At 51.4% G+C, this 69232-nt stretch overlaps 4 protein-coding genes across 6 annotated transcripts in view; 1 reads left to right on the forward strand and 3 right to left on the reverse strand.

Moving 5' to 3' along the window:
- Positions 1-4372: 4372 nt before the first annotated feature.
- Positions 4373-9565, forward strand: PTGDR2 (prostaglandin D2 receptor 2). 2 transcript variants are annotated; one of them, XM_043872853.1, is made up of 2 exons: positions 4373-4477; positions 6809-9565. In XM_043872853.1, the coding sequence occupies exon 2, from the start codon at positions 6817-6819 to the stop codon at positions 8035-8037; it is 1221 nt and encodes a 406-aa protein (XP_043728788.1). In that variant the 5' UTR covers positions 4373-4477; positions 6809-6816; the 3' UTR covers positions 8038-9565. The 2 variants fall into 2 exon arrangements, with proteins under 2 accessions (XP_043728788.1, XP_043728794.1); XM_043872859.1 differs by lacking the exon at positions 4373-4477 and adding an exon at positions 5918-6190.
- On the reverse strand, positions 9431-17949 carry CCDC86 (coiled-coil domain containing 86). Its single transcript, XM_043872873.1, has 4 exons — positions 17087-17949; positions 12325-12454; positions 10501-10575; positions 9431-10322 (listed from the first exon to the last, which is right to left on the reverse strand). Exons 1-4 carry the CDS (start codon positions 17824-17826, stop codon positions 10203-10205), a joined length of 1065 nt encoding a protein of 354 aa, XP_043728808.1. The 5' UTR covers positions 17827-17949; the 3' UTR covers positions 9431-10202.
- A 24160-nt stretch (positions 17950-42109) lies between these two features.
- Positions 42110-55966, reverse strand: MS4A10 (membrane spanning 4-domains A10). The gene is made up of 7 exons (XM_043919899.1): positions 55875-55966; positions 50012-50229; positions 49407-49526; positions 48122-48178; positions 46059-46187; positions 44701-44811; positions 42110-43080 (listed from the first exon to the last, which is right to left on the reverse strand). Exons 2-7 carry the CDS (start codon positions 50207-50209, stop codon positions 42979-42981), a joined length of 717 nt encoding a protein of 238 aa, XP_043775834.1. The 5' UTR covers positions 50210-50229; positions 55875-55966; the 3' UTR covers positions 42110-42978.
- Positions 55967-64086: 8120 nt separating this feature from the next.
- MS4A15 (membrane spanning 4-domains A15) overlaps positions 64087-69232 on the reverse strand; it is an 8384-nt gene continuing 3238 nt past the window's right edge. Inside the window, exons 2-6 of one of the 2 annotated variants that reach the window (XM_043919910.1) lie at positions 68775-68897; positions 68015-68071; positions 65716-65808; positions 65222-65335; positions 64087-64233 (exon numbers count right to left, since the gene is read on the reverse strand). In XM_043919910.1, coding sequence (XP_043775845.1) covers positions 64117-64233; positions 65222-65335; positions 65716-65808; positions 68015-68071; positions 68775-68897 — 504 coding nt within the window. In that variant the 3' untranslated portion in view covers positions 64087-64116. The remainder of the gene's footprint in view (positions 64234-65221; positions 65336-65715; positions 65809-68014; positions 68072-68774; positions 68898-69232) is intronic. The other variant, XM_043919919.1, reaches the window with a different exon arrangement.

A 69232-nucleotide genomic window follows, 5' to 3' on the forward strand; every position in this document is an offset into this window, starting at 1 on the left:
CCAACATGGAGTCAGAATTGGCTCCTTCTCTGCAACAATAGTAACAGGAAGTGACTAGTCCTCAAGGTTGTACCCATGAGTAACAGTGAGTCCAGACGGGTTGCCATGAGGAGCTGGGGGGCCTTTTCAGGTCTAATCTCCAACACTAGAGATTAATTTTTTGCACACATTCATTGAGACCCCTCCCACCTGTCAGATCCTCTGCTTGGCTTTCGTGATGAGATAAAATACAAACCATCTCTGGTTCTTCAGTTGCTGCTGAAGGTGGAGGGTAGGGAGCAGGCCTGTGAAAGTGACTATGGAGGGCAAAGCTACACTATATATGAAGTGAGGCAAGGATGTGGGAGGTAGAGTCTGAGAGGCTCAGCAAAGGCTTCTCAGAGGAGGTAACCTCTGGCCAGGGTTTTGAAGGATGAATAGGAGTTCACAAAGAGGCCAAGGGAGAAAACGGTATTCTAGAGCGGGTAGCAAATAGCATAAGCGAGGGCACAGTAATATGCATAGGGTGTGGCGAGGTGGTGTTAAATGCTGACTGATGTTAGGAAGTGATTAGGGAGAAGCAGAAATGAAGGTGGAGGTAAGGCAGGGCTAGGTCACCCAGGGGCTTACTGGCCATACGAGGAGCTGAGCCTCCACTGTGTATGATGATGGCATTAGGGAGCTCCATCCAGGCGTCCGCAAGGTGTCAGGTGGGGTCCTACTCTGCTGTCTGTGGTCAACTCCACGGCCTTCTGAGTGTAGGGGGCTGGAGGGTTCTAGGGTAGGCCTCACCTGCTTCCTGTCATGCATCTCACTTCCTGTTTGATTACTTCTTTAAAGAGGTCAGAAAGGAACATGAAAACCTACTTCCTAAGGCAGGGCCAGAGGGAGAAAGTCTTTCTGGGCCGGGCCCCACAGCTGGGGGGGCAGTCGGCCCATTGCCTTGACTGTACGTTAAATACACTTGATGCCAAGAGCATCCTCTTGGGAGCTCAGAGACACTGATGGTCTCAGAAAGGGGCCCTGCGGATGAGTGGGGGAGGGGGGAAGGTATTCCAGGCAGCAGGAACAGCATAGGCAAAGGCACAGAGGTGAGCAAAGGGGATGGGGTAGCTGGGGACACAGGGAAGGGGGTGGGGATGGGTGGGTGCTGCACTGGAGCCCAAGAGGACTTGAGGATGGCGTTGGGAGTCTAGACCGTTTCCACAGTTGGCAGAGCCCCGGCAGAGCTCTGTTAGGCTCCAGCTTGTCTCCTCCAGGGCGGTACATGTGTTTCATGTGGAGACGGACCTGACTTTGGCTCTATCTTGCTCTGATATCAGGTTGTAAGCCACGGAAAAGGTTGTGCTTCAGGGACTAGGGTCTGTGGCCTGGAGGTGGCTGCATCTGTCTCTAGGTCCTGGGGGGCGGGGTGTCAGTGAACAGCCCCCTCCCTCTCAGTGCTACCAGGACCCTGATGCTCCCGGCTTTGAGGGCACCAGATTCAAGGACCCCGAGCTCTCCATCCTAGCAGAATCAGCAGTGTCAGCATCTCCCAGGGAACTTGACACGAATGGAAACACCCAGGAAGCCCCCCAGACATGCTGGATCCGACACTCTAGGGGTGGAGGACCCAGCAATCTGGGTTTCACAAGCCCCCCAAGGAGGTTCTGATGCACACTGAACATGTGGTGGGCTGGTGTATTTGCCAAGTGAAGTGAAAGTCGCTCAGTTGTGTCGACTCTTTGAGACCCCATGGATTATACAGTCCATGGATTTTCCAGGTCACAATATTGGAGTAGGTAGCCTTTCCCTTCTCTGGGGCATCTTCCCAACCCAGGGATCGAACCCACGTCTCCCACATTCAGATTCTTTACCAGCTGAGCCACAAGGGAAGCCCAAGAATACTGGAGTGGGTACCTATCCCTTTTCCAGGGGATCTTCCCGACCCAGGAATTGAACTGGGGTCTCCTGCATGCAGGAGGATTCTTTACCAGCTGAAGGCCCTGGTCATTTCACTCTCCTCTGGACTCTGGGCTCTACGAGGGCCCCTCTGCCAGTCTGAGTGTCCCCCTGCCTGCAGCACTGGCCTGACACTGCGGAGGCTGCCACAAGGTTTTCTGATTGCATCTTCTCCTGGGAGTGCCTGTCCTCTGCTCTCAGCCAGGGAGCCCCCTCTTTGAGCCCCTACCACTCGTGAGACTCCTCTTCAGTGCCTAGTGCTGAAACCCAGCACTCGAGATTCCTGAAATCTGGAGAAAAGGCACATTCTCCCCACGCTCCCTGCCCTAACTCTATCCTACCCAGGCAACCTCCATGTGGAGCCTGTGGGACTCACGCAGGAGGCCGGTTTCCACCGTGGGAGCGTAGCCTCATGGAACAAATAGCCCCTCAGGAACAAATAGCCCTGCCTCCTTGTTTAGAAAATGCCTCAGGGCCCTGCTCATCTGGAGCACTGTCTTGTTTGTTTTAGTAACTTTTCTTAAAATGTCCATCCCCAGATGGCTGGGAGACGAGTCACCACAGTGATTACGGGATTGGAAACGAGGGTTGGGGAAGGGAGGGTCAGAGTAGTGAGGGTTTCGGTCTGGAAAAGGCTTCAACTGGAGAGATGGGGGAAGGATCAGAGAAGCGAAGGTTTCAGGTGAGAAGCACCTTGGCAGGGCCGCCAGGAGAGGTTGTACAGGGTGTTCACTGCACAAGGGTATGTGCTGGTGGAGGGGGTGAGGAAGGGCTGAGAGCCAGGAGGAGGGCAAGGCCCTGTCCCAAGCTTGATGCCCTGGAGTTAAGATGTGCCTTTAGGAGGAAAGGGGGGATTCTTTTTCATGTTTGCCTCATGGCATGTAGGATCTTAGTTTCCTGACCAGGGATCGAACCCAGGACCCCTGCATTGCGAGCATGTAGTCCTAACCATTGGGTTGCCAGGGAAGCCCCAAGGGGGAATTCTTTCTAAATCCAAAGAGCAGTTTGTGCACCACTTTGGGGCAGGAGCTGTGCAGAAGGAGCACCTGAAAAAAAAAAAAAATTCCTATTTTACTGCTGCGACATTATTTGCCCAAGGTCACCGGCCGCACTCTGCTGCCTGCGTGGCCTTAGAGGACATCTGTGCTCAGCAGGTCAGGTGGTGGTGGGATGAGGATGAAGGTACTTTCCCCAAAGTGGAGCGGAAGTACCGCTGAGGGAGGGCTGTAGGCACTTGTCTTCAGAGGACAGGGCCCCTCTGTCACTAAGAGGAGAGGTGACATTGCCCCAGTGCTAGTCATTTGTTTAATCAAGGCTCTTACTAATCTCCAACTTGGATGAGACTGAGCAAGTTTCGCCATCACATTCCTCACTCAGGACTGCAGTCTCTCAGCAAATTTATCAAGTGCCAGGCCCTACATTAAGCCTGTACCAAAAATGGAAGAGTTTTAGAGTCAATCCTATGGCGGGGGTGGTTTTCTGAGTTCCTAATGTGTTTTGTGTATTTCCTGGGTGCTAGATGCTGAGGTTGAAGAGTCCCCGACCTCAGGAAGCTTGGTCAGCAAAAGGAGTTCAATCATTTCATCCGTGGGGTCCGAGCCGAGCCCTTTTTATTATTATTTTGGCCTCCCCCTCATGGCTTGTAGGGTTTTTAGTTTCCTGACCAGGGATTGAATCTGGCTGGGCCCTTGGCAGTGAGAACCGGACCACTAAGGAATTCCCACCCCATTTGAAATAAAAGCTGTACTGTCTTTGCCCAACAGCCTATACCCATTTTTCCCCCAGAGGGAAGAAACCTGATTTTCATGAGCACCTCCTGTGTGCTGGGTCTGTTGTGAATGAGGGCACCTGGTCAGCCTGGGAGGTGACACTGTTGCTCTTGGTCACAGATGGCCAAGCAGGGGCAGGCAGGGGAAGTGGCTTACCTCCCAGCTAGGACTGTGGGCAGCCTGGACAGCCAGACCCATGCTCTTACCACAGCCCCACCCTGCCTTCCTGGCCATAGAGCCCTCGGGGCCACTTCACAGACCACCCCTACCCCTGGCCCTGCGCTGCCTGGGCACACGGGAGGAGCCACATGAGTTTCTTTCCTGAGGGTGATGGGGTCAGGGGAGGGCACTCCAGGATAGGACAGGTGGACAGGACACCCTTCTCCTCAAGCACTTCTCCTATACACCTGCCACTCTCAAAATGAACACGGGCTCACACTTTCTGCCCTACGCCTAATTCTCCATGTACACGTACACTTGACCCTGGGCTTTTGCAAAATCACCTTTGTAAAGAGAGACAGGACAAGCTGGGCTGCTGGCAGTTACGTCCAGTCCCCATCAATGGAGATGGATGTTACTTGAATACCAGTGTAATACTTCACTCTCTAGCTGTCCCCGCCTCCCCCCACACCCCTCCCCTAGATACACACACACTGACTCTGGGGCTGACAGCTTATTTCCTCCCTCAGCCTCCCTCCCCTGCCTCTCTCTGCCTGCCCGCTGCCTCCTGTCTGCCTCGAGGAGCTGACTGCCTCCCGGGCTGGAATCCTGTGTGCCCTCTGTACCAGGTAAGGAGATGGTGGCCCCGGGGCTGGGCAGCCTCAGTGCCTCCTCTGGACCCAGGATAGAGGGCATAATTTTATCAGGGGAGAGGGCTCTTACCAGCTAGGATGGCAGAGACTAGACTGGAGGGGACATACTGCTCTGAAGAGGGAAGCACCACAGTTTCTTAGGTAATTACTAGACAGCAATCACAGTGAAAGACCGTTAAAGCTTCTCTTTCAAGACTCAGGAGCCATCTGGGTGGAAGGGTTCCATGAGCGGGTCCTAAGGTAACTGACCCCAAGTTCACCCAGCCAGGAAATCAAGGAGCTGGGATTCAAAGCCAGGTCTCTGACACCAAAAACCTAGTGTTCTCTGCCCCCAGCCCTCTGTCAAAACAGGACTCTCATTGCTGGGCTCCCTGAAAATCCTGGGAGGCTGGGGGCCAGACTCCATCAGCCAGAAGGTCCATCCTGGCTCAGGTCCCAGGGCACAGCAGGACATGCTTTCGCAGCATCCTCGGGGGACTTAGATGGGGCTAAAAGGGATGTTTCAGCACAGGGAGGGGCTGGCACGTATGTGTTTGCTGGGAGTGGAGTTCCTGCAGCACCCCTTCCCCGGCAGCTGAGGGACACTGGGTAAGATCTTGCGCTCCTCTGAACCTCTGTTTCCTCTTCTGGAAAATGGGGTCTCACAGGGTCGTTGTGAATGTAATTGCTCTGCAGACTCTAGAACTTGGGAAATTTGAGCGTTCTAGGGAGCACACGGGGACAACAGCACCCCTCCCCCATACCTGCAGGTCCCCAGCTCCAAGTGCCTCACCTGTCAAGGAAATTCTAGTTTGATATCCTGGGCCCTCATCCTATGAAGGACCGTGGTCTCCAGAGAAGGGTGTAGATTTTCGCATCCTGGCCAAAACTGTCTCCTGTGGAAAGATGGATACTGAAGACCAATCCCCCTGACCCCGCCTTGCCTTTCCTTCTTCTTTTCCTCCATCACCTCACGCTTAGAGCTCAGAAGCAGAGGAATGAGAGCAGGCTGAGTGCTAAACTCTCGTTTCTCCACCTGCCTGTGTTATTCGGGAAATTTTGGGCAAGTGATGGAAACACTTGAGTCTCAGTGTCCTCATCTGCAAAATGGGATGGAGAGAAGTACCAGCCCCTTTCTTCTAGAGCCGTGAGCAGGAGAACACCTAGATAAAGGACCTACCACGGCTCCTAGCATGTGGGGGGCCCAGGACGATCCAAGTTCCCTCCCCCCCGCTACCCTGCTGACCTCCTGCTGGCAGCCTCCCATCCCGACCTCCTCCGCCCTCACTGATCTCCACTGGCTCCACTTTGGGTGGTCCTGGATTCTTGATGAGGCTGTGGGTCTGCACTTCTGGGATGACTGCACACCTGGCCAGAGCCTGGCTTCTCCAGTGCTTACCTAAGTAGTTGCTCCATAAAGGGCTGTTGAATGAATGTGTGGGTGAGTGAATAAATGAATGAACAAGGCTGGGTTTCCTGGAACTGGCAGAGCGCCTGTGGCCGCCTCTGGGCAGGGGAGAGGTCTTTTGGCCCTGATGGGCCTCCAGAGCCCAAATCTGGTAGTTCCTCCTGCCCAGCTCTCTCTCTGCTCTTATCTTATTTCCTCTTCAGCTATCAAAGGGGGGGTTGCTTCCACTGTTGGCAGCCACACACCCAACCAGCCACCACTGTGGGAGTGAAGGGCCGCAGGAAGATCTGCAGGAAGGCAAGGTCTGGGGGGTGCTGGGGGTGGGTGGGTGGAGGGCACCCCTTAAGGCCATGGGCTCCTTCCCGTCCCATCCCCCAGTCCAGTTGAATCCTCCTGCCCTTTAGGGGAGCCTCACTCACGCCCCAGTGCTCTGGGGATTGGGAAAAGGGAGTCCTGCATGGCCTGACCTTGGTACCTATTTCTCCAATTGATCTTAGGCTAGGTACTTAATCACAATGCCATTGATATAGCGCTTACTTCGTGCTTACTCTTGCTTGAAATGCTTATATGGTGGTTGTTGTTGTTTAGTCGCTAAGTCGTGTCCAACTCTTTTGCAACCCCGTGGACTGTAGCCCACCAGGCTCCTCTGTCCATGGGATTTCCCAGGCAAGCATACTGGAGTGGGTTGCCATTTCCTTCTCCAGGGAATCTTCCCAGCCCAGGGATTGAAACCATGTCTCCCACTGGCAGCTGGGTTCTTTACCACTGAGCCACCGGGGCAGCCCCTGAAATGCTTATATATTTGTTCATTCATTTAATTCTCCCAACAACCCTATAACCTAGACACAGTCCCATATCCTGGCCAGGGTGCCCCGTTGCCCAGAACTGCCCCCCACAGTGCCTCTTCCTCTCTGCCGCAGAGCCCACCATGTTGGCCAACGTCACGACGAAGCCACTCTGTCCCCTCCTGGAGCAGATGAGCCGCCTCCAAAGCCACAGCAACTCCAGCATCCGCTACATGGACCATGTGTCGGTGCTGTTGCACGGGCTGGCCTCGCTGCTGGGCCTGGTGGAGAATGGACTCATTCTCTTCGTGGTGGGCTGCCGCATGCGCCAGACCGTGGTCACCACCTGGGTGCTGCACCTGGCCCTGTCTGACCTGCTGGCCACTGCCTCCCTGCCCTTCTTCACCTACTTCCTGGCCGTGGGCCACTCCTGGAAGCTGGGCACCACCTTCTGCAAGCTACACTCCTCCATCTTCTTCCTCAACATGTTTGCCAGCGGCTTCCTGCTCAGCGCCATCAGTCTGGACCGCTGCCTGCAGGTGGTGCGGCCCGTGTGGGCGCAGAACCACCGCACGGTGGCCGCTGCCCACAAGGTCTGCCTGGTGCTCTGGGTCCTGGCCGTGATCAACACCGTGCCCTACTTCGTGTTCCGGGACACCATCCCGCGGCTGGACGGGCGCATCATGTGCTACTACAACGTTCTGCTCCTGAGCCCCGGGACGGACCGCAACGCCACGTGCGACTCGCGCCAGACGGCCCTGGCCGTCAGCAAGTTCCTGCTGGCCTTCGCCGTGCCGCTGGCCATCATCGCCTCGAGCCACTTGGCTGTGAGCGCGCAGCTGCGCCACCGCGGCCGCCGGCGGTCCAGCCGCTTCGTGCGCCTGGTGGCGGCCGTGGTGGCGGCCTTCGCGCTCTGCTGGGGCCCCTACCACGTGTTCAGCGTGATGGAGGCGCGGGCGCACGCGAACCCGTCGCTGCGGCCGCTCGTGTGGCGCGGGCTGCCCTTCGTCACCAGCCTGGCCTTCATCAACAGCGTGATCAACCCGCTGCTCTACGTGTTTACCTGCCCCGACGTGCTGCGCAAGCTGCGGCGCTCGCTGCGGAGCGTGCTGGAGAGCGTGCTGGTGGACGACAGCGACCTGGCCGCCGGGGGCAGTAGCCGCCGCCGGCGCCGCGCCTCCTCCACCAACACCTCGGCCTCCTCCTTCTCCGAGGGCAGCGGCCGCCGCCTGCCTGCGCTCTGGCCCGCGCGCCTGCTCGACTGGCTGCTGGGCGACCGCGCGGCACCGCCGCAGAGGGACCGCGCCCCATCCCAGGACGAGCGGGGCCCCCTGAACCGGGCGCTGAGCACCACCTCGGGGTAGGAGGCGCGGACCCGAATCGCCCGGCTCAGAACCATTCCATTCTCCCCGGGAGGCAAGGACTGGGAACGATCGCGCGTAGTAGCTTCCCCAGGGCCCAGACGTCCAAATGTAGATATCCCGGCTCTTAGTCTAAGGGAGGCTAAGGAATCTATCTGCGTATTAAAGTCCCCCACGTGACTCAGTGAATTCTTTTCAGAAAAGAAGTGAGTTAAAGAGTGCTTCTCAAACATTATTGCGCGGGAGTCATCCAGGGATTCTGTCTGGTTGAGCTGGCCCGGCCGAGGACTGGCGCGGAGGGGCAGGGGAGGGGGGTGGGACTGAAATTCTGTTTCCAACAAGCTCCCAAGAGTAATGCAAGGCTAAAACCCTAAGACGTCTCAAGCTAGGGCAGTGGATACACAGGACACATCTCCCTGGAGCTATTTTAGCAGGTGATGGGTGGGGTCGAGTTTTACATTAAACCAGTCAGGTAGTTTTGGAGCTGAAAGTGAGAGAGCAAAGGTTTGGGAAGCGCTGTTGGGGGCTAACCTTTTCACTATGGTCGTTTAGTTGTCATTTACTGACCTATATAGGCTTTATCTCAGTCTGGGGAAGAGGGTCAAGTTCTATTAGCCCCACTTTTTATTGATACCTGTGCAAGTTGCAGTGCAGGAAAGTTAAATAACCTACCCAACATACAGGGTCTGCATACTAACCACTGGCATTTACCTGTTCAATTACTGTATGTGAAAGAGCCCCCCACCCCCCACCCCATATTCAAGGTCCTTAAGATAGTAGTTGCGTGGGAGCCCCCATCTGTCTGCCCCAGCACTGCCCAAAATGGCAAAAGCAAGGGGTGCTATGGTCAAATGTTCGGGAAACCTGGGCTAGTTAAAGTACAATGCGCATCTGTACTGAGGTCTGTGGTGTTTGAATGTGCCTGGCAACCTCCGAGACCACAGCCCTTTTTCTGAGCTCACCTGATATGCCGGCCTTCAGTTCCGTGGGATGCTCTCCGGGCAATGCTGGTAACCTCTAGATCTGTGCATCCCTCACCTCCTGACCTCACAGGGGCTGCAGCTCTCACCCTCAGCTGGCAGGTGTGAGGGGTAACTTAGTGCAGCACCTCCACTATCCTGTTTAGCTCAGCATCCCAGGCCTGGTGCAATACACATCTGGCTGATGGAACACCCATGGAAGAGCCGGGTGAGAAACTTCTAGGACATGGTTCAGGGCTCCCTGTGCCACCACCTACAGCTGGGCTCCCAGTGTTTACTCACTTATTCCCACGCTAGGCAAACAGAGCAGTTGATGGACAGCTGACTGAACAGACATCCCATCCTGATGCCTCACCCACATTCCCTCCTCCCTGCTCCCTTGCTTCTCTCAGCACTTGGCACCATCTGACACACAATACACTTTACTTGTTTATTATGTTTTATCCATCAGAATGAAAGCTCCTTGAAGGCAGGGACTTTTGTCTGTATTCCCTGCCACCTAGAATTGTGCCAGTACACAGCAGGCGTTCAATAAAGATTTTTGCTCGAGACTGGATGGCATGAATTAATCAGATTTCTGGGGGCTTCTGCAGAGTCTGGGACAGGAGAGGGGGAGATAGACACTATCCCTCCCTCCCCAAAAAATGCCTCTCCCACCCCATTTTAACCTTAAGTGTTGCAAAGTGTGGTGGAGTTAGATTTAGTCTGCTGGGTGACAGGGTCAGTGGGCTGCAGAGGGATCCAAAACAGCCTTTGGAAAGGTTCAGGGAGGAGCTGGATTCCTGACTTCTGGTCTCCTGGCCTGGGTTGGACCCAGGACCCTGAGACAGAGCCCACACATTCTGGGGAGTCACCCTCCAGTCTTCAGCTCCCTGAGGAAGCAGAAATTACTCTTCTCAGTTTGAAGGCACTTGGAGAGAAGAGGGCAGTGGTCAGGAGTAGGGGGGAGGAGAGGGCTGACCCTTTTCCGTCTTCCAGTCTCTGTTCCAGGATGGAAGTTCCAGGCTCCGTCTGCTCCACAGAGACCTGCCTGATGGCCCTCGAAGGCTCAGAGCCCCAGCTCGGGTGCAGCCTGTTTGGGGGCCACAGAGCCGGAGTGCTGGATCAGCGGAGGTGGGTGGCCAGTGGCCCGGGGGCTGCCGTGTGTGACACGGTGGTTGGCCACCGAAGGCCTCGGCCATCCTGAGCTCAGACCTTGGTGGCCGGCCGCTGTGGCGGCTGCTTCTGCAGCTGGGCCAGTGTGTCCCGCTTCTCGATGGATCGCAGCTGCTTCTTCTTCGCCCGCTTGAGCTTGGCGGGGTTTCGGATCTGGGGATGGTTGAGGGGAAGGCATCAGTGTGGCTGGGCTCTCCACCCCATTCCCCAAGGAAAGGGAGGTCACCGCGGGGGTCTGGGATCATGGCACGACCAGGGGGCCATGAGGGAGGGGCGCCAGGGTGTCTGGAACCCGACATCCAGCCCGTCCCCCAGGCAGGGCAACACTCACCACTTGGACAATTTCCGCCTTCCGCTCGTTCTCCAGGCGGCGCCTCAGGTTCTCCGCACGGCGTTCCTTCTTCTCCTGGACACAAAGGGGAAGGAGGTATGTATGTGTCTGGGCACTGAGGCGGCCCCGGTCTCCCAGGCAGTGAGAGCTGAGAGAATTCCCAGGGAGGAGGGCCAAAGGGCCACTTATCCCAGCTCCCAGTTGCTCCTGGTGCTGTGGGGGTAGACAGCCAGTGAGGACACTGTTCCTGTGCCTGTGGGACCACCACCCAGAGGCCTGCTGTAGCAGGAAGTTCCTGGCTCCGCCTGAGAAGGTGGGCACCTGATCAGGTGTAAGACATGGGTGGTGCACCACCTGGAAGCTCAGGCTCACATGGACAGTGGTCCTTTGCACCACGCCCCTCATCAACTGCCGCCCGGGGAGAAGGGATCGCTGGCCCTTCCCCTCATTTCCATCCTCTCAGCGTCTCCCTCCTCCTTGAAGTCCACAAGCCCCTAGAATGCAAAGGCAAGGGTGAGGGCTGGCTTTCCAAGGGTCACCCCGGTGCAGGGCTAGGAAGGGCGAAGGCTGCAAAGAAGAGACCCCAAAGCAATCTGGATCAGTCTGAATCCTGACTCTGCTACTTCCTAAATGGGTGACACTGGCCAAGTGGTTTAAGCTCTGGGCCTCTACCTCCTATCTTTAAAGTGAAGGTGTGATTACATGAGGTTGCTTTGAGGACTAAATGAATGAATACATACACAGGGCTTGGAACAGTACCGGCCCACTGGGGACACTTAGAAGGTGAATCTAGATGGAGTCTTCCTCTGGAATGGCTATGCTGACTACTGTGCCTGGTGGGCCCGGGGCAGGGATGGCGGCCTCGAGGCTGTGTGTGGTCAGGGGCCTCTTGGCTTTGGCAGCTCAAGATAGAAGGGGCAGCCTGGGCCCGTGGAGAGAAAGGAGAAGTGATACTTGAGCTCCTGGAGGCTGGGGAAGGTCTGGGCTGGGGGCTGGGCAGGGGCACCTCTGAAGGGGATGGTGACAAGAAGGTTCTGTCTTGCCCAAGAGGGAGCCAGGGCCGCACAGGAAGCGAGATAAGGCCCCAGTACACGGTGGCAGCCACACCATCTGCAGGGTCTCTGCCACAGGAGCTGAGCTGGGGCGACTCAAGGCGGGGGACAGATGACTGGGTGACTGGCCCACCTCTCCCCTTGAGGGCGGGCAGGGACTGCAAGCTAGAGGCAAGGTGTCTGACTCTTTGGGAGCCCCTGGGACCCCTGGGTGAGTGAAGTCCTACTGATCACTCTGCTCCTGGTGAACCAACACCAGCACCTCCCTCTCTCTGGGTGCTGCCTGCTGGCACTTCCTGGAGACTAAAGAGGTTGGGCGTGAACCTCTAACGGGACATTTGTGGCCTTGGGTTGAGTGTCAGGGAGGAGCTGGAGGATTCTGCAGGCAGCCCTCTCTGCTGATGTGTGGGAGCTGTGTCTCAGAGGACACTGGCAACAACACCCAGGATAAAGCCTCCGATTCGTCAGCCCTTCCCATCAGAGCAGGTCCAGGGCAGGGACCCCTGAACCCATCTCACTGAATGCTCTGATCACCAGTGAGGGCCCAGGGGTCTTCATCCTGGGCCTCCTCCCATCCCTGGGGCTCACATAAGGCCCCTGGCTAAATCTGATGTTCCACTGGGCTTCCCTACCCTGGGGTCCTGGACTGCACTTCTGCTTCTGGCCAGGCTCCCTGTCTTCCCAAGGTCTCTGGGTTAGAGGACAGCTCCTCTCCCCACCTGCCCCTGTTACGGCCAACACCAGCTCAGTTCCTGCCTGGCCCGCCCCTCACCTGCCGGCGCCGCTCCTTCTCCTCCTCCAGATGCCGGGCGAAGTCCTTAGCCAGCTTCCTCTCCTGCCGGTCCTTCATCTTCCGCTGCCAGGATGTGCGCAGGGGCTTGTCCTGAACCATCTGGGAGAACCTGGGTGTGGGAAGTGGGTGTTCAAGGAGCCAGTGTAATGCCCCCGTGCCCTCCCTCCTCTCCGTTCCGGGCCTTCTCCCCCAGATCCCGGTCAGAATCACCTGCCCCACCTGCCAGCTCCCCAGGCAGTCGACCGTCCAGGCCTGGGGCAGGACAGGGCCCCCGATCACACCCGAGGCCATTTCTGAAGCCCTGGTTATGTGCCTGAGGCGAGTACTCCCTTTCTCTCCACTTTACAGAGGTGTGACTAAGGCTCAGAGAGGTTAAATAATTGCTCTGGGTCACCCTGCTCCTGAGGAGCAGTCTGTGATCAAGAGTCCAGGCCAAATGGCCTCTGCTAGCAAGCTCCACTGCTCTGGCCAAGCGCAGGGGGCCTGGGTGTGGACGCCTCTGGAGTGGGGTTCACTCCCTACCGAGGTGCCCGTTTCATCTCAGAACATGCAAATGCTCACAGTCCCCTGCAGTGATTCAGAGTCTCTCTTCCCAGCAGGGGAAATGTGAATACGGAGTGGGAGCTAGGCAACATCAGGGAAGCCTGGATATTCTAGAGAGTGACAGTGACAAGGTCACAGGAGGAGCGAGATCACCTCTGTAAGAACACCACCAGGATCTAGTGGTTGGATGACCTATGTAGGATACGCTGTAAAATCTTCCAGGAAAAAGGAGAAACACTTTGAGGATCAAGAAGGAATGAGGAGCACGACTAGGAAAATGCTGAGGGCTGCCTAGACTGATGATGTGGGCCTGCGGGTTTCTGCAACCATGCCCCTCCCTTTTCTTTTTCTCTGAATGATTTGAAGCCTGGGGTGCAGGTGTCCCATGGGCCTTCTTTCCTTCTCAGCAGATCCTTTTGTAGTGGCCTTTCCACCTCCCTCAATAATTTCTTGACTTTCCAGAGCTCCTGTTTATCCACGTCCACTATATCACAGCCCATGTGGTCATAGGAAGCAGGGCTCTGAAGGCTGCAGCGGACACCACGCAGAGGCCTCACTCCCACTCCCCGGAAGGCTCAAAACTGCTCTTCCAGTTCATCTCTCCCCCTTCCTGCTCCCTAGGAGTCTGGCACATACAACCTGGACCCTGACCCCAGGCCTGCCCATCCTCAGCCTGATTCCCCCTCCCCAGTTCTGCCTGTCCCCCGCTGCTCCCTCTCCCCCTCCCTAAGGGCCTGCTGCATGGACTCCCTCCCTGCCCTTACAGCCAGGCATCTCAGACTGGGGCATGAGGCCCCCAAAGGGACAAGGCCAAGGGGAGCTGGACACACAGAGCCTCGGGCAGGCCTCGTGCTGCATCCTCCCGGGGCAGCGGTCAGGGGACCCTTCTGTAGCGGTGGGGACGCCCTTTATCTATGCTGGCCAATCAGGGAGCCTCGAGTCACACTGGCTGCTGAGCATTTGAAATGTGGCTGATGACTAGGGAACTGAATTTTGAACTTGAACTGTAAGCTATTTAAACAGCCACAGGTGGCTGGTGGCTAAGACACTGGGGCAGTGCAGTTTCAGAGCACTGCTTTTACCTGGAGATTGAAGGAAGGCAGGCCTGGATCCACCCCTTACTACCTGTGTGACATTGGGCTGGGCAGCCTCTCTGAGTGTGTTACCTGGAGATGAGAGCCATTGCCATTGCAAAGGGTGGTGGGAGGGTTAGTGGCTCTCTGCCCGAGAAGCACTTAGCCCAGTGCTCTGCACATGGTAGGTGCTCAGTGAATCCACCCTTTAGAGATGGGAGCTGGCTCACTCAGGGAGGACTGGGCAGAAGGGGGCATTGGGCCTGGACATGGGAGGTGGGCCTTCCCAGCCTTGGCTGCCTCCCTTGAGCCCCCCCCCCCCCCCCCCCCACCGCCGCAGCTGGTGCTGGCCTCCCCACCCCGCCGCCGTTTAGTCTTGGGGCTTACTCACCAACCGCCAGAGCTGCTTCCTCAAAGATCCCAAACACCCACCCCACCACCCTTCTGGCCCCTATCCACAGGCCTGGTGCAGCTTCTGAAGGTGCTTTAATTCTACCGCAGCAGCTTCCTTACTGGTCTCCCTGCTCTCGCCCCTGCCCTCGGAATGGTCCCCCACAGGCCACACCGGTCCTCCCAGAGGTCAGGTTGCATCACTCTTTTGCTCAATACTTCCCATGTCTCCGTCGCACACTTGGGTCCTTACAAGGACCCGCGTGACCTGGCCCTATGACCCCTCTGACCACTCTCCTCCTACGGCACCCCCATTGCCCATTGATGAGGCCTCTGGACTGTTTCTCAATCATGGGAGCACAGGCTTGCCTCTGGACTTCCTGTTCCCCTTGCCTGGATACTCTTTTCGGATATGTTCATTCAAGCCTCTGCTCACATCCCCGGGACAGTAAAGTTATCTCCGATCATTGTGACAATGGCCCACACTCTCTGCTCTTTTACTTGTTACTGACATACTGTGTTGCTCTTTTACTTGTTACTGACATACTATGTGTTGGTTACCCATTTCTCACAACCAGAATGTTTCATTTACAGCCATGCTTACCCCCAGACCCTAGCTCGATGCAATGTAAATTGGTTAAATGATGAACTACCTTTTGTTTTCATTCATCTATTTGTTCAACTCAGTGTCTAGCATGTGCTGGGCTCTGGAGGAATCCAGCCATTAAAGGTAAATCTCCACTTTCCTGAAGCCTCTGGTCTAGAGGGGGAGCTGGCAGCCCACAAGAATCACAGAACTAAACAAGCATTTATGCAAGTGGGGGTGTTAACAAAAGAGGAGTATAAGGTACAATGACAACACACAGCTTGAGGATTTGACCTTTGTTGGGTTGGAAAAAGAGGGCTTTTCCCAAGGAGCGATGTTTAAGCTGAGCTCTGAGAGATGAGCAGGGATTGGCCAGGGGGACAGCCTTTCAGTAGAAGAACAGTATGTGCAAAGGCCCTGAGCTGGGAGGGAGCATCACCCACAGGGGCACACGGAGGGGAGGTCAGCGTGAGAGATGCTCAGTGATGACGGAGGAGAGGAAGAAGTCTGGAGCACGTCTCCAGGCAAACAACAGGAAGTCAGGAAGGGTTTCATGCAGTGAGTTGGGACAAAATACCCTGTTTCTCTCGCTTCTTGGTATCCTCTGCTGAGCCTGTTCATGGGTGCAGGCAGCCCCCTCTTGCTCAGCGAGCTCATTTCCCTCCTCCACCTCCCAAGTACCAGGCTCCTACACTCAACTTGCTCATCACCCTCTTCCCACCAGAACCAGCCTTTTCATCTGGTCCTGCCTGGCCATCACTGGCCCCAGCATTCTCTAGGACCTGCTGGCATCGATGTGGAGGGGCAGTGCCACCACCCAGTTCTCCAACAGCCCAAAGCCTCTGATTGGTAACTTGTAGGAAATTACTCCCTGTTTTAGATTCTGCTCCATTTAATGGGGGAGGGGAATAATTCCCACTGCCTTGGGCTTCAGGGGATTCAGCAATATGACATCTGCAAAAGGCCTAGCACACAAAGCATGATATACAGTCAATTCTTAGTAAATTTCTGCCTTCCCCGTGGTTCCTCACAGTCACAAGTTCTTGCCTGCCAGGTGATTTTATTGTTGTCTAGTTGCTAAGTCTTGTCTGACTCTTGTGTGACTCCATGGACTGTAGCCTGCCAGGCTCCTCTGTCCATGGGATTTCCCAGGACCTCTCCTTACTGGCAGCCTAAACACTTCTTTAATCAGCTGAGCCTCTTTGTTCCTTCATTCAACAAGCATTTAACAGAGTACTTACTGCCTGCGGCACAGAAAGATGTGACCTCATGCCTACCCTTTAGAAGGGATAGTTAGTTTGGGATTGACATGTACACACTGCAGTATTTAAAATGGACAGCCCCAAGGACCTATTGTATAGCACAGGGAACTCTGCTCAATATTATGTCACAACCTAAATGGGGAAAGAATTTGAAAAAGAATGGATACAGGTATATGTATAACTGAATCACTTCACTGTACACCTGAGACTAACACAACATTGTTAATCAACTAGACTCCAATAAAAAATTAAAAGAAAAAAAGAAGGCTGCAATCCAGTGCAAGGTGGATCTACAGAGCATACGTAAAAGGCTTTCATGCAGGCTTCGGAGTCAGATCTGTGTTCAGGTCCTGCCTCTAGCACTCATTTAGCCTCCCTGAGCCAAGGGGTCCTCACATGTAAAATGAGGATAATCCTAATGCCTGCTGTTTTCAGAGAGCTGATGGGCAGATTAAATGGCAAGATGCATGCTGGTCCCTGTTTGAAAGGCCCTTTCCCTGGACAACAGGTACTAGAATGCTTAGTAGCGTCCTTTATACTAGGTGCTCATTAACACCTTTATAAAAAAGGCAAATAACTGTAATGGATGTTGGTCCATGAAGACCTCCCTTGCTGGTACACTTGCTTCTGCCCCATTTCTAGAGAGGGCGGAGACAAGGATAAAATTGTGTTGAATGAACACAGACATGAGGGTGCTATCCAGGGGTCCTTTGAGGGCACCCCTGCCTGAGATCTCAGTGCATTTTACCACATTCAGGTTATAATGACCTGTTTGTGTGACTCCCCACTGATGTGAGCTCTCTTTAACCCATGACCTATCTCCAGACTGCACCCAGGCCCCAGCACCACACAAAACCCCAATACTGCCCAGTTGTCCCCCACTTCACCTCTTCTTTGAGCGGTCCTTCCACACCCGCCCAGACTTGGGCTTCCCTTTCGGGATTACAGGAACCTCCTCCTTTGGCTTCTTGGACGCTGGGGCCTGGGCCGAAGAACCTTCTCGCTTCTTTGGAGCGGGGCCTTCTCTCGCCGGCTCCCCAGCTGCAGGTGGCTTGCTCGGCTCATGCTGATCCCGTGGGGAGCCGGGCGACCGCGGTGTCAGCTCCTGCAGTGGCTTCGAGGGCTCAGGACCCGGTGCTTTCTGACCAGGGAAAGGCTCTAGTGATCCTGAGTCCTGCTGCAACTGACGTCGAGGGGACCCCGGGGTCGGCTCTTCCTTATTCTTGGGCAACTCCGAGTCCGCTTCTCCTTGGTCCTGGGAGAACTTTGGTGATTCCTCATCTGGCTTTGGCTGAAGTAGGTGGGATTCAGGACTCGATTCCGGCTGACTTTGGGGAAAATTCAGGCCTGGATCTCGCTGACCCTGGGGGGACCCTGAGTCCAGCTCTGGCTGCTTTCGAGGGGACCCTAAGGCTGGCCCCTTCGGCAGACTGGGTGATCCTGGGCTTGTCTCCGGCTGACGACTGGGAGATCCCAGGCCCGGTGGAGACCTAGGCTCCCTCGTTTCTTTTGGGTTCGACTCGAACTCCACAAGGGCCCGTCTCACCCGCAAAATTGAGGTGGGGTTGTCCGGAGATTCAGGCTTTAGTCCTTCCAGCCGGCGGCTGCGTCTCAGCGGCGTATCCATGGTTCCGGGACCAACTCCGAGCCCACGTGCAGCCTCCGGGACTACCGGCGCCGTCCTATGACGTCAGAAGTCGCCACGTCTGTGCCTAGCAAGAGAGGCTGTTGCCGCAGAGGCCATGTTGCTGATGGGTGAAGGGGAGTGGGTGGAGTCCGGGGGGTGGTGCCTAGGCTCACTAGGCGCATGCGCAAAGCGCTTTGGCGCATTTACTTGTGATTGACTAGTCCCAGATTAAGACCCGCAGTTGCTTTTCCTAAGAACCTGGTCTCCTGGGAAAGAAAATGTGCAGGCGGAAAAAGGAAGAGAGGGACCCATTTTTGGAAGACAAGAAGATTGGGAAAACATCCAGGGAACCTGAAGGCAAGGCTGGATGGAAACTTTACCGCTAACTCACTCGTGTGCAATTAGACAGGGGTCCTCGATTTTCTCATTTGTAATGTGGATGCTTTTGCACTAGTTTGGTCCTGTCGGGGTACCCCTGACCGCCAGAGTGAGTGGTAGCTGGTGGATCCTGGAAGTAGGAAATTTCTTAAGTTCTGAATTGTGTGTTAAATATAACACCTAACTTCCCTGAGTCCAGTGGTTAAGACTCAAAGAGTTTCCACTGCAGAGGGCGTGAGTTCCATCCCTCATCCCTGAAGGGGAACTAAGATCCCTCATGCTGAGTGGTGCTCCCCCCCAAAAGAAAGTGTAATCCTTGCTTTCTCTTCTCCCATTCTGTGCTCAAGCATAAAATCAAGGCTCTCCCTTTGCCACACTGTCAGCTTTACACATAATGTTAAGGGACTGGTGAGAAATGTACCACCTTCGTTTGTCCTGTGGCAGCCCTGGGTGCTCAGTCATGCTGCACATCCTCTCCATTCTAGAAACAGAGAGGTTGGATCATCTCTGAGCTTTCTTTCAGCCAACATAGTTGTCCCCACCCCAACGTGTGAGGCTGCCTCCTCCCCTCCTCTGTGTGAGACCCAGATGAGGGCTTTGAGTTACTCACAGCACTTGCCTTTCTTAGCAAGAACATCTTGGAACTTGCCCAACCACATGCCTTCCAGCTCTTTTCCAGTGTATTTTTGGAATTGCCTGGGGATGGCCTTCAGGCATCCTAGGGGACCTGCCCTGCTGTCCCAGCGACTTCTTTTAGAAACCATTAGGTGTTTTTTTTTTTTTTTGAAACCATTAGTTTTTAACCCAAGGAGTTATGAACAGGCCTGGGAAGCTGTCCAGAGTAGGCCTCTACCTGCTCAGAGGCCAGGCAGACATCCAAGGGCTTCAGTGCTGAGCACAGCCTGCACCTGCTGTGTCCCTGTGGACATCACACTAGAGCAGGAGCGAGAGTGTCAGATTGGGCCCTGGGTGTCTTGACGGCGAATGGAGAGGAGGTAAGGAGGATCAAAACCCAGCAAGGTTCCTGGATGACCAAAAAGAGGACTGAGGAGCCCTTAAGACCTCTCCCCCCTTGGCTCGTGCCAGACAGCTTTCAAAGTGCCTCCCAGTGAGGTTAGCTTCTTGAAATTACCTCCCATAAGGGTAGTGTTAGGTAGTTAGAATAGGGAAAAGGAGTCCAAAATGGCTGTGGCTAAAAGACAAGGAAGAGAAAAGCCCACGAAAATAGAACAAAAGAAGGTCAAAGGAAGGTCCAAGGACCAGAGTGAGGACTTCAGGTAGAACAGCACTCCTGACTAAGCCCAATTTGTGTAGGGCAGGCTCAGGGGGAAGAAAAAAACATATAAAAAGAGGAGCCATTCATGTCGATGTATGACAAAAACCACTACAATATTGTAAAGTAATTAGCCTCCAACTAATAAAAATAAATGGGGAGAAAAAAAAAGAGAAGCCAAAGGACGCTCTCTCTCTCTCTCTCTCTTTCTCCCCCACTCCCACTCCCATGCGTGCGTGCACTCTTTCTCTCTCTCTCTCTCTCTCCCTCTCCCACCCCACGCGATGGGATGCTCTTCTCTTCTCGTCTTTGAATCGACGAGCCCTCATGCCTCGAAGATGGATTTTTCTGCTATCTTCTAAATAAAGTGGAACTGTAACACAGCTGTAACACTGATTTGTCTAAGAGCTATAACACAGTCTGTCCAAGACCCGAGAGCTGTGACATCCCAAGGGGGCTTTAATGTCCATCACTCCAAATCTTTGTTGTGACGAGACAAAGAACTGAGAAGCATAAACTTGCTTGACAGTAGGATGATGGCATGGCTTCACCAGTTTTCTTCCAAGTTGTCAGAAATAGTTGCATCCTTGCACTGAAATCCTGTGTCAGTCCCTGCCTTCTTGGCCACTCTCAGAGGCTCCACCCACAGGCTCAGCATCCCTGGTCCCCTTGCTGCTGGACTGAGGAAGTCTATGCAGCAAGGCTTTTCCCCAGGCCAGCAGTGCAGCTCCCCACTGCAGAAGCAGACCAGTCCCTTCTTTGCCCAGCTCTTCCAACCCCCAATTCTCAGTTCCTTAAATTCCCTGCCCCAGCCTGGAGGCCGTAATGGCTAGCCACTGGGATCCACACCAGGGCTGTGTAGGAGGCTACATATCACCCGCCCTACCCCAGGGGCCCTTCCATTCTCCCTGCTTCCTGAGTTCCCATCCTGAGCTGCAGAGCCCACTCTCAAATGCCAGTTGGATCATATCCTGGTTCTGCTTAAACTACTTCAGAGGGTGATCTCAGATCCCTGCCAGGGGGTGTAAGAGCAGGCAATGCTTTACAGACGTCTTTCAGATCAGATAAGGAGGCCCCTAAACGATGGAGGCATCAAGTGAACTAAGGGCCCAGAACCCTCTCTTCCACCTGGGTTCAGTTTGTCGTTGTCATTATAAATGGTGTGCAGGGGTCCCGGCGACACTCCTGAATTTTTCAGAAAAGCTTGGTATGCCAGTCACTGTTGGGACTCTGTTCTCTTGTGCTCCCTGTCTCTCTACTGCAGACAGACCAACCTCTTGATCTTGGGGGAACGGATGCTGAGAGGGTGGGTCTTCTACAGTCTCCCAGAGGCTCGAGCAGGATTGAGCCCCATTTCTTAAGAAGAAACCTGGTCATTTATCCACCGTCTTTTGGTTTCTTCTATGTCCCCACCTCAATTTCCCACTCCCTTGTAAGGGCTTGCTGGAGTCATTTTCTGGATAGACTATTTGCATTTAAATCCTTGTCCCTGAGTTGGCTATGGAGAAACTCAACCAAAAACCCTGGAGCAAGCAATTATTGAGTCAGGCATTCTTTCTAGCACACTGTATATACAAACCCATTTAGTCCTTATAACCACTCTGTGAGGCAGGTGCTATTGTTATTACTCCCATTTCACAGATAAAGAAGCTGAGGCACAGAGAGGCTGGAACACTTGTAAAGGTCACACAGCAGAGAAATGGTGGAGGTGGGATCTACATGTGGGCTTCTGACTGCAGAGCCACAACTCTTAAGAGTAAATCTCCCTTATCCAGGTAAGGGAACCAAGGCACAGAAAAGCTAAGGTGTTTGTCTAAAGTCACATAACTCTACATCAGGGAGCAAGGACTACAATTCCAGAACTGGCGAGCTTCATTGCCTTGCAACTGCCCTTCCCATGGGCCTCCCTCACTGGTTCCTCACACTGATCCTGGTCGGCTTACTGGGAGATGCTGGGTGTCAGGTCGCCCGACCTGCAAGCTGAGGCCCTGTGCATACATGGGCAGGACAGAGTGTGCTGAATTGGCAATACCCTGGCTTTTTATGTAACCTAAGATCTGCTGACTGAAGGAAACCGTGTACCCACAGATGATGGAAGATACGGCTGTTCATCTGGGAGCATCCATCCTCCACCCAGCCATGGGGCTGTGATTGGGAGGGTTTGACAAGTCAGGTTGGAGATGTCAGGGACCTGAACCAAGACTGGAGATGGTGGGGGAATGGGTCCTGGCAGTCACATCACCTAACGCACTAACAGAGCACTTAGTGCAGATCCTCCCCTGGGTGCTCATTGAATCCCCTGGGGCACTGGTGCGGGAGGCAGGTTGCAGCACTGGCTGGATGAGGGAAGGGGCAGAGAGGAGCCTCCCCAGCTTACCCACAAGGAAATCCAAGATTGGGAGAGGCTGTGACTTGGTACAAGGTGACCCAAAGATTCACTGCAAGGTGTGGGGTCAGGGCTGGAACTTGGGGCTTCTTGATTCTAAACCCAAGCCCCTGCTCTCGCATCCACTGTGCTCAGGATCGGGAAATGGGCTGAGGATTTGTAAGGAATTTCTTGGTCTGGGAGAGTGGATCTGGCGACTGGGACATGGCTGAGCGTTGCGGGAGTGAGGACAGGACCTGGCTGAGGGGGAGGCATCTCCAGAGTTGGGCTGCCCCTGCTTGACCTTCACTGGGTCACTTGGGTCCAGGCTGCTTTCTCTTTCACTCAGAGTTCTCAAGTATTTGAAGACAGTTATCCTGTAGCTTCCTTAGACCTGCCTTTTGTCCTGACCAGACATCTGCTCCTCTATCTGTCTCTCCCACAACAGAGTCAATCCTTGGGGAAGACACTGGTTGTCTACATCCTTCCAGAATGTGATGTCCAGGGCTCCCGCAGGTACCCAAGGTTGACCACCCCACAGAGAGCTGAATGGACTTGTCCCCTCCCTGCTCCATGGTTCCTGTCACTACGGCCAGGCAGCCATCCCCTTTCTCAACAGGGATCTGCCAATTGAACCCCTCCATCTGGTTCCAGCTGCCGATCCCAGGATCCTGGACGTGAGCTGCTGGCCTTTCTGGACAAGCACAGGACTTGCCGTTTGGCCTTGTGTTTTGCTTTGACCTTGGGAGATCCATCTCTCCTCCTTCAGTGTTTGCCACCCCTCCTCCTTTGCGTGTGTGAACAGCTGCTCTGGGCACTGTGAATCAGGCTCTGCTGAGAACCTGCAACGAGAGTGGGGTTATCACATCAGTTCTTATCACAGGCTCTTATCTTGGAGGTTCATCTTTTTTGTGTGTTCCCAGCAGCTTGTAGGGAGTTTCCAATCCTCAACAGGAGGGGGGCAGAGACAACAGAGGGGCCAGGGGGGAAGGAAAGGCAGGAGTAGCACCTGGGACCCTTGGATATTGCTGGGGTGCAGAGAGGCTGGCTGGATTGGGAAGGGACTCTTTTGCAAAGCTCTCATGTACCGGCAAAGCTTATCTCCTGATCCCCTCCCAGCATCTGCAGGTTTTGCTGAAACAGGAAGGGGTGGACATGCTACCACGGGTGTGACAAGACCTCCTCTTGCTCCCCCCTGCTCCGCCCCGCCCCCCCAGGACAGCTTCCACAGCCTGTTCCCCTGCTCTGGGCAGACCAAGCAAGGGTGGGGGTGGGCTGGGGAATGAACACCTGTGCCAGGTGGGAAGAAGGCACTCCAAGAAGAGGGGCACGGAAGCTCATGCCCCATCTCACCCTCACTCCACGGTGTCCAATAGCAATGCTTCTCAAATTCGGGTGAGCTTCAGAATCACCTGGAGGACATGTTGAAACCCAGATTTCTGGGCCCCGATGCCAGACGTGATGATTCAGTAGGTCTGGATTCTGCATTTCTGCAAATCCCAGGTGATTCGGCTGTTGGTTTGTGGACCACACTTGGAGGAGCTATGTCCTGCAGGAGAAGTGCAAGCTTTCCTGCTTTGCCTGGTTGGATAATGCAGAGCCTGAGTTCCCATCATCCTCACATTTACTCACTCACCAAGTATTGATTGAATGTTTACTCTGAGGGGCACTAAGAGGACAGCAGGGAGCAGGGCAGTCATGGTGCCTGCCTCAGTGGCACTTACAGTGTCTTGGGGACACAGATATTAATCACTTGAATCTCAAAACTGCCCTTTGAAGAAGGCTGAGCAGGAATTGTCATCCCTGTTTCACACCCATGCCAGGTGGGAGGAAGATACCCCAAGAAGCGAGACACGGAAGCTCATGCCCCATCACAGGTGAGGAAATAGCATCACAGAGAGATTATATGTCTTGCTGAAAGTCATATGAATATTAAGTGGCAGGACCTAAACTCAGAACTTCTCAACTCAAAATTTGACAGCCATCCCCTGGCTGTGAGCCATCTCAGCTTCATGGGGCTGGGTTTAGATGGCTGAGCTACAGACCCTGGACATGTGACAGCTGGGGGCTTCATCCTTATGGATGGAAGGCAAGCTTGACAGACAGGCAGGCCCCCCCTCCCCCATGCTCACACCCAACTCAGTTCCCGAGACCAGGATAAATACAGAGTTTCACAGTGAGTCACTTCTCCTCCCTTCCTCACTGTTCACTTATCCCTCTCCTCTCATTTCCTCTAATATTTGGTTTCTCTGCAGCTCTGGTCCCTCCTCTATGCCATATCTTCTCCAGCAAGGGTTGTCTCCCCCATCCAATATAGCAGCCTTGTCTCCAAGGCAACCCCTAGAGAACTTGCCTTGGTGACCAAGGAACAAATTATGAGGCCCCTTTTCTGAAGCACTGGCCAATGAGGTCCCAACTTGAGGATGGGCATCTGCTGGCCCTTTGGCGGGAGAATCTTTACCCTCTCTCCACCTCTGCACACTCTAGCGGTGAACAAAAACCAGCCCTGTATCAGACCGAGCAGAACTGAGGTTTCCCCTTAATTGCTAATCTTGATTCTCTGCTCCTCTTACTCTGCGTCCAGAAGTTCATGCTCCCAGAGCATGCGGCATGTGAACTCTTAGTTGCAGCATGTGGGATCTAGTTCCCTGATCAGGGATTGAATCTGGAGCCCCCTGCATTGGGAGCTCAGAGTCTTAGCCCCTGGACCACCAGGTAAGTCCCTATGGCAAATTTTAGGGATGTAAAAATTATAGCAACATTGATAAGAAGATGTTTATTTTATTGCTGTAGATTAAAATATACAAAAATACACCTGTTCCATTGGCTGTTTAAAAGATAAAGATTCTGTCCAGAGTGGCTACCCAGCATGGAGAGGGTTTGCAGGTATTATCTCATTTAATCTCAGGCAGCCTCATGAGGGAATTAACCCTACCACCCTGGTTTTCAGAGGTGAAAGGACGTGTCCAAGGACAGGCAGTTGGGAAAAGGCAGAGAATGTATTGGAACACATGACTCTGCCTCCCAAGGTGCCTTTGCCCACACCTCTTTGCCTCTATGTTTTAAGCACTTGACCCAAATAAAAAATAAATTCTTTCTTTAGCCTAGGCCTAATTTTTCATTCTTTAAAAATAAGTCCCAAGGCAGAAATTTCAGGTCATTAAGAAATCATAAGCCTTCCACACAGAGCAGGGCTGAACAACTAAAGGGTTATTCCACTGCTCTTTTGTTTTCTGTTCAAAATAAAATATTACATAACCCTCAGATATTATCACTCTCTGCTTGAGTTTCAGTTCTCTGCCTGTAGGATGACTCTGGGTATATCTACCCCCACATTTTTGGTTATTGAAATTAGATACAGAAGGTGTTTTAGAAGATTGCAGTTTTAGAAGTTGGCTGCAATGGTATCTCGCATCCATGGGCTCTTCTTCCAATGTGACCTTGACACCTTTTCCCTTGAGTAGTAGTGTCTGTGCCCGCCCCCCCCCCCAAATCCCTGAACCTGGATAGACCTTTGTGATTGCCTTGGCAAAAAGATTATGGCAGAACTGTTGCTTTGTGACTTCTGAGCTTAGATCATAAGAATCCCATGTGCTTCTGCCTGACTTTTATGGGGTGCTTGCTCTTGAAACTTAGTCACCATGCAGTGAGGAAGCCAAAATCACCCCCCATGAAGAGACCACATGGAGAGTCCAGTGAAGGTGATCCAGCTGACAGCCCAGCTGAGATCCCAGCTGACAACCCACATTGTCTGACAGGCATGAGCAAAGGTGCTTCCAGAGGATTCTAGCCACCACCTGTCAGGTCACTGCCCACTTTGAGTCTTCCCAGCAGAAGTCCCAGGAATCATGGAGCAGAGACAACCTCTCCCCACTATGCCATGTCCAAGTTCTGTGCCACAGAATCTGTGAGCAAGATAAAATGGTTGCTTTACACCGCTGAGTTTTGGGGATGTTTGTTACACAGTAGTACTAACTGGAACAGGAGGTATTTTCTCATAAACAGGAGTCTGTCTCAAGAGAGAATGTCTTTTGGCCTTTTTTGCACCTTCTCCCAGGGCATGTATGATTGGCAAGGATGACACCCAGTCAGAGCCCCATGACTTCATTAGAGGCAGATTGAATAGCAAGCCTTTCCTTGTTCTCTATTCACAGTATATTAATGTATTTGACTTGCTTACTTGTTTATTTTTTATTTTCCACTGACTAGAATGTCAGTTTCCCCTGGATAGGATTTTTTTTTTCTATTTTGTATGTTACTATATGCTTAGAGCCCAGACTAGTAAATGTTCGGCAGTTAGCGGTTGCTCAATAAGTAGTTGTTGAATGAATGAGTGAATGCAGATGAAACATCAAGTGGACACATTGATGGACACAATCATTCTGATAATGATTTCTCAAGACAGTTTCATTAACATTACCAGGTTCTAGTTATTATAATAGGAAATTATTTTTTGGCTAATGGCAGGCTCATATTGTAGTGGGAATTTCCTGAGAATCATAGCAGAGAACAGACTAGAGGTAAGGATAATAGGGAAATTTGCCTGCTGGCTCAGATGGTAAAGAATCTGCCTGCAATGTGGGAGACCCAGGTTTGATACCTGGCTCTGGAAAATCCCCTGGAGAAGGGAAAGGCAACCAACTCCAGTATTCTTACCTGGAGAATCCAATGGACAGAGGAACTTGGTGGGCTATATAGTCCACCTGGTTGCAAAGAGTCAGACACAACTGAGCGACTAACACACTCAAAAGAGTTAGGAGCTAATAGTTCATAGTTGAGAGTCCCAACCTTTTCTTAAAGGAAAAAAAAAAAAGAATCATTAACTGTATGATGAGCAGTTGAGGGATTTCAGGTCTATGCTAAGAAGTTTGTGTGATTAGTTTTTTCCTGGACACTCTGTAAAGGAATTTAGAATCAATAATAAGAATTGATTCAGGGGGTTCCCTGGAGGTCCAGTTAGGACTCTGCATTTTCACTGCCAAGGGTGCAGGTTCAATCCCTGGTTGAAGAACTAAGATCCTGAAAGTTGCATGGTACAGCCAAAAGAAAAGAAAAAGAATCAATTCAGGCAACGTCTTTGGGCCTTCTGTGTGCTGAGTATCATGGGAACCACAAATAAATGTGAGATGGGGATGCTGTTGTCAAACTATGTTGAGTCCAGCTGGAGAGGTGAGACAACCAGCCCAGAGAGGCAAGCGAAGCCCAGTGATAAACCTGTAGGGTTTCACCCACTGAGGCTCCTGAGGGTGAGGGGATATCTAGGAGGACTTCCTGAGGGAGGCAGTTCCGGGGGTATTGAGAGACTGCCCAGGTGGGCAGCTTCCCCAGCTGACTCCGAGGAACACTGAAACATTACAGGGATTCATCAGAGATCTGCTTCCAGTTAACTCAGATTTCCACCTGTAAATCCTCACATAGCTGGTAGAAAGGAAATTAGTGTCCCTTTTGCCCTAATATCCCTAGGTAGATAATTAAGTACTTAAGTAGATAATACCTTAAATAAGAAGAAAAACTTCTCCTCCCTAGCACCAGCCCACCTCCGTGGGGGTAATTTTATGATGGACATAGCAAGATGCTGTATCCATTGGCCTGGTAGAGCCTGAGACCTGTCAGCAGACAGCCCTGGAGTGGGCATTACTGGGAAGCCCAGATTCTGAAACTAAATAGTGCAAAGCAACAGGCTTTTTACCAAGAACGTATCTACAAGCCTTTAAAATGACTCCTAAAAAGCTGTTTGGTTGCAAAAGAAAACTCCAGGGAGAATAACAGTTTCAGAACAGTAAACCATGGACAACTCCAAACACCTGGCTGCTATATTTGGAAAAAAGACTTGTTATTATCCCCCAGCAAGTCACCTCTGCAGTCTGGAATTGAGTGAGGAATGCTCTCCAGTTTGAGTGGTGGAAGAACCAGAAGAAAGATAATTCCAAATAACTAGAGTTCTATTTGGTGCACATAATACAACTCTATTTTGAACATAAAGAAAGAAGGGTTATGGTTTTAGCTAATGGAAAAATGATTTCTACATCTTAAACAAATATTGGAAGGTTATTAGTTCAAAGGGTACCAACCTTTTAACCTACCCTGGGTCTGTTCTTCCTAATCCAGGGATTGAACCCATGTCTCCTGCATTTCAAGCAGATTCTTTTTTTTTTTTTTTTCATTTATTTTTATTAGTTGGAGGCTAATTACTTTACAAAGCAGATTCTTTACTGCTGAGCCATTTGGGAAGCCCATTTACCAATGAGAAATCTTAGGTTTTCCAGAAACTATTACTATTCTAAGGTACAGCTACAAATAAATATATTAGGGCTTCCCAGGTGGTGCAGTGGTAAAGAATCCTCCTGCTAAGCAGGAGACGTGGGTTCAATCCCTGTGTCGGGAAGATCCCCTGGAGAAGGAAATGGCAACCCACTCCAGTATTATTGCCTGGGAAATCCCATGGACAGAGGAGACTGGTGGGCTACAGTCCATGGGGTTGCTAGAGTCAGACACAACTTAGTGACTAAACAACAACAAATATATATATGCATATATATATATATAATGGACTTATTTATTCCTTAGCACACCCTATGAGGTGGGAACTATCATTATCCCATTTTGTAGATGAGGAAATGGGGGGCCAGAGAGGTTAAGTAACTTTAAGTAAATTGCCAAAGGTCACACAGTTAGCTGGAGTCAAACCTGGAAAGTTTGGTCCCTGGATGTGTGCTCTGAACCACCATATTATCAGTACATTATCTCCTGGGTGTCAATTTCTTTATCTGTGCTGTTGATGTAATAATAAATGAACTTGTGGGGACATAGTAAGGATTTGAGGTAATGTTCATTCTAGGCCTTGCAGAGTGCCTGGCACACCAGAATGGTTTGGTAAATGGAAGTTATGATCATCACCATCATTATCGCTACAACCAATACATGACTGCCCTGGGCAATCGTATGTTCACACAGATAAATCAGAAAGGAAACAGTCACCCAGGAGGAAGCAAGATTGGGGAAAGGCTTTGGCAGCCTCTGGAACAGCCAGGTGTAAATTCAAACCTCCCTGTTTACTAATTGGGAGTCCTTGGGCAAATCACTTAACCTTAGTTTCCAAAAGGGTCAAATGGGAGAAACAATACTTACATCCTAGGATTACTGAGAAGGTTAAATGTTGAAATGTACTTAGCACTGTGCCAGACACAGCAAAAGCTCAGGGAGGCAGGGCTGTTGATGTTAATATCCTTCCCAGGGAGATGATGCTTGGCTTTGCAGGGAAAGGTTAGCCTCACCCCAGGGGACTATTGGGACTCAGCGGTGACATGAGGATGACCTCCTGAGGAATTAAGGCCCTGCAACCCCCACTTTCCACCGTCACTAAACCACTTCCTCCACCCCCTCTCCAAGTTTCTACCCTCCCACTCCCTCCCACTCATGCTTTCCGGAGAGTTTCCTGCAGCAGTCACCGGTGGTTCATATTTGTTCGTGGGGCTGGGGTTGGGGTGGAATGGTGATTTCAGGGGGTGCCATTTACATTATTTGTCTATGGGCATGATGGCATCTGAATTGTACAGCGTACAATTCACACATGGCAGTCGTGGGATGGAGGGTTCCCATGGAGTGCTTTCTCTTACGGATTTCATTCTGCAGGAGCAGGTGTAAAAAGATCCCAAGAGTGGTGGGAGAATGTTCACCAGGAGGCTTGCATTCCAGGCCATTCTGGGAGTTATAAGGAGGTTTGGTATCACTCCTCCATCAGCTAGTTTGCACAGATACAATTGTACAGAGCTGCTGTATCAACAGATATAAAGTACGTAAAGCTCAGTCCTTAGACACTCAGTTAATATTTGCTGATTTAAAGCAATGTTTCTCCAAGCGTGGTCCCTGGAGACCACAGCAGCATCACCTGGGAATTTGTTTAAAATGTACATTTTCAGGTCTCACCCCCGCCCTGCTAAATTAGAACATTTTGGAAATGGGGCCAGACAATCTGTGTTTTAACAACCCCTCTAGGTGATTCTGATGCACATTCAAGTTTGAAAACCACTGACTTAAAGACATATTTGTTTCTCCTCTCAGTTTATCATAGTATTGGGCACATAGGAGATAATCAATGGGTCAACAGTGAACTAGTGAGGGGTTAGATGGATGCTCATTGAGTGTGTGAAGTGAATGATGTCTTCTGAGCTTGTCACACCTGGCACCCGAGTATGCACCCAGCGATACAGCCAGCCGTCTACTCGTAGCTAACATTCACATAGCTCCTTGTAAATTGCAAAATGATTTTAGTTTTTTTCCCTCTCAGTTTATTCTTTCAATCATGGATACATTCATTCTTTCAGCAGTTTTTATGTAGTCTTCTTGACAATCCTGTGAAATGAACTACTTCTCAAGTTTAGGGGAACAGAGAGGCTAAGGGAACCACTGAAGGCCACACAGCTTGCAAGTACCAGAGCTGGTATAGACTTGAGCATTAGATGAGCTGGCTCTGAAGTCTGGCAGTCTCATTCCTCAGCTGTGTGTTGGTGTGGGGGGTGAGGGCAGTCACTTTACCTCTCCAAGCCTTAGTTCATTCTCATGTGAAGTGGGGAAAAGTCAGCACCTATGTCAGCAAACTCTGTGTATTTAAAGGATGGACTAAGATACGGGTGTAAAGACCTGTCATGGGGCCGGGCACATAGTCGGCAATGGCACATGTTCCCCTGGCTTTATCAATGACATCATCAAATCCTTGGGCCCATCAGAAGTTCCTGACATCGAACACACACTCATTCACTCACTCAGGTGTGCTTTTTAGACACAGAACAGGAGAACTGAAAGAACTTTTGCTGTTGTTGTTGTTGAGTCACCAAGTGGTATCTGACTCTTTGTGACCCCATGGACTGCAGCATACCAGGCCTTCCTGTCCCTCACCATCTCCCAGAGATGGTGAAAGAACTTTGGATCTGTTTTGTTGGATGATTTTGGGTGTGGATATTTAAAACAAGAACTAGCCTCTACCTCTTTGGCAGAGATAGGGCTTTAGGGGTGTCTGCAGCTTCCCTTGGGGGTCTGGTTGGAGGTAGGGGGACCCTGTGTCCTGGACGCCTCCCATGTCATTCCTGTGTGGGTGTGCAAGGGTCTCCCAATGTGTCTTCCCTAAGTGGCCAGGAGCCTGGCCTTCGGAATTAGGCAGACTGGGCTTGAAACCCAGGTCTGCCCTTTAGTAGCTGTGTATTCTTGGGCCATTTAATTTCTCTGATTCTCTGTGTCCTCAATGAAGAGGACACTGAAAGTGTTCAACATAGGGTTATTGTGATCACTAAATGATTTAATATGTGTAAAGTGCTTAACACATTCTAGAAGACACTGTTGTTGTTGTTCAGTTGCCTAGTCGTGTCCAACCATTTGCAACCCCATGGACTGCAGTATACCAGGCTCTCTGTCCCTCACCATCTCCTAAAGTTTGCCCAAGTTCATGTCCATTACGTCAGTAACGCCATCCAGCCATCTCACCCTCTGTCACCCTTTTCTCCTTCTGCTGTCCATCTTTCCCAGCATCAGGGACTTTTCCAGTGAGTCAGCTGTTCATATTAGATGATCAAAATATCTGGAGTTTCATCTTCAGCATCAGTCCTTCCAATGAGTATTCAGGGTTGATTTCCCTTAAGATTAACTGGTTTGATCTCCTCCTGCCTTCAATCTTTTGCAACATCAGGGTCTTAAGTCAGTTCCTCACAGCCTTGACTATATGGACTTTGTTTGGCCGAGCAATGTCTCTGCTTTTCAACACGCTGTCTAGGTTTGTCATTGTTTTCCTGCCAAGAAGCAAACATCTTCTGATTTCATGGCTGCAGTCACTATCTGCAGTGATTTTAGAGCTCAAGAAGAGGAAATCTGTCACTACTTCCACCTCTCCCCCCTCTATTTGCCATTCGGTAAAGGGACTGGATGCCATGATCTTAGTTTTTTTTAATATTTAGCGTTAAGCCATCTCTTTTCACTATTAGTCACTCGGTTATATCTGACTCTTTGCGACCCCATGGACTGTAGCCTGCTAGGCTCCTCTGTCCATGGAATTCTCCAGGCCAGGATACTGAAGTAGGTAGCCACTCCCTTCTCCAGGGGATCTTCCCAACCCAGGGGTCAAACCCCAGTCTCCTGCATTCAGGCAGACTCTTTATCCTCTAAGCCGCCAAGGAAGCCCCTGTGAAAGAACTGGGACTAGCCCTCAGGTTGCACACTCTTCACCACAGACATCTGTGGGTGCCCAGTAAACAAAAAGCACTGTAGCCACGTCGGTGCCTGGGGAGGCAGGAACACAGGCAAGAATCTTCAGTGTTTTAGCAGCAGAACCCTTTAAAAGCAAAGTCTTCTGTAGACAAGACACATAAAGGACAAAACAGATACAGGTGGTGTTTTATTACCATAAACGTACTTTTATCTGTTTTGTCCTTTATCTTTCTCATCTAGAAAAGACTTTCAAAAAGTTCCGCTGCTAACACATTTAAGATTCTTGCCTATGTTTTCCTGCCTCTCCGGCCACTGACGTGGCTGCAGTGCTTCTCATTCAATGTGCACCCACAGAGGTCTGTAGTGGCATGTGAGCCGCCTGAAGGCTAGCCCCTGTTCTTCCTCTAGTCACCTTCTCATCCTCGGACTGGTCATTTCCCTCAGCCTCAGTTTCCTCTGCTGCTTAAAGGGGAGGGGGGAAGTAGACCATTTGATGTCTGAGGTCCCTGCTACTGTGGACATTGAGATTCTTTGAGCCGAAGCTGGAGGATTAAGCAGGGGCTGATATTAGATCTGTTCAGGCACCTGATGACAAGAGAGAACCAAATGGAGCAGGAGCTGGGAGGCAACGTGAAGAACTTGCAGATGATTTGGGGCACCAGTGTGCGAACATCCCAGTGCTGTGTTAGAGTCTCCACGTGTGCCTCTCCGGGATCACTCTCCCATCGTCTCCCTCCTGTTCTACACCCAGGATCCCAGGTGGAGGATGACTGTAACAGCAGGCCCCCTATCGGCCAGATTCCTGTTGGTTTCAGCCAATGAGAGATGCTGGAAGGAAATCTCAGGGAGAGGGGAGAGTGAAGCTGGGGTATTTATTCCCTCCCTCCCCCCTTCCCTCCCAGGTCACCAAGGATTGGCTACATCCTCTGTTAAGGACAACAGCCCCCTAGCATTTATGGCCTAGGATATCACCTCTATCCCTTTTCCTAAACCCTGCCCTTGTCTTTGTAACAGTCCTTTCTTTAAACCCTGTTCCCATTACCCATGTTGAGTGTGCCTTCTGTTCCTGTTGGGGCCCACTGATGCAGGCTGTCCAGCAGCCTCACTTTTTGGATTTCCTCTCTCCCAGACTCATTCATTGCTCGCCAAATCTTACTTTTATTGAATTTATGTATTTATTTTACTGTGTCCCCTGCTGTCTTAATTTCTGTAAATTGTGTGCACATTTTATAGATTGGGGCACCCCTCTGGCTCACGCTACAGTGGAAGCAGAGAAGAATGAGAATTCTATTCCATGTCCAATTTGAGTGCCTCGTGCACATTCAGATGGAGTTGCCCAGCAAACAGAGATGCCAGCAAGATGACTGGAATGTTCTGAAGGGACTAGTACAGAGGATGACCAGGGAAAACAATTTCCAGGAGAGTGAAGACATCATTCTACAAATTCAATAATGCTCCCAACAATACCTTGCACCCTCTAAGGCACACTTTTTTAATTTTTTAATACAGAATTTAAAAAGTTGTCGTTCAGTCACTAAGTCATGTACGACGACTCTTTGAGACCCCATGGACTACAGCACTCCAGGCTTCCCTGTCCCTGACCATCTCCCAGAGTTGGCTCAGATTCATGTCTTTTGAGTTGATGATGCTATCTAACTATCTCATCCTCTAACACCCTCTTCTCCTTTTACCTTCAATCTTTCCCAAGCATTAGGGTCTTTTCCAATGAGTTGACTCTTCACATCAGGTGTACTTACTTATTTATTGGGATCATTGATCTTCCTTGTGGCACATGAACTGTTAGTTGTGTCATGTGGAATCTAGTTCCCTGACCAGGAATCACACCCGGGCCCCCTGCATTGGGAACATGGAGTCTTACCCACTGGACAACCAGGAGATCTCCCCTCTGGGGCTCCCGATTCATATCCAGATGAGATTTGGTGAGAGTTGTGTTGCCATTGCTGGTTGAACCCTATTGTCCTTACTGTCTGGTTTATTTTACAAACAGAGCAATAAAAGATGCCAGCAGGCTGAAGGAGCATGTGGTCTAGGGGGGAAGATGCACAGAGATGAGAGGATAAGCATCTGTGACCCTCGGAAGTACCTTCCTGTTTCACGGGCCTTGTCTGACCAGCAGGGTACTGATTTCAATTTTTTGGAAATTACATGACTTTGGAAGGGAGAAGCCCTCTCCAGTTGCAGCCATTTATGTTGACTTATACCCACTTTCTTCACTCATTTATACAGTGTATCTGACCCCTGAAAGGCTCTGAGTTTGAGATCCTTAAAATGAAGAGCAGGAATTTCCCTGGTGCTTCAGGGGTTAAGAATCCATGCTTCAGCTGCAGAGGGCACAGGTTTGATCCCTGGTTGGGCAACTAAGATCCTGCGAAGTGAGGAAAAAAATAAATAAAAATAAAATAACATAAAAAAACACATGTATTTATATCAATTAATTAAAAAGAGGGGCACACCCTGAGAGCCAGTGTGCTATGGGGGGAGAGTAGTGTGGGTAATGGGGCTCCACGGAGGTATATGAAGGGGTGTGCTCTGGAGCTAGGGGCTTTCCAGGCAGAAGAACCAGACAGACAGTGGAATGGAGACACAGGATACTGTGTGTTGGGAGGGGGACACCAGATGTCCTGTGGTTGCAGTGAGGAAATTCTGGAAAGGAGAGGAGAAGAATGGTGGGGTCCTCTAGTGGCTGCAAAGACCATCCTGGAGGGATGTGTGTGTAACAGACATTTCCCCAGGCTTCCTTCTCGCCCCCAGAAACCAGCTGCACCCCTAGGGCCAGGGGCGTGCTCTCTGGAATCACAGGTAAATGGGCCCCCAGTGAGTCAGGCTGCCTGGGGACCCCTGCTCCCTTCTTTCTTCCTTCCTTCCCCTTCCTCAGAGCCTCCGAAGCCAAGTTCTCCCAGACAAGAGGGAAGGTCTGGCGCCTGGGAACTCCTCCAGAGGGATTTCTCAGGGATTTGGGGTAGAAGGACAGTTAATCTTCACTTTCAGGGTCTGTTTGTTCCCATTTCCTTGAACCCAGCTCTTGGATTTGTGGCAGCTTCTGTCATGGCCGCAGCCTGGTTATCATGTAGTTAACGTCTTCCACCTGGTGGGGGTTTCAGTATTTACAAGACAGGTCAAAGGATAAGGCTCAGAATATTATCTATAGCCCTTAAGAAGGAACTAAAGCTCCTCGACTATGCTTAATGACTCAACTATTGTTATTTAGTCTTGTTGGACTGTCTTCCTTTGTTTCTGCATATTCTCACTTCTCAGACTAAAATTATTCTTTGGCTAAAGGTTTTCCTTTTCATTCCATTCATACTGTTCAAGGGGGCTCTCAAGGCAAGGGCCCTGGAGTGGTTTGCTATTCCCTCCTCCAGTGGACTATGTTTTGTCAGAATGCTTCACTATGACCAGTCCATCCTGGGTGGCCGTGCACAGCATGGCTTGTAGCTTCATTGAGTTACACAAGCCCCTTCGCCATGACAAGGCAGTGAGTCATGATGGACATGAATTTGAGCAAACTCCGAGAGACAGTGAAGGACAGGGAAAGCTGGCATGCTGCAGTTTGTGGGGCTGCCAAGAGTCGAACATGACACGGCGACTGAACACCAACAACAAAGGCTGTCCACAGACCAAAAGCAGCCTGAGGACACATGGGACAAGGACCACAGGGTCCTGCTCCGTTTCCCCATCGCCTCGTCCACAAGCTGATGTCCCAGATGAGCCCTGATGGAAGTGAGGTGCTGCTCCCTGGTTGGTCTGGTTTGTCTTACCTGGACTTCAGGGTAATTGATGGCATTTGAGGACAAGTCCCTACTTGACTTGGACCCTACATGATTGCCTTAGCCTGCTCAGGCTGCTATAATAGAGGACCATAGACTGGGTGACTCAACCGGCATATGTTTATTTCTCCAGTTCCTGCAGCCTGGAAATCTGACTTCAGGGTGTTAATAAGTCAGGTTCTGGTGAGGGCCCCCCTCCTGATCTACAGCCAGCTGCTTTCTCGATGTATCTTCACATAGTCAAGAACAGAGAAAGAATGGGACTTCCCTGATGGTCCAGTGGTTAAGAATCTGCCTTACAATGCAGGGGATGCAAGTTCAATCTCTAGTCTGGGAACTAAGATTCCACGTGGCTCAAGGAAAATAAGCCTGCTTGCCACAACTAAAGAATCCGTGTGTGCCAACAAAGACTCAGTGCAGACTGCCCAAAAAGGAACAGAGAGAGTTGCAAGGTCTTTCCTGTCTCTTCTAAGGGCACTAATTCCATCATGAGGACAGCACCCTCATGACCTAAGGACCCCCCAGAAACCCCATCTCCAACACCATCACTTGGGGGATTAGAGTGTGAATCACACACCCAAATGTGAATTTGGGTGGGGACACAAACATTCAGTCCCTGTGCATGTTACTTGCTCAGTTGTGTCTGACTCTTTCTGACCCCATGGACTGTAGCCCGCCAGGCTTCCTTTGTCCATGGAATTCTTCAGGCAAGAATACTCGAATGGGTTGCCAAGCCCTTCTCCAGGGGATCTTCCTGACTCAGGAATCAAACCCAGGTCTCCCGCACTGCAGGCATATTCTTTACCATTTGAGCTACCCACGAAGCTTTTATCTGACCCTCACTGACTTTTGGCGCTAACCTCTTTGTAAAGGGGGCTTCCTACATGTGGAGGCCAGAATTCCCTCTCCCCTCCCTCTGGTGCCTTTGCCCACACCATTTCCCTCTGCCAGGACACCATTCCCCGCTCTGGGGCTCAGCAAGTTCCTCCTGAGGTGGAACAGGTGAAGTGCAGTCTTTACCTGTAGAAGAAGGGAATGAATGAATGCAAGGCTGCTCTGCCTCCATCACCTGCCTTGAGGACAGGGGTGCAGGATGGCAGTGTGGGGAAGGAGAGGCATGACTCTGTGGTTTCTCCAATTATCCAGTAGGGGTGGGGTTAGTGTTTGCAGGATTACCCTATAGACAAGAGACCATAGGTTTGGGGAAAGATTAGGGTGGGGATTGTCTGCAGTTAGTGATCGGCCTTCTTCCTGCTCTCAGGCTCCCAGGAAAGAGGGTGGGCAAGGCTGTGGAGCACTCCCACGTCTCCAGACAGCCACGCTGCCCATCACACCCTTTCTTTCATCTTTTCGTTGTTAGTTGCTCAGTCATGTTCAACTCTTTGCAACCCTGTGGACTATAGCCTGCCAGGCTCCTCTGTCCATGGAATTTTTCAGGCAAGAATACTGCGGTGGGTAGCCACTCTCTTCTCCAGGGGATCTTCCCGATCCAGGGATCAAACTCCCAGTCTCCCTCACTGTAGAAAGATTCTTTACTGTCTGAACCACCAGGGCCTTTTTGGCATGCGCCTCAAAGACCACATTTGTCTCAAACATTTGCATGGCTTTTGGCTGTCTGTGGTGCTTCCATGGAGTCCATTGACTTTTATCAATACTTCACTTTCTGTCCTAAAGCGAACTTCAACCTGCCGAAGCTGCAGGTTATAAAAGGAGAAAAAGGGTAAGTTGGTGACTGAAACCAGAGGTGACAACCAGAAGCAGCAACAGGGGAGGTGACAAAGCAGATAGGGGAATTTGAAGGACTTCAAACCCCGGGAATATTTGGTGCAAGGGCAAGTGATCTTGACGGCATCCATGTACAACGGAATTTTATAAGACTGCACAGAGGATCCTGTTCCAGGAAACCGAAAACCTGGGCTACAACCACTTGGGAAATGGTCTGTTTGGGAGGGCAGGGCTCCCATGACCTGCGAAGGCTGACTATGTAGTCAGAAATTGTAGCTGCCCATACCTGCAGGTCTCATCTGACCAGTGAAAGGGTAGGTCCCTGGGAGCAGGGGCCATGCTAGAGCTGCATTAGGGCAATGTCAAGAGGTAGCCCTTCAGTTTGGAGCCAGATTGTCTGTGTCCAAATCCCATCTCTGCTACTTGGTTTATTTTTTTTAAATTTAATTGAAGTATAGATGATTTACAGTTCAGTTCAGTTCAGTTGCTCAGTTGTGTCCGACTCTTTGCGACCCCGTGAATCGCAGCACGCCAGGCCTCCCTGTCCATCACCAACTCCCGGAGTTTACTCAAACTCATGCCCATCGAGTCAGTGATGCCATCCAGCCATCTCATCCTCTGTCGTCCCCTTCTCCTCCTGCCCCCAATCCCTCCCAGCATCAGGGTCTTTTCCAATGAGGCAAGTCTACGCATGAGGTGGCCAAAGTATTGGAGTTTCAGCTTCAGCACCAGTCCTTCCAATGAACACCCAGGACTGATCTCCTTTACGATGGACTGGTTGGATCTCCTTGCAGTCCAAGGGACTCTCAAGAGTCTTCTCCAACACCACAGTTCAAAAGCATCAATTTTTCAGCACTCAACTTTGCTTCAGAGTCCAACTCTCACATCCATACATGACCACTGGAAAAACCATAGCCTTGACCAGACAGACATTTGTTGGCAAAGTAATGTCTCTGCTTTTTAATATGCTATCTAGGTTGGTCATAACTTTCCTTCCAAGGAGAAAGCGTCTTTTAATTTCATGGCTGCAATCACCATCTGCAGTGATATTGGAGCCCCCAAAAATAAAGTCTGACACTTTCCCCATCTATTTCCCATGAAGTGATGGGGCCAGATGCCATGATCTTAGTTTTCGAATGTTGAGCTTTAAGCCAACTTTTTCACTTTCCTCTTTCACTTTCATCAAGAGGCTTTTTAGTTCCTCTTCACTTTTTGACATAAGGGTGGTGTCATCTGCATATCTGAGGTTACTGATATTTCTCCGGGCAACCTTGATTCCAGCTTGTGCTTCTTCCAGCCCAGCGTTTCTCATGATGTACTCTGTGTATAAGTTAAATAAGCAGGGTGACAATATACAGCCTTGATGTACTCCTTTTCCTATTTGGAACCAGTCTGTTGTTCCATGTCCAGTTCTAACTGTTGCTTCCTGACCTGCATATAGGTTTCTCAAGAGTCAGGACAGGTGGTCTGGTATTCCCATCTCTTTCAGAATTTCCCACAGTTTATTGTGATCCACACAGTCAAAGGCTTTGGCATGGTCAAGAAAGCAGAAATAGATGTTTTTTTGGAACTCTCTTGCTCTTTTGATGATCCAGCGGATGTTGGTAATTTGATCTCTGGTTCCTCTGCCTTTTCTAAAACCAGCTTGAACATCTGGAAGTTCACAGTTCATGTATTGCTGAAGCCTGGCTTGGAGAATTTGGAGCATTACTTTACTAGTGTGTGAGATGAGTGCAATTGTGCAGTAGTTTGAGCGTTCTTTGGCATTGCCTTTCTTAGGGATTGGAATGAAAACTGACCTTTTCCAGTCCTGTGGCCACTGCTGAGTTTTCCAAAGTTGCTGGCATATTGAGTGCAGCACTTTCACAGCATCATCTTTCAGGATTTGAAATAGCTCAACTGGAATTCCATCACCTCCACTAGCTTTGTTCATAGTGATGCTTTCTAAGGCCCACTTGACTTCACATTCCAGGATGTCTGGCTCTAGGTGAGTGATCACGCCATTGTGATTATCTGGGTCATGAAGATCTTTTTTGTATAGTTCTTCTGTGTATTCTTGCCACCTCTTAATATCTTCTGCTTCTATTAGGTCCATATCATTTCTGTCCTTTATTGAACACATCTTTGCATGAAATGTTCCCTTGGTATGTCTAATTTTCTTGAAGAGATCTCTCGTCTTTCCCATTCTGTTGTTTTCCTCTATTTCTTTGTGTTGATCGCTGAGGAAGGCTTTCTTATCTCTCCTGGCTATTCTTTGGAACTCTGCATTCAAATGGGCATATCTTTCCTTTTCTCCTTTGCTTTTCACTTCTCTTCTTTTCACAGCTGTCTGTAAGGCCTCCTCAGACAACCATTTTGTCTTTTTGCATTTCTTTTCATGGGGATGGTCTTGATCCCTGTCTCCTGTACAATGTCACGAACCTCTGGCCATAGTTCATCAGGCACTCTGTCTATCAGATCTAGTCCTTAAATCTATTTCTCACTTCCACTGTATAGTCATAAGGGATTTGATTTAGGTCATACCTAAATGGTCTAGTGGTTTCCCCTACTTTCTTCAGTTTAAGTCTGAATTTGGCAATAAGGAGTTCATGATCTGAGCCACAGTCAGCTCCTAGTCTTGTTTTTGCTGACTGTATAGAGCTTCTCCATCTTTGGCTGCAAAGAATATATAATCAATCTGATTTTGGTGTTGACCATCTGGTGATGTCCGTGTGTAGAGTCTTCTCTTGTGTTGTTGGAAGAGGGTGTTTGCTATGACCAGTGCATTCTCTTGGCAAAACTCTATTAGCCTTTGCCCTGCTTCATTCCGTACTCCAAGGCCAAATTTGCCAGTTACTCCAGGTGTTTCTTGACTTCCTACTTTTGCATTCCAGTCCCCTATAATGAAAAGGACATCTTTTTTGGGTGTTAGTTCTAAAAGGTCTTGTAGGTCTTCATAGAACCATTCAACCTCAGCTTATTCAGCATTACTGGTTGGGGCGTAGGCTTGGATTACCATGATATTGAATGGTTTGCCTTGGAAATGAACAGAGATCATTCTGTCATTTTTGAGATTGCATCCAAGTACTGCATTTTGGACTCTTTTGTTGACCATGATGGCTACTCCATTTCTTCTAAGGGATTCCTGCCCACAATAGTAAATATAATGGTCATCTGAGTTAAATTCACCCATTCCAGTCCATTTTAGCTCGCTGATTCCTAGAATGTGAACATTCACCCTTGCCATCTCCTGTTTGACCACTTCCAATTTGCCTTGATTCATGGACCTAAAATTCCAGGTTCCTATGCAATATTGCTCTTTACAGCATCGGACCTTGCTTCTATCACCAGTCATATCCACAACTGGGTATTGTTTTTGCTTTGGCTCCATCCCTTCATTCTTTCTGGAGTTATTTCTCCACTGATCTCCAGTAGCATATTGGGCACCTACCCACTTGGGGAGTTCCTCTTTCAGTATCCTATCATTTTGCCTTTTCATACTGTCCATGGGGTTCTCAAGGCAAGAATACCGAAGTGGTTTGCCATTCCCTTCTCCAGTGGACCACATTCTGTCAGACCTCTCCACCATGACCCGTCTGTCTTGGGTGGCCCCACACGGCATGGCTTAGTTTCATTGAGTTAGACAAGGCTGTGGTCCGTGTGATCAGATTGGCTAGTTTTCTGTGATTATGGTTTCAGTGCTACTGCCCTTTGATGCCCTCTTGCAACACCTACTGTCTTAATGCAGTGCTAATTTCTGCTGTATAGCAAAGTGACTCTGTTATACACATATATATTCTTTTATATGCTTTTCCATTGTGGTTTTTCACGGGATATTGAATACAGTCCCTATGCTACAGAGTATTGTTGTTTACCCATTCTCTATGTAACAGTTTACATCTCTAATCCCAAACTCCCACTCCATCCTTTCTCCACTCACCTCTCCCTTGGAAACCCCAAATCTGTTCTCTATGTCTTTGAGTCTGTTTCTGGTTCATAGATAGGTTCGTTTATGTAGTATTTTAGATTCTACCTATAAGTGATAGCATATGGTATTCGTCTTTCTCTTTTTGACTTACTTCACTTAACAGAATAATCTCTAGGTTCATCTGTGTTGCTGCGAACGTATAGCTGGCTGCCTTTGGACAACCTGCTTAACTTCTCCAATCCTGCGTGAAATGGGGATGGCAACAGAACCTACATTGCAGATTGATGGGAGGATTAGACGACATCATCAATGGCCCAGAGTCATAGCCCAGTAAGGATTCAAAGAGCGAGCTCTGCAAATCCATGTGGAGAGCGTCCAGGTGGAGGAAGGGCAAGGGGATGGCTCAGAGGCAGGGGTGTGCCAGGGATATGTGTGGGATCACCAGGAAGCCAGGTGGCGGTACAGAGTGGGCAAGAGGCAGAGGGAAGCAGGTGACATCACACCGGTGGGGCAGCAAGTTGCTGTTTTATTTATTTTTTTTTTACCATGCTTATGTGATTTTTGTGGTTGGCTTCTTTTTATGGAAAGATACTGATTTCCTGTTTATTGCAGATACAAAGTACCTGGCTAACTTTATTGTATGTGAGAAAAAAAGGCAATTTAAGGAAACAAATGGAATACAGTACAGTAAAGCAAACTCATGAAGACTGTTCCTGGATGACTGAAATTTGGGAAATGAGAAAGGTGGGTCTCTTCCCACCCCCCACCTCATTCACTCAGCCCAAGTAGGTGCAGAATTTTGAGGCTGAAACTTCACGATAACCTGTCACAGCTGGGATTCTGAACTTGTCTCTGATTTCAGAGCTTTCCAGCTGGATCACCTCACCTGCCCACCACCTTATTGTCCAGATGGAGGCACTGAGGCCTGGGTGGGGAGAGGGAGGGGCAGGGAGAAACATTGACGGTTTGGTGGGAAGAGCTGGTCAGTTTCTGTCTGACTCAGTGCCTCTGCTGCCACCCATCCCATCCCCACCCACCCTGGAATCCAGGGATTCAGGTGCCCAAGTTCTTGCAGAGACCTCTCGGTAGGATGAGTTGAGGGGAGACGGTGCCTCCCTGGGTTCTCAGGGACCTTCTGTGGCTCCACTCACAGCCCCATGTGGACAGGCTCCCAGAGCACCCATCACTGACTGGGGGAAGCAGACTGGTGAAGAGGGTGCCGGGGGTTGCTGGCCCAGAGGTCCACTCCTGGGGCTGGCCAGGTGGGTGGGCAGCACCCGGCTGTGCTCTGGTCCAGCAGAAATGTTACAGTGGGTGGGGGCCTGGAGATTCCTTCTGGGATGAGGGGCTGGGCTGGGTCCTTGGCTCGGCTACCAGCATGGGGCAGACATTTCTAGCAGTGACATTGTTTGCCCCTTCCTGATAACTGCCCCTTGGAACCAGTTCATATCAGCCAGGGAGATGGGGTGAATTTGGACAGTGTGGGGATCCCAGGGCCTCTTCACCTCCTCTCCTGCTCGTCCTACAGGTCGCCTTGAGTGACGTCCTCGTAGGATGGTGGAGGCATCATTGACTGCTCCTTGAGCTCCAATGGTGAGTCAGGGACAAGGGACAGGTCATCCTCCTGCCAAAGAGAGAAGCCACTGTCCCTGATGCTCCGATGTGAGGAGCACGTGGTGATCAACAAAGCCCTTCCCGATGGTTCACTTGCTGGAGCCTCAAGTCCCCATGAAGGTGGGGAAACTGACACAAGCAAGGCCCCTTCTCGCTCTCTGACGCCTTATCAAGAAGACTTCCTGCCAGACAGCCAGGCAGTGACTGAGACAACTTATTTGCTTGGTGTGAGTAAAACTCAAATGCAAAGTCATGTCAGTGCTATGTAAAAACTCAGAACATCATGACCCTAACATGAAAACAATTGAAGTGCTAACCTTGCAGAATTACGGGGAATCTAGACCAAATATATATATATATATATATATATATATACATTTTTTTTTTTACAGTGTTCTACAGTTAAGATTATAGTGTGATTTTTTTTTCCCCCCTTCAAAGAAATGAGCCTAGGATATCACTTTTGGGGTGGGGAGAGACTAGTCTTTTATTTCTAAATCTTTTTGGTCCCAGCCTGCCATTCTGCCAGCCTTACGGGTACTCGAGGGCTTGGCTCTGGGTGAAACATGCCTCGGCCTGAGTCCTGGATTTCCTTACAGGTGTTTGACCTTGGAAAGTGACGTGGCCTCTTTACTTATCTGTAGAATGGTTTACTTATCTGTAGAATGGGGGGAAGGTTGTGAGGCGAGCAGAAGTAACGCAGCTTAGATTAGGAGTAGGCCTTCCTACTTGGTAAGATTATCAGGCCACCTGGATACAACCAATTAGCCAATTAGGACCAATTAGCTTTCACTTAATACTGACCGCTGGTTGCCAATTAGGAAATTAGGAACGGGGCGGAAACCCCCAGGAAAGTCCCGCGCTTGCGAAAGTATTGACCAATGAAATTGCTTTGCAAACGTGTAACCAATCCGCTTCTCACCATATAAATTTGTGTAACAGCTTGGGCTCGGGGCTCTCTGACCCATACCACTGCGTTGGTTGCGGGCAGAGAGTCCTGGCTCAAGTCAGTAATAAACTTCCCTTCCTACGAGTTGCATTGTCTTGGAGGCCTTCTCTCTTCCTGCTCGGGGATTTGGACATCGGGCATAACAGGTCAGTGCCCACTTCAAAGGGCAGTTGACAAGATTATGTTAAATAAGTCATGCTTCTCTCACATGCTTAACAGACAGGGTACTTGGTATCCTTGAAGTGCTCAGTCCCTGTGATCCTCCATTCTCTGGCTCCCACCATAGCCACACCCCACAATGTACTGTGGCTCCACCAGCTTTCCCTGGCAGGTCTCCGAGCCATTACCCCTGCTGTTCCCTCTGCTACGGGTCCCTCTCCCATCCCACCTGCAGGCCCAGAGCCTGCCCGTCTCCACGGATCTCCCCCATAAGGTCTCCAAGGGCTTGAGAGCTGGGAGCACAGTGGCCTGTTGGTCTGAGCATCCGTGGCCTTTCCTCCTCAGTGGCCCCACATTTTTCACCTTGAATTGGCACCCTCCCCCATCCCGTGCCTTGTCTCCCCTACTAGACTGTGGGCTGCCTCTGTGTGTGGTCCAACTTACTGGGCAATACCCCTCTGCCTGCTGCTCCCCTTTCTGTGCCCTCCATAGCCTCGTTCCCCATCTCCTGGAGGCCCTCACCTCTGCAGACAGGCGGGCATCCTTGTATGCCATGACAGCCATGAGCCCTGGAAGGAAGACCTCCACACAGGTGACACAGAGGAGGGCCAGCACTAGCCTCTGGATGCGGACCTGGGAGGGAAAGGGGAGGGAGAGGTGAGTGAGCCTTCACTGGGTGTCCACCCATCACCTGGGCATGGGCAGCAGTCAGACCTGCCGGCAAGGACAGTGGGATTTCAGCTCCCAGGTGTGCCCAGGAGGCAGGGTGTGGCTCAGCTCTATGCCCAGCACTGGGCACCCAGGGGTCCCCGGGGCATAGTGTCTGAGGACTGGGGTTTTCTCGTGGGCCCCTGGTAGAATGGCAGGTGGTCTTCAGCATCATCTCATCCAATCCCACTTAAACGGGGATATCTAAGCTCAGGAAGAAGCAGCATCGCTTACAGCAGGGGAGGGGAAGAACTGGGTTGAGGATCACCATACAGCGGGGATACCTCTTGGGGCCGCGAGCATCCGGTCGGGAATGTGTGCATGTGTGTGTCTGTGCATGTGTGTCCATGTGTGTGCTCAACCTGTGTGAGCATGCTGGAGGGCGATAAGGGATAGTGAACCACCGTGGTCAGAACACTTGGAAACTGACCTTGAGGCCAGCAGCCACCCTCATGGAACGGCTGGCCCACCTGCTTCAGGAGTGAGTGCGTGCGTGCTAAGCTGCTTCAATCACGTCCGACTCTTTGCAACCCCGTGGACTGTAGCCCGCCAGGCTCCTCTGTCCATGGGATTCTCCAGGCAAGAATACTGGGATGGGTTGCCATGCCCTCCTCCTGGTTCAGGGGAGGCTGTGGCTAAGAGAGCACTGAGCTTGAAGTCTAGACCCCGCTGAGTCCTTGCTGCACCTCTGCCTTGCAGTGTGGCCTTGATCCACTAGTTTAGCTTCTCTGGACCTCAGTGTTCACTTCCATAAAATGGGGGTAACAAGGTGAACTTGGCTAGCTCTGCAAGGCTACTGTGAGGTTCACAGTTATTGGGGTCCCTGGGGTTATACTATTTATAGAGCCTTGAACAAAGAATCAGCAGTCCTAGATTATGGTCCTGAATTTGCTGCCAACTTGCTACTTGACCTCAGGCAGGCCCCTCCCCCTCTCTGGGCTTCAGTTTCCTCAATGATTAAAGTGGGAGCCGTGAGTCCAGGCCCTGTCCAGCTCCTTGATGCTGACCAGCGAGAAGGCCAATATCATCTCCGTACCTTGGGGTGGGGGGATGGGCTGGCCACCCATGCTGGGCTCCAGATGAGGTTTTCTGAGAGCTAGAAACTTACTCTGAGCCAAGCGCAAAGCAGGCTTTCCTGGAAGTCAGAGGACCCTTGGGGGCTGGGCACTCACAGTATCATTGGGGTACGGTTTCCAGATAGGGAACTCAAACGGAGTCTCCAGAAAGAGGTCCTTGGCAATGACAAAGAGGCCAGCCAGCACACAGATGAAGCTGATGGAGTTTGCTACGAGGCACATCTTCTATAAGCAAAGAAGAAATAACAATCATTGTCCAAAGGCTACAGACGGAGTCTAAGTCCTCTTCCCCGGCCAGCCAGTAGCTCACCCTGGGACCTCAGGAAAATGTTGCCCATCTCCAGGCCTGAGGCTCCTCACGCTAACATGGCTTTCTGAGCCAGCTGACCACCAAGGAAGCCCCCACCAGCCCTCATCTTCTATGGTGGGGTCCCCAAGCTCTGGGTTCTGATGCCTGATGATCTGAGGTGGAGCTGACGTAGTTATAGCAATAAAGTGTGCAATAAATGTAATGTGTTTGAGTCATTGTGAAACCTTCCTGCCACCCCCCCCCCCGCCCCAATCTGTGGAAAAAAAGCCTGTTCTATTGGATGGGATCAAGAGAACCAAAGGACTGCTGCTGGGTCCCTAGGTTTTGTAACAAAGAAGGATGTTCCCACCACCATCTCCCTCTCAAAGCTGTCCCCAGTCATCTTGGCATCAGATATGCCAACTGATGCTTGCAATGCGGGAGACCTGGGTTCTATCCCTGGGTTGGGAAGATCCCCTAGAAAAGGGAACAGCTACCCACTCCAGTATTCTGGCCCAGAGAATTCCTTGAACTGTATAGTCCATGGGGTCGCCAGGAGTTGAACATGACATGTCTGAGTGACTTTCACTTTCACTTTCTCAGGCATCCAAATGCCCCCCTCCTCCACAGGAAAGGCCAGGACGAGCCCTGATGGTCCCCTATCCTCTCTCACTCAGATCTGCCTCCTCCGCCACCTACCGTGGCCCCTGAAATGCCTCTGTTCGTCCTTATCTTGGGTTATTTGTGCATTATTCCATGAGCCTCTTGCCAAGTGCAAACCCCTGTAACAGGGAAAGAGTATGAACATAAGGCTCCTCCAAGCCCTTGTGCTAGAGTGGATTTCTCTGCAGAAGGTGTTTCCCTAGGCTCAGGTGTAGGAAGTGGGGACGCTTTTGGTTCTGCAAGGGGCCCAGCCCAGGAGGAAGAGCCAGGGTTTTGCCAAGTATCTCCTGCCTCTGCTCTAGGTAAATATATACCCTTCTGATGTGATCCCTGAGAGGGCAGAGGGCAGCCACCACCCAGCCCAGGCTGGGGGGCCATGAGTGTGGACCCAGCCAAGGCTTGGGGGTGGAGGGTGGGCTGAGGCCATGACACAGGGTTGGTGGGCTGGTCCTTCCACCCCCCCATCCAACTCCATCCACCCAGGCTTGTGAGGGTGCCCACTCTGCCTCCCTCGGCCACCCCAGGCTAGAAAGATGCTCAGACACCTGCTGCCCAAGCTTAGTGCCTGGGCGAGGGAGACAGGAGGTCCAAGGAGCTGTGGGGACACAGAAGCCAGCCATGGCAGATCAGGGAAGACTACTTGGAAGAGGAGACATGTAAGCTAAGCTTTGAAGAATGATCAGAAGGAAAGTCAAAGCCGGAAGAGAATGCCCAGTGGGGAGAGGGTAAGGTACTCTGGCAGAAGATAGTGCAGAGCAGGCAAGAAAGAGTTGTGTCTGGCTGGGCCTTAGGGGTGAGATGTTGGTGGACTCCCAGCTGTGACCTGGCTTTCGGGACTCGCAGACTTGCTGACATGGGAGGTAAGCCGAGGGCACAGGGGAGCCGAGGGGTGATTGCCAGAATAGTCACCCAGGCTGCTGGATGAACAGGCTGGGTGACACCTCCAGGCCTGGCCTGATGGGACAGTGGCCAGAGCTGGGGTGGTGGAAGAGCAGCAGGTGGAGAGAACGGCAGGGAGTCGGGGTGAGAGGCAGACCTCCACGACAGGGGCTTTTCTGCTTGGACCCTCTGTGCCATCCAGAAGGCTTGTACCCATTTCTGGCAAATCCTGGCGAACTGCCTCTGGAATCCCCACTATACACGATGCCCTTTGCAACGTTAGCCCATCCTTGGGATGGGAGAGAACGGTCCTAACCCTCCAACTTACCAGATAATTTTTCTGAAACGACTCCATTGTTATTGCCAAGATCCCGGAAATGAGGAACTGTGGAACAGATTTGAAACAGTCTTAAGAGAGAGGCTGGGGTTCCTTGAAACCCACAAATTCCCTTCCCACTATGGTCTTTAAAAAGACAACCTGTGGGTGCTGGTGGGATAGGGAACATCATTCCTCCAACAAAGGGAGCTCACCTGCCCCCACACGGTCCATCCCAGGCCCCGCTCCAGCCAGGCTACTCTTCTCTCCAGCTTCCCTAGTGTAGCAGCCCAGACCACCCCTCTGCAAGCAACTGAACTATGGCTCCCACGCCAAGCCTCGCTCCTTTCTTGGATCCTACAGTTTGGAGGGTATTAGCTCTTGGTTCCAGGGTCTCTGGTATTTTTCTTCAATCATTCTTTCATATGTGTGCTGAGCACCTACTATGCACTCATCACTGGGAGTACAGGGATGGGTAGGCACCCATGTGGGGACAGTAGTTTCCCCGCTGTGCACTGAAATCTCGGATGGGAGCCGTGGGAACAGAAGACTGAAGTGGCAGCGGGCGAGGGGCCAGGACACGTGTCTAGGAGGTTGTCTGGGAGCTGGTAATGGGTGTAGAAGCAGGACTCCACTGTGACCCGGGATAGAAGAGGATGCCCTGGGGATCCTCCAGGGAAGGTGTGGGCAATGGTCTCCTCTCTCCTCCCACCCTGACTGAGAGCTTTGTGCCCTGCAGACTGGCCCTGACAGAGACTCCGGGCATCAGGGATGTGTGCCCGGATCCAAAGGCCTCCGAGGAAGCCTGGGGAAGGTGCGGCTGCCCCAGCTCACATTCACCCTCCTCTGCGCTGGATGCACTTGGTAATTAGAGGAAGGTGCCAAGATCTTCCCTGGTGGCTCAGCAGTAAAGCATCCACCTGCAATGTAGGGGACCTGGGTTCAATCCCTGGGTCAGGAAGATCCCCTGGAGGAGGAAATGGCAACCCACTCCAGTATTCTAACAGTCCACGGTGTAACAAAGAGTCAGACGCGACTGACACAACTTAGCACGCATGCACCACTGAGAGCCCAGGGGCTGCTCCCTTGGGCTGCAGGCCCGCAGGAGCCCCTGGGAAGAAGCTGCTTCCAGTGTAACTGAGATAGTGGACGTGGAGCGAGGAGGCTGGGCAGGGGCCGAGGCGGCCTCGCTGCTATTCACTCACTCCACCCCACCCTGCACCCCCTCCCGAAAGCCAGGTCCTCGGGGCCTGCCTGCGCATCCCCAAAGCCGGCCCATATTTTGACATCTACTCACAGAGGCAGCCCCCCAGAAGGGATACCAACACTTCTGGACCACCAGGTGAAGGTTCTGGACGGCAGCCACCAGGTAACCTCCAATGAACAAGTACACCAGAGCGATGACCACGTGGACAGCCTGGGCGAGACAGGGGCAGGGGACAGAGAGGCGCTGTCAGGGAACTGGCCCTGATGGAGGTCGTTGAGCTCCTGCCCCAGCAAGCTGCAAAGAGCTCACTTCCTGCCTTTGAAGGGATCCTGGTGGGCCTGCAAGGAAGGACCGCTCCTCGGGAAGACAGGTGGGAGTCACGCACCTGTCCTACCGCCTGTGGCCATGGCAGTGTCTCTGGGAGCTGGGGGGATGGAAAAGAGAGGGGAAGGGGAGGAAGCTTCTTCTACTGAGGCTTCTATGAGCCACACGGAGCCAGTGTCGTGTGGATGTAGACTGCCTGTCCCATCCCTCCATGGATTTTTAAATCTTAAAATGAGTGTTAAGTACGGTCTCAATCCCCCTCCATCCTCAGGTCTCCCTGCATTACCACCCCCACCCCTGCTCCACGTGCCACCTCTACTCCATTCCCTCCCCCCGACCCCAGCACCGCACTGTAGGAAATGGACACTCACGCCCAGCTCCTTGAGAACGCGACTACTCTTCCTGGGCTTCTCTCGGTGCCAGTTTGGAGGTGGGAGGTCAGGCTGGGTCACCTTCTGAGGTAGATCTGTCAGGCCAGGCGGGGTAGGGCTGAGGGCCTCCTTTGATGGGGGCCCTTCAGCTTCCGACCTGGGAGTAACTGTGGATGCTTCATTGGCTTCTGCTGCCATGACTCCAGCTGAGGACCTGGCTGCTGGCCAAGGAGAAAGGCTGGGTCAAAACTGTCTCATTTCTCAGGCTCGTGCCTGGGTGCCTGTCCCATCTGCCCTCTGGACCAGGACTTTCCAGAACAGCAGCTGGCCTGAACTTGCTTTGACCTGGAATCCGCTGGGTCTGGGAATGGGGAGAAGCTGACTCACAGCCTCTGCCCCTTCTGGGGCAGAAAGACAAGGACCATACATACTTCCCCATCATTGCAAGACAGATTGATCCCCACCCAAACTGGCTGACTGCAGTTTGGCCAAGAGCCCAGGGTGCAGGAGGCTTGGGCAAGTGGGGGAATCTTTGTAACCAGCCCCCATCCATTGGCTTCAGTTCAGTTCAGTTCAGTTGCTCAATCGTGTCCAACTCTTTGTGACCCCACAGACTGCAGCACGCCAGGCTTCCCTGTCCTTCACCAACTCCCAGAGCTTACTCAAACTCATGTCCATTGAGCTGGTGATGCCATCCAACCATCTCATCTTTTATCGTTCCCTTCTCCTCCTGCCTTCAATCTTTCTCAGCACCTGAGTCTTTCCCAATGAGTTGGCTTTTTGCATCAGGTGGCCAGAGTATTGGAGTTTCAGCTTCAGCATCAGTCCTTCCAATGAATATTCAGGACTGATTTCCTTTAGGATGGACTGGTTTGATCTCCTTGCAGTCCAAGGGACTGTCAAGAATCTCCAACACGACAGGTCAAAAGCATCAGTTCTTCGGCGCTCAGCTTTCCTTATAGTCCAACTCTCACATCCATACATGACTACTGGAAAAACCATAGCTTTGACTAGATGGACCTTTGTTAGCAAAGTAATGTCTCTGCTTTTTATTATGCTGTCTAGATTGGTCATAACTTTTCTTCCAAGGAAAAAGTGTCTTTTAATTTCCATTGACTTAGGATGAGCCAAAAGAAGGCAGATGGGAATCAAACAATTGTCCTACCACCCGGGGTGATGGTGGTGGCTCTTGGGTGTGGGGCATTAGGGAATAGAAGGGAAGGAAACTTCTGCTGAGGGCTTACAAGGAGCCAACAGGGAGCCAGGAAGCCATTTAGCAATGACAATAAATCAACATTTACTAGAGTTTCCTCTGTTGCAAGCACCAGGATGAGCATTTTAGATGCATTACCTGATTGTATCCTCATCTCAACCCTATAGGTTGTTCTTCCTCCCATTTTGCAGATAGGGCTCAGAGAGGTTAAGCTGCCTGACAAAGGTCACACAGCCAGTAAATGACTGGACTGGGACTCAAAGCTCAGCAGACTGGCTCCAGAGCTTGGGGGCCTCCATCTTTTATGCATAGTTGCCTTAATGAATAAAAGTGAATGCTCTGGATGTTTTAACAGGCATGAGAAAGGGGTTGGGGGGAAACTTTGCAGGAGGCTGAAAGTGCCACTTGCTGAGGGGCTGGATGACTCTATTGTGGGTTGATGCCAGGGCACTTCAGGGCCTGGGGGCTTGCTGGTGACTCAGTGAGAAAAGAGTTGGTGGGGGGCTGGGTTTGGGCTGTTCCCACTATTTCTAGTAAAAAAAGTGGGGGGGGGAGGTCATAGTCCTCTTGATCTTAATTCTGTGTGAATTCAGGAGATCCTGCTTGAGCATCCACATTTTGCTGTTTTCCTATCAAGGAGGAAGAGATTTGGGAAGAGGGAAAGAAGCTGGGAGGCACAAGTAGCCCAGGTGACTAGATCCTGGGCTGCGAGTCCTTCAGAGCCAAAGGGCCAGATGGGGCCCCAGGGTTGGTGAGCACCGGCTCCCTGTAGGCACTACCCGGGAAGGCATTTTTGCATGCTGACCTCTCGATTCTCTGGAAGCTGACTAACTCTATTCCACAGAAAAGGAAAGAGGCTTGGAGAGGTTAAGTGCTTTGGCCAAAGTCACACAGCAAAGCAGTGCCTGGAATTAGGACTGCGTGTGTTGGTCCGACTCCAGCTCTGTGCCCAGGCTGCTGGGATGTGTGATCAGTATCTCCGCCGGCCTGTGGTGACACCCCCTGGTTTAGCAGGGATGGTTGAGGAGGCTGGGCCCCCCTCCTGGCTGGGCTCCAGAAGCAGAGCCCAGAGACGCATGGTGGCATGACTCTGCTCTGGGACCTGGGCCAGCTCTGCAAGGGAATCCATCCCTATGCCAATCCCCAGGGCCCCTCTGACACAGTGAACTGGACCCAGGGCTGCGGTTTTGGCAGAGGCCAGTATCATCATCCACTGACTGTAACCAGGCTTCTCCCCTGCACCTGGACAGGCCGAACCTAGACCTGAGCCTCAGTGCCTCTGGGAAGCACAAAAGAAGGAAGGCTTCTTGGTGGAGGTTGTCCAGGGAGATAAAGTGAATGTCCCATCACTGGAAGGGTGCTTCTACTTGGCTTTCACTTTTCAGGAAGCCAAAGTAACCTTTCTCAAAGTATGTTCCATGGAACAGTGGTCCTAATGGATCAGTAGCAAAAGGGTTCCATGATCAAATAAGTTTGGGAAACCCTGGATATCCATCTTCATTCCCCTCTTTAGCATGTTAAAGGCTCTGAGAATTCCTGCAATGGAATAACTTTAATAATATTTAGGGCATTTCCCAAACTTAAAAGGCCATGATAAATGAACATTTTTTTTTTTTCTCATAGTCCAGTGAATCTACACACTTGGTACTCTGTGGGGAATATTTATGGCAAGTGGCTCTAAACTTATAAACTTTAAATTCTGGTCTTCTTTGTGGCTCAGATGGTAAAGAATCTACATGCAGTGTGGGAGAACCAGGTTCGGTCCCTGGGTGGGAAAGACCCCCTGGAGAAGGAAATGGCCATCCATTCCAGTATTCTTGTCTGGAGAATTCCATGGACAGAGGAGCCTGGTGGGTTATAGTCCACAGGGTTGCAAAGAGTTGGACGTGACTGAGTGACTAATGCTTCCACTTGCCCTCTTTTTGATTTTCTCATGTGCATATCATGGTGGAGGCAGGGATTGGACTGTGGTCTCTAGGGTCAGTTCCAACTCAGTAATTTTCTCATGAGACAGAAGGAACTTTAAACAGCAGGAGGGGAGAGAGGTGCAGAGGGCAGGTATAGATAACCGAAGTCTCTTGTTTGTGAAGCTGAGATCCTGCTCTCTAAGAAGGACGTGGACTCTGGGTCCTCAGGAGGCAGGTGCCCTGTTGTTCTGTCCGCTGCATGGCCAGAACCTGGCATAGGCTGCTCAGGGGTGGAGGTGGCTGGGAGGGGAGATGGCAAGAGACTGTCATGGGCAGTGGGAGGAACATTTTTAGCCTTGTCCCTTCTCCAGCCCCCTCAGCCAGCTTAGGACTCCCAGGTCCAGCCAGCCTGACACCGCAGGGAACCAACCGGGGCCCATGTATCCCCTTTGTTCCTTTGGCTCCCAGGGACAGGGCAGGCAAGGACAGTGGGAGGTAGGACCCTCCAGCACCACCCCCTTCCCGAAGAATGGTCCAGATCACGAGTGCCAGACAAACCCGGGCAGGATTCTGGCTCTGTTCCCATGAACTTTGACCTTGGACAGGTCAAACGAGATGATAACATCTCAACATCTTAGTTTCCTCACCTGTTACGTAAGGAGGGCTGGTGCCTATCCTGGGGGTAAGGGTGGGGCGGGGCTGTGAGGCCTAAGCAGGGTAACATGTGTAACATGCGGGGCCTGACGCTGGCCGGCACCACCTCCTGCCTGTTGCGTGCCTAGAGTACTGCCATCGGGTTCCACTTTGTCCTGACTGGTTCTCTGTTAAGATCTGAGACACCCTGGTCTCATCATCAGGAGGGGTGATCATGGGGGGAGACAGCGTGAGAGCCTCTGGGCTCTCGGGGTGGGGGAGAGGGATATGGGGAGGGCAGGAGACCACCATGGATATAGAGCTAGTGCTCAGAGATTTATCTCCAGAGTGCTGAGTTCAAGACCACGGGGACCCAGGCAGCAGTGAGTAAGATCTGGCCATGGGAGTCTGTGATCAAGCAGGCAGAGAAAACCTGTACTGTGGAGGCAGGCTTCTCAGGATGTGTGTGTGTGTGTGTGTGTGTGTGTGTGTGTGTGTGTGTGTGTTTGCATGCATGCCAAGCAGAGACAGGCAGGGCTGAGAGACACAACACAGAGACACACCATGTGACCGAGGGGATGATGAGGGGACACATGCAGAGGATCAGGGTTCAGTGGATACCCGTTAGAAATCGGCCACAAACTCACCAAAGCCAGCCTCCCCCCAGGGTATCAGAACAAGGTGCTGGTGCAGAGGGGTTCACTGTCAGGAGCCAGGGTCCCTGAAGGAGACAGCGCCTCTGTTCTGAGATGGAGTCAGACCTGGATTCCAGCTCTGGCCCCGAGGGGTCTGGGGCACCTCCCTTCCCTCTCTGGGGCTCTGTGTCCTCAGCATTGTCTCTGTGTGTGAGTTACTGGGGTTGGAATGGACACGACCAAGGCTCCTCCCAGTTCCTGTGGTCTGTGACTGGCAGCAGGATGGGGCTCTAGGTGGTAAATTCCTCCCCAGGGAGAGATCCTGTTGGTTCTCCCTCCTTCCCAGATGCTCTTTACTGGGGTGGGGGTGCCCATTTCCAGCTACCATAATTGTTGACTGCTAAGGGCTCACAGCTGCCCCCTTTAAATTTTAAGTTTAAATGACACTCCAGGGACTTCCCTGGTGGTCTAGTGGTTTAGAATCCATCTTGTAATGCAGGGGATGCAGGTTCGGTCCTTGGTTGGGGAACTAGGGTCCCACATATTTTGCAGCAAATAAGCCTGCATGCTCTGGAGTCTATGTGCTCTAACTACTGAGCTCATCTACCACAACTATAGAGTCCACACGCCACAGTGAACAATCCCGTATGACATGACGAACACCCTGCATGCCACAACTAACACCCAATGCAGTCAAATAAGTAAATACAGATATACATATGCATACACACACACACACACACACACACACACACACACACACACACACACACACACACACACACACACACACACACATAGGGGCTTCCCAAGTGGCTCCTTGGTAAAGAACCTGCCTGCCAATGCAGGAGACACAAGAGACTTGGATTTGATTCCTGAGTCAGGAAGAATCCCTGGAGGAAGAAATGGCAGCCTCCTCTCCAGTGTTCTTGCCTGGAGAATCCCATGGACAGAGCTTTAGTTCATGGGGTCACAAACAGTCAGACACGACTGAACCAGTAGACAACAACAACAACCATACATATAAAAGATTCTTAATCACACACACAAAGACATTCCCTCCCCCAATGCTGCAGTCAATGACTGGCTGGCATGGGATAGAAAAGGCCTACCCCCTGGCCTGATGGAGAGACCCAGTCTGTGCTTCTGGATCGACACCAGTGGGATCCACTGAAACCATCAGGCAGCTGAAACCACCTCTGTCCTTGGCTTATTTCCCCTGCCCTGTCCTGCTTCCCCTGTTCTTCTCCTGAGACTCAGTTCAGTTCAGTCGCTCAATTGTGTCCAACTCTTTGCGACCCCATGAACTGCAGCACGCCAGGCCTCCCTGTCCATCACCAACCCCTGGAGTTTACTCGAACTCCTGAGACTGCTCCCTCATAAGCCAGTTGTGCCAAATCCTTGTCTCAGGCTCCACTTCTAGATAACCTGATGGGAGACCCTCTTTCCTTGTTCACACTGTGGAGTCCACTCACCTGGCCCGGGACCTCTGCTCTGAGCTCCAGCCAGGTCGTGCCCTCTGGATCTGCCTCAGTCCCACGGAGACAGCGCCAGATCAGAACATCTTTACAACGTTAGACTTTGGATATTTTCTGTCCTGGCCCCACCTCCTTCGTGGCACAGGTGAGCTGTCAAGTCCTTCCCATCTCGCAGACCCAGGCAAGTGAAGCTCTCAGCAACTTCCGCACGTCTTTCCTTATAGTTGCAAATTTCCTTTGGAAAGTAAAATATTGACAATTGTGCAGGTCAGATGGAGTGAAGACAGTTGTAATCTTCATATAATCAGAAGTTGAACCTTTTTAAAGACCTTTAAAAAAGTATTTATTGATTAATTTGGCTGCCCTGGGTCTAAGTTGCAACATGGGGAATCTATAGTTGCAGTATGTGGGATCTAGTTCTCTGACCAGGGACGGAACCCAGGGACCCTGCATTGGGAGTGTGGAGTCTTAGTCACTGGACAACCAGAAACATCCCTAAAAGATTTTAATTCTGGAAAATTTCAATAATTCACAAAAGTAGAGAGAATGGCCCTGTCAATTCCCAGTGACAATTGTCAGCTCTCTGAATCTTGTTTCTCTATTCCCACTCCTTCCCAGTGGTAAACAAAGCTCAGATATCCTACTATTTTATTTGGAAATATTTTTGGCATGTGTGCGTGCTAAGTCACACAGAGAAATGATACAGAGCCAAGTGGCCATCCTGGATCACTGAGTCACTTCAATCATGTCTGACTCTTTGTGACCCCAAGGACCACAGCCCTCCAGGCTCCTCTGTCCATGGGAATTCTCCAGGCAAGAATACTGGAATGGGTTGCCATTTCCTCCTCCAGGGGATCTTCCCGACCCAGGGATTGAATCTCCATCTCTTGTATTGCAGGCAGATTCTTTACCACTGAGCCACTAAGAAACCTTAAACATTTTAGTATTTAAAATATAGTGAAAGTCACTCAATCGTGTCTGACTCTTTGCGATCCCATGGACTGTATAGTCCATGGAATTCTCCAGGCCAGAATACTGGAGCAGGTACCTGTTCCCTTCTCCAGGGGATCTTCCCAATCCAGGGATTGAACCTAGGTCTCCCACATTACATGCAGATTCTTTACCAGCTGAGCCACTGGGGAAGCCCATTTAAAAGATAAGGACTCTAAAAATAAGTATGACCACATGTCACAACTGAAAAGTTAAAACTGGTGAAGACCTGCTACTCCACGGGGCCTGTTTCTGGGTGATGCACTTACCCTGCAGCCAGGCAGAGCTCTGGGTTGTTAGATGGCAGCCTTCTTAGAGGAAAAGTTCAACACTGGGAGGCAGGAAAACCTCTTTTTCTCTCAGTTCTTGCTACTTACTACATATTGAATATCTACTCAGTGTTCAAAGTTCTCTGACTCTCTCATCAACATCTTGTGACCTTTGATTTGCTTGACTCAGGATCCAGACCCATAAGTTGCATTAGGCTGGAGGGTGGAGCTGTCTCACTCTGCCTGGCACCCCGTCCCCATGCTGCCCCCAGCTCGGCGGCCGCATTCGGGGAGGTGAGCAGACCCTTAACCAGGCGGTTCTGGTGAAGGAGGTATGGGCGGGCTTTGACCACCCTCAGCTCCCACCTTTTAGTGTTAGTTGCTTCAGTCATGTCTGACTCTTTGTGACCCCATGGACTGTAGTCTGCTGCGCTCCTCTGTCCATGGGATTTCCCAGGCAAGAATACTGGTACTGGAGTGGGTTGCCACTTCCTTCTCCAGGGGATCTTCCCAAGCCAGGGATAGAACCTGGATCTTCTTTATTGCAGGCAGATTCTTTACTGCCTGAACCACCAGGGAAGCCTTAGCTGACCACTCTCAGCTTCCACACTAGGCTCCTCTTTTCCCCTCTGACTTCTCCCTCTGTGCTGTTACTGCCAGGTGGGAATGGGAGTAGGGGCAGGGAAGTGATGCAGAACCAAGTGGCCACCCTGGATAGCCACCTACACTACACTTGCTGACTTCAGAGCTGACTCTGGGCCCCAGACTGCCTGAGTTCAAATCTCTCTTCTGTCACCAAATCCAAGATCTCTCTGCTCACCGCATGACAGGGCAATGAATCTGAGAAATGAGGGGTTGAGGCAAGGAAGAAACTTAATTAGGAAAGCCAACTGTCTGAGAAGATGGCAGGCTAGCGACTCAAAATAACCATCTTATCGGGGTCTGGATGCCAGGTTCTTTTATAGATCAGATGCACCCGCTCAACAAGCACAACTTTAGTTCATGGGATGAAGTTTTTCCAGAACTTGTGGCTTTTCACTGGGCTAGAAGCTTCTGCTTCACCACTTTTACTTACGTACAACATACAACACATACCTACACACACAAACCACCTCACACCCTTATTCATTAACTGACCCACTCATTTATAAAACATTTAACAATCACTTGCCACCGGCCAGGCACTGTGCCATGTGCTAGGGGGCCAGGGCTAAACAAGACACTTTGAGGAGCTGGGAGGTTGTGGTCCATAGAATAATGGCTCCAAAGATGTCCACACCTCGATCGCTGAAACCTGTGAATATGTCACCTTCCACAGTAAAAGGGATTTACAGAGTGATTAAATTAAAGGTCTTGAGAAGGGATGGTTATCCTGGCTTGTCAGATGGGTCCCATGTAATCACAGGTGTGTGTGCTAAGTCGATTCAGTGGTGTCTGATTGTCAGTCTTTACAATCCTTTGGACTGTAGCCCACCATGCTCCTCTGTCCATGGGGATTATCCAGGCAAGAATACTGGAATGGGTTACCATTTCCTCCTCAAGGGGATCTTTCCCAACCCAGGGATCGAACTTGCATCTCTTATGTCTCCTACCCTGGAGGCAGGTTCTTTACCAATAACACCATCTGGGAAGAACTTGTAATCCCAAGGGTCCTTAGAAGAGGGATGCAAGAGAATCAGGGTCAGTGAGAAAGATTGGCAGGGTTACACTGCTGGCTTTGAAGATAGAGGAGTGAGTCAGAAGCCAAGGAATGTGTCAAGCCCCTCGAGGCTAGAAAATGAGAGGAAATGAATTCTCCAGAGTCTCCCCAAGAAGTTCAGCCCTGCCAGTAGACTGCAGACTTCCTGACCTCCAGGAAGTGGGAAAGTATTAGTTGCTCAGTCTTGCCCGACTCTTTGTGACCCCATGGACTATATAGCCCATCAGGCTCCTCTGTCCATAGGATTCTCCAGGCAACAATACTGGAGTGGGTTGCCATTCCCTACTCTAGAGGATCTTCCGGACCCAGGATTCAAACCCGAGTCTTCTGCATTACAGGCTCCGTGCTGGGCTCTCAGCACACCTGCATATCTAGGGTCTTGTCCTTGCCCCTCCGGACTATCATCTGTCTCCCTGATCATCTTCACCATTGCATTCTATCAGTTTTCTGTCCACTATAGTAATTGGTCGCAGCAGTGAGAAGAAACTGATATAATGCAGCGGTGGTAATGACCAGGGAGACAGGTGATAGTTTGGAGGGGCGGGGATGGAACCCTAGATATGCAGGTGTGCTGAGAGCCCAAGATGAGCCCATAAGGCTTCCTGGAGGAAGTGGTGTCTACACTGAGGTCTGAAGGAGGGCTGGAAGCTAAGTGGGACAAATAGGAGAGTGGGGGGCAGACAGGGAACAGAGGGGTGTCACAGAGGTTCAGTATGGCTGCTGCGTGAAGTGTAAAAAAAGGTAGGCAGAGTCAAGGCTGCAGAAGTGAGTGGGCTGGGTTCTATAAACCTTCCAAGAGCATCTAGACTTTAGCCTGAGGGTGAGGAGAGCTCTGACTTGACTTTAGGCAGAGCAGTAACGCTTTTGTACTTAAAATCTCTCGGGCTGTTATCTAGTTCAGATATGGGCTGACCTAGCTTGGGTCTGAGGACAGAGGTTAGGGGTCAGGAGTCTGATGCCACAATGCAGGTGAAAGATGATGGTGGTTCACAGGTGCTGGGAAGGAAGATGGATGGGGACTGAGTTGAGAAAGCTAGAACAAAGAGAATCAGTGGGGCACGATTATACCTGGGGCTGAGGCAGAGGCGAAACTAAGAATGATTCTCAAATTTTGTCTTGGAAAGCCGCCAAGTCTGTAGCAACATTGATTGATAAATGGCGTGAGTTTCACTGTAGTGGAACGTGAAAGTAGATGCTGAAGCTCTCTGAGGAGAGCTCTGGGTAGAAGACAGGGATTTGAGAATGGTCGGGATGGGGATAGATGAGACCAGGGATTTTGCTGATGTCTGTCATCCTCAGAGCCTGGATACACAGCCAATAAGCACCTACTGAATAAACCATGAAATGAAGCGAGAGCAGTGGATAAGATCACCCAGGGGATGTGTAGAGTTCACAGAGGTGAGTCCAGTGCATAGAGGAGTGACCCCATGGACTACAGCCCTCCAGGCCCCTCCATCCACGGAATTCTCCAGGCAAGAATACTGGAGTGGATAGCCATTCCCTTCTCCAGGGGTTCTTCTCGATCCAGGGAAGGTTTTTAACGAATATACCACGATTTGCTAACCTATTCTATTGTGGATGAACATTCGAGATGTTTCAAGTTTTTGCCTTTTATGAGTAGAGCTCTCATAACAAACTTGTGTACATGTCTGGTTTGGTAGATATATTCACTCACTTCTGTTGGGTGTACATCCGACAACAGAATTGTTAGGTTATACTGTATGCTTTAACACATCCTGTGAAACATTTTTTTTCCTCCAAAGTGGTGGTATCAAAACATACTCCCACCAGCAATCTAGATGAGCTCCCCAAATTCATCAACATCTGAGTAGTCAGTCTTTTAAAATTTCAGCCATTTTGGCATGTTGGGGGTAGCTCTTTGTGGTTTTTACTTTGTATTTTTCCAGTGGCTAAAGATGTTGAACACACTTATTGGTCATTTTGAGATCTTTTTCTGCAGAGTGCCTCTGCAGGTTCCTTGTCCATTTTAAATTAAGTTGTCTCCTTTTTTCTTATTTTTAGGAGCTATTTATATATTTTGTATTCAAGTCCTCTGTCACATATTATGTGTTTTCAAATCTCTTTTCAGTCTGTAGAGCACTTTCATGCTTATTTTTTTAATAAATAGAACTTCTTAATTTTAATAAACACTAATTTCTAAATCTTTTCTTTTATGATTAGTTTGTGTGTGTCCAATTTGAAAAATCCTTGCAAAAAGAAAAGAAAAGAAAAAATCCTTGCTTATCCCAAAGTACTGAAGATACTTTCTTCTTTCTTTCTTTCTTTTTTTTTTTAAAGAAACTCCTTTTAAGTTGTAAAATTTAGGTCTATGACCCATCTTGACTTAATTTTTATGTATGGTATGTGATGTAGGAATTGTGTTTCATTTTTTTCCCTATAACCAAATCCAATTGCTTCAGCAAAATTTACAGAAAAGAATATCTTTGTCCATTGAGTTGCAGTGGAGCCTTTGTCATAAGTCAAGTGAACTGTATAAGTGAAGGTCTGTTTCTGAACTCCATTGATCTAATTGTCTAGTCACTAAAAAACTATGCTGTCTTGGTTATTATTGCATTAGAGTAAGTTTTGAAATCTGGCAGTTTAAGTCCTCCACCTTTGTTTTTCTTTAAGGTTTTCTTGAATATTTTAGATCCTTATGAATATTTTAGAATTTCCATATGAACTTTAGAATTAGCTTGTCAATTTCTCCCCAGATAAAACTGTTGAAATTTTGAATGGGAATGTATTAAGTCTACAGGAAAATTTGGAGATAAATGGCGTTTTTCGAAAATTTTGAGTTTTCCAATCCATGAACATAGTATGGCTCTTCATTTATTTAGATCATCATTAATGTCTCTTTAGTAATTTTCAGAATTCTTCTGCTTCATTGGTAATTATGTCTCCAGCTCCCGTTTCCTCTTAGTGGCAGGACTTAATTTTGCCAGTTACGGTAACTCAGTCACTTCCCCTGACTTCCAGTCCACAAGCATGATCTTCCTTGCTGGTTTTGCATGGTGGCCACTGTCTCCACCCTTATTTACTGTTATGCTTCAGTCTCATACAACCCACATTGCACGTCAGCCCTCTTAGCCTCTTGCCCTTTCCCCCGGAGGACACCAGAAACTTTCTGATGCTTTTACTCATACCCACATGGGAGTGTAGGGTTCTGTCTCATGTAATCAGGCACGCCCCTGGCCATCTCAACTCCACATTCTGGCTCCATGCTGTCTGGACACGGTCATCTCCAGGGGCTTTGCTGTCTCCTCACGTTACAGCGTGGGATTTGAAGAAGCTTCAGTTCTTTAATTCCTCCTAATTGATCTGTGGTTTTTGGCCCCATCTCTGTGGAACTTAGTTAACAGGGCACAGAGATGGTAAAATCCCAGCCTGGGGCTAAGCCTTCTCTTCTTCCTCTCCCCAAACGTCTCCCCTCAATTCAGAAAAGTCTCTAATCTCCTCTATGTGTGGCAGGAAAACCATTCTTAAATATACCAACACATTTCTCCCAACTTTATAGTGTGGGGTCTTCAACTCTCAGCTCTATGTCCTCAAGTCCCTGCTCTTGATTGTGAAGCCAAATTCTGCTGTGATCCCCACCCAAATCTGCACATGCATGATCCCAGGATGGAGGGACTCCTTAAAAGGGGGCCCTTCTGACCCCAACTTCGTCCCCACTCTGTGACTGATTAGCACTTAGCCATCCAGCTGACTACTTCCTTTGGGAAGACCTCATGGAAGGAGCAACATTAATATAGGGTTTTGAAGACGGAGCAGAAGTTTGTTAAATGAAGAAGCGGGGTGCTGAGACATGCAGTCCTACCCCGGTCTCTGGGATGAAGAGGCAGGAGGAGGGAGGGGAAGGAGTTGGTGGAATGCACTTGGGTTTGGACTGTGGGGAGCTGTATGGTAAGAGCACAGACCCTGAGGTCAGATGAAGCTGGGTTCAGATCCCGGCACTGCCTTTTACCAGCTTGGTGGCCCCGTGCACATGACTTAACCTCTTCAAGGTTCCCTGTCTTCAGTGGTAGAGTGGGGACATGAATGCTTGCTTAGTTAGGCTCAGGTGGGGACAGAACAAGGGTGAGGATCACCTCACACAGAGCCCAGCATCCAGAGGTGCCCTTTTGCTGTGACGGTGCGACAGTTCCCCAGGTCTCCTGATCAATATGGGACAACCCTTTAAAGCCCCCAAAGTTAAAAACAAAACAAAACAGTCATTGCTATGAGACCAGATCAAGTTGTAAGCACAGTTTATTTCCCTCTGTGGTATGAGAGACAAGCCACCTGCCAGGGCCTCTAAATACCAGGTGTAACTGTCCCTTTGGCCTGGACACCCAGCCCAACTCATCATACCTTCAGAGATGGCTTTCTCCCTAGGCTGGGGAGGGGGAGCGGGGTGAGAGAGGGAGTACTGAGAGGCTAGGGGAGGTCCCGAGCCTCCCAGGGGAGGCGGCCACCACAGCTGCGGCCCGTGGATGCTGACCAGGGTGCCACGGGCTGGCCTCAGGCCTCCCCTGCAACCTCTCCAGCCCTGGAGGATGTGCAGGGCTGAGGCAATAGGGCCTCCAAACAGTTCTGCAGGCAGCTGGGGGCAGGGGTCATGCCTGACTTAGACTTCAGACTTCTGGAAGCCCAGGGGAGCTGGAAGTGTCTTAAATGTCATCTGGTTCAACACTTTCTTTTCCAGGCGGGAGAACTGAGGCCTGATGACATGGCAGCAGATTATAGAGCTGGTCCTGGGGCCTGGTGACCCGAGGCCAAGCCACCCCCCCCCCCCCCCCCCCCCACCCCCCCCCACCCCCACCCCACGCCCCGTTTGGCTCTGTGACCTCGGCAGCTGGACTCAGTTCTCCCTATTCTGGGTTCTCTGAGCTTCATGACTGTCCCAAGGCCTGAGGGCCAGGGCGGCCCCTGAACCCGTGTCCCAGTGAGGCCAGGGTTTCCAAAATGAGTAGAGAGAAATCCAGGGCGGCATCGGGAGGCATTTTCTGATGAAGGGCGGCGCCCAGGGAGCAGAGGGGCACATACCCTTGACATCAACTAGCTCTTTTAGGAAATAAACCACTGCGGGAAATGTGTGGGACAGACATCCCCAGGGACTCCACTCGGTACCACAACATGAGAGGACTGGGGCGGTGGGCAGCCACCAGATAACCAAGGCGAGGCTGGGGAGAGGCTGGGCCCGGGATGGCGGGGTGGGGCGGGTGGAGGAACGTGGGGAGGCGGGAAGGGGGACGGGGGAAAGTGAGGGAGGCTGGGCTCCAACCGCCAGAGTGACCGTCTACTCTGAAGGCTCCTTGGGTATATATGCCACATTATCGTAGGCGGGGGGAGGAGAAGCTGCGGGGCTGGGGATGTTGAAGTCTGTGCTGAAGGCGTTCGGCAGGAAAATCACAGGCTGCAAAGGAAAAGAAAACAAACCCAGGCAATCCTGGTGGCTCCGGCGCCTTCGGGGAGCTGTTGCAATAGTGCCCTCTGGTGGGTATTGTAAGAACAGCGCCCTAGTAGTGAACGCTCCGAGGATGAATTGGCCCCAGGCATCAGTTCAACTAAATTTCCAAGAAGTATTTCCAAGAGGTCACCTATGATCTGGGCATTGGAGGTACAGCAACGAAACCGAAAGGAGTCTCATTTCTCTAGGAACTAAGGTTCTGGATTTCTTTGTCTCTGGACAGCCCTACACTGGTTCAAGGCTTGGATATGGCGCCGGCAAGGCTTGAACCTATACGGTTCAAGGCCGGATACAGCGCCGGCATCCTTGTAGCCTCTTCGCGGCGGCTTCCCTGCCTCCAACCCCTACCGCTCCGCCCTGCTCCCCGCCCCTGCAGTGGGCAAACCCTCCAGATTGATTTCCCTGAGCCCCACTCTACTCACCCTCGCCTCTGAGCGTACAGGCCTCTGCTCAGACTTTCAACAGCTCCACACCCCGTTTTGCACAAATCCACCTCCCAAGCGGGACCCCCACCCCGTCCCCGCCCACACTATGGCCTGCATGTTTGTTTCCGCGAAGGCTGACTTTCAACTGGTTCCCTTGCCACGAAGGCCCTTCCTCCATCCCCTCTCTGTCTGCACTGTCCTCCAGTTTGGGGAAAACGGAGGTCAATGCCCACCCGAGTCGTGCTGCCCTTCCTGATGCCCACGTCTCTTGACCCGTGAACTTCTGGAGGGCCCCACTCATCCCCGACAGCGATCCTCCTCGTCCCCAGCGCCCACCTTCCAGGGCTCCGCGAGCAGTCGCACAGAGCAGCGGGTCCCTTGATGCTGGCGTGCCCCTGTGGCCACGAGGAAAACCTTCCCGCAGAAACTCCTTTGAGTTCCCGAATGTACCGGATGTACGAGTGGGGCGCTCTTTGAAGGGCCGGGGGGAGCGGGGGTGAGGCACTCACCGCGTGGGCTTGGGCGCGAGTGGCTTGGCACCCGAAGTGGGTGGCAATGACCGCAATGAAGAACTCCAGTATGGTGAAGATGGTAAGCACGGCCAGATAGCCCCTGCCTACATCCTGGGGACCAAAACCCACAGTCAAGGCCAGCCAAGAATTCTAGAACAGAGGAGGAAAGAGGGCCCAGAGCGAGCCAGAATAACGTGCCCCAGATCACACAGCCAGCCGGTGGCAGAGCTGGAGCGGGTCTCCCTGCTGCGTGATGCCTACTCTCCCTTGAACTCCAGATTGCTTCTCTGCGACCCGCCCCCCACCCTCCACTACGCCCACCCTTGAGGTAGGGTCCTGGGGTCCATATCCACTTGGGGGGCTCTTGGGATTGGCAGGCTCTGCTGACGCCCAGGGCCCCACAACCTCCTTCCCCCGCACCCCCGCCTCCTCCTGGATGTGGCTGTTACTCTTCAAGTTTTCCCACTGCTGGGGACGTTCAGACAACACACCCAGTTAGTGACACCAAAATCCATGAGCAGAATGGCCGTCCCTGCAAAGGCCGCCATGGCGCTGAGAATGTTGATCCCCAGACTGCTCCTCACCTGCAGGGGTAGAGATGGAGGGGAAGGAGGGGAGAGGGGAGGCGGGAGGAGGAGGAGGGACAGGAGCCTCCCACAACAGGCCTCCCGCGGCCCCCTGGGTCCTCACACCCATGCCCGTACCTGCGTCCTCCTTGACCTCCTTTCCTCCTGTCCTTCCCCGGGGACCTCAGGCGAATGGCCCTGCTGACCACTCCCCCCGCCCTTACCTTGAATCGTCTTCTTAGAAGCTGCTGGGAAAGGGGCCTGACCTCCTTCATGGCCTCCCTAGGTGGGGTCTGCAGAGGCTCCTTGCCCACCCATTACTATGCTCCACCTCTCAGGCCGAGCATCCTGACGGTGCAGCTACCCCACGGGCAGGGGTCGGGGGAGGCCTTCTGCTGTGGACACTGAGGTTGGGAGAGGTGTTGGGGTCGGTTCCACGTGGTTCCATGCAGGGGCTGGCAGAGCAAGCACTGCAGACGCCTGCCAGGCACCAGGCAGGGGAGACAGATGCAGGGGCTGTGAGCCTGAGATCTGGGGGTTGAAGGTCCGGGCCTCGCCCTCTTCCGGAGGCTCCGGACTTGGGACAAAGTGGACCCCTGGGTGGTCCAGGCGATGGCTCAGAGGTCACCCTCCCCATGCTGCTGGAACCTGATGCTCTTTTGACCCACTAGCTGAAGCCTTCTGGTTAAATAGCCCTAGCCTTAAAGTGGGGACCACTCACGGGTGGGCTGGGGATTGCAGGATTTGCTCAGGTTCAAAGACCCCGACTCCTCTTTTTCTGGATGACAGGGAGGAGGTCGTTGAGATCAGAGCAGCCTCACACGTAACCAATTAACTGATGAATGAATCCAGCAAACTTCTGTTGAGCACCTGGTGCCTGCCAGGCACTGTCCAGGATGCTGTGAGCTTGGGGCAGAGTAATTCAGCTCTCTCTCCCCGCCCCCATCCAGACTTTACAGCCTGAGCTGGGGGGGGGATATAAGTTTGATTCTGAGGGTTCCCTGTGTCCAGTCCTGTCCCATTACAATCCATTCTCCACCCAGCAGCTCTCAGGAGTGTAAATAGAGCACCGATTCTCCTGCCCCCTGGTGGCTCAGACAGTAAAAGATCTGCCTGCAATGCAGGAGACCCACGTTTAATTCCTAAGTGGGGTAGATCTGCTGGAGAAGGGAATGGCAAACCCACTCCAGTATTCTTGCCTGGAGAATTCAATGGACGGAGGAGCCTTGTGGCCTACAGTCCAACTGAGTGACTAACACTTTCACTTCTCCCCCCCTCCACCCCCGGCTCCAACCTCTGTGGCCTCCCACTGCCCTTAAACTTGACTCCACCCACGAGTGTCTCCCCACCTTTCCCTCTCAGTTTAGTTCCTCTCACTCAGCCCCTGGTTTGCTGTAATCCAAAGACCTGGCCCCTTGTCCACCCTCTAGCCTGGGATACTGGTCTCCAGGCTTCTGTATGGCTGCTGCCCTCTGAACAATGAGCTCAGCAACACCTGCTCAAGGACTGCAGACTCTCCCAGCTGAGCGGAACCCCTCACATTATCCTGGGGCCTTTGTTCAGCACTTTTCACTCTGTAAAGACCTTATCTGTGTGTGTGTGTGTGTGTGTGTATTTTTAGGCGGGGGTTGGGGGTGTCTTACCAGACATTAGAATGTAAGCTCCATGAGGACAGGGACTTGACTCTGGTGTGATGCTCAACACTCTCCCATCCAAAGCCTCTATCGCCCCCAATCACCCGCAGAAGGCATGGAGCTGTCTAAGATGTTGACCCAGTGCGTCTCTAACTTCTCCGCACTTCCCTTCCAAGACTTTTGCCCCGGTCAAACGGAGTCACAAATAGTTTCCACGGTGACCCTGCCCATACTCCGTCCTTGCATCCTCATGATCTTCCTTCAGGATTCCTACATGCCCACCAAGGCCCAGATCAGCCATATCCTGTTCAGGAGGGCTTTTTGCCTTGTCCTTTTCTCTGGGCCACGAGCACTTCATCTTAGCACTTCAGACCCTCGCTTTCTGCCTCTTATGGTATTTTGAAAGTGCCTCTTGGTTTCTTCTCTCCTGTAGGCAGGGCAGGGACTGTGTCTGGCTGTCTGAGTGTTACCCCATGCCTGGCCTCCAGCAGCCCCCTATGGAGTGCGTGGTGAGGAAGTCTTTGGAGGCAGGGCAGAGTGGAGCTGGCTGCAGCCCCACTCTCACCCCTGGGTCTCCCACTCAGACTTACCAGGCAACTGGTGTGGTTCTTCTCGGCTGCCACTGAGAGGGACCCCGAGATGATGAACTGTGTGGGGAAGCGGGTATCCTAGTGAGGCTTCAGCGGGGACAATGGGCAGGGCACACCATGCCTGGCACTATCAAGGCCATGGGTATCAGGGAAAGGCCAGCAGCCTCCTGGATGCCACCTTCTTGGCCTCCTGGCCAGGCACTTGAGATCGCTCTGTGAGGGTATCCCATGGTTACTACGGGCCCCTGTTCAGGGAACTAGGGCCATGGCTTGCAAGATGAATGTTTTCGCTGACATTGTATCATCAGTAGGGAAGGCATTGCTCCTTCAGACATTCACTCATCAGACATTTCCTGAGCAGCAGGCATGTGGCAAGATCCTAGCAGAGTTCAATAAGACAGACAAGATCTCTGCCCTCATGAGGCTTCTATTCTAATTTGGGAAGATGGACACTTAGCAAATAAACAATCAAGAATGCTTAGAAGTTTGAAAGATGGAGGCTGGTTAACTACAGGTGTTTCGTGTCCTTATCCCCTGCCTTCATCCCCTTCATTCCATCCTTTTGGTGGGGAGCAGGCTAAGCTCTATGCTGGGAGCTTTTCACACACAGGAGTGGGGTCTGGGTCAGGTCATGATTAAAGTTTGTGGCTGGGAGTTAGATTTAGGCTCAGGCCCCCACCCAGGAGCCGCTGTGCCTAGGAGAATGAGGTGGAGGGTGAGCCTGGGCACAGCCCCCCGCCCAGATGGCCCCGGCACTTACGCAGGCTCCTCCCCAGAAGGGGACGCCACCTTCGATGAAGAGCATCCCCACGTGGCCGCGGCGGACCATGAGCAGGACGCCGCCGAAGCCCAGGTGGATAAGGCCGATGAGAATCTGGACGGTCTGCGGGGAGCAGACGGCGGCTCAGCCAGGCGGGCGCGGCGGGCTCCACACCGCCCCCTGCCGGCCTCAGAGGAGAGCATGGCAGGGCCCTGCAGTCCCGCTTTGAACCCTCAGCGACTCGGAAATGAACTCAGATTCCCTTCTTTTAAGGAGACATCATTATAACAACTGTAAAAGACACGGTATTTTAAGATGGAAAGCCAGTTCCCCACAGCTTTCAGGACCCACCCTTCTGTTTCCATGTCTCCACGGGTTTGCCTTTTGCTCCGGCCAGGTCTCAAGCATCCTGTGTTGCTGCTTGGTTTCTTAGCCCTCATGTCAATGGCTCAGCAATC

This window comes from Cervus elaphus, chromosome 2 (assembly GCF_910594005.1).
Source record: "Cervus elaphus chromosome 2, mCerEla1.1, whole genome shotgun sequence".
Lineage (NCBI taxonomy): Eukaryota > Metazoa > Chordata > Mammalia > Artiodactyla > Cervidae > Cervus > Cervus elaphus.

Bases quoted from the DNA above. Each gene is read 5' to 3' on its own strand.
- PTGDR2 (XM_043872853.1), top strand. From the start codon at position 6,817: ATGTTGGCCAACGTCACGACGAAGCCACTCTGTCCCCTCCTGGAGCAG.
- CCDC86 (XM_043872873.1), bottom strand. From the start codon at position 17,826: ATGGATACGCCGCTGAGACGCAGCCGCCGGCTGGAAGGACTAAAGCCT. The intron at 12,455-17,086 runs GTGAAGTGGGGG...TCCCACACCCAG, and splicing joins AAGGACCGCTCAAAGAAGAG to GTTCTCCCAGATGGTTCAGG. The intron at 10,576-12,324 runs GTGAGGGGCGGG...CTTTGTGTCCAG, and splicing joins AGAAGGAGCGGCGCCGGCAG to GAGAAGAAGGAACGCCGTGC.
- MS4A10 (XM_043919899.1), bottom strand. From the start codon at position 50,209: ATGGCAGCAGAAGCCAATGAAGCATCCACAGTTACTCCCAGGTCGGAA. The intron at 48,179-49,406 runs GTGAGTAGATGT...TCTGTTCCACAG, and splicing joins CCTTCTGGGGGGCTGCCTCT to TTCCTCATTTCCGGGATCTT. The intron at 44,812-46,058 runs GTGAGTGCCCAG...TTTCCCTCCCAG, and splicing joins AACCGTACCCCAATGATACT to GTCCGCATCCAGAGGCTAGT.